The sequence below is a fragment of the Actinia tenebrosa genome, unplaced genomic scaffold (genome assembly GCF_029948245.1).
Source record: "Actinia tenebrosa isolate PJP-AT-01 unplaced genomic scaffold, QUT_ActTen_1.0 PGA_scaffold12__29_contigs__length_12842862, whole genome shotgun sequence".
NCBI classification, from domain to species: Eukaryota; Metazoa; Cnidaria; class Anthozoa; order Actiniaria; family Actiniidae; genus Actinia; species Actinia tenebrosa.
In genome coordinates this window covers 4,474,396-4,546,484 of record NW_028292572.1, presented here as the reverse complement: position 1 = coordinate 4,546,484, position 72,089 = coordinate 4,474,396, and the positions used below count along the sequence as shown (strand labels likewise).

At 39.5% G+C, this 72,089-nt stretch overlaps 4 protein-coding genes and 1 long non-coding RNA gene across 5 annotated transcripts; 3 read left to right on the top strand and 2 right to left on the bottom strand.

The window, feature by feature from the left end:
- Nucleotides 1-23,288: 23,288 nt before the first annotated feature.
- LOC148912034 (thromboxane-A synthase-like) lies at nucleotides 23,289-23,753 on the top strand. Its single transcript, XM_089027924.1, has one exon. The coding sequence runs from the start codon at nucleotides 23,289-23,291 to the stop codon at nucleotides 23,751-23,753; it is 465 nt and encodes a 154-aa protein (XP_088884050.1).
- A 1,584-nt stretch (nucleotides 23,754-25,337) lies between these two features.
- LOC148912033 (uncharacterized) lies at nucleotides 25,338-28,204 on the bottom strand. The gene has a single exon (XM_089028528.1). The coding sequence runs from the start codon at nucleotides 28,023-28,025 to the stop codon at nucleotides 26,814-26,816; it is 1,212 nt and encodes a 403-aa protein (XP_088884654.1). The 5' UTR covers nucleotides 28,026-28,204; the 3' UTR covers nucleotides 25,338-26,813.
- A 14,891-nt stretch (nucleotides 28,205-43,095) lies between these two features.
- On the top strand, nucleotides 43,096-43,672 carry LOC148912032 (uncharacterized). The gene is made up of 2 exons (XM_089027923.1): nucleotides 43,096-43,422; nucleotides 43,507-43,672. The coding sequence occupies exons 1-2, from the start codon at nucleotides 43,154-43,156 to the stop codon at nucleotides 43,670-43,672; spliced, it is 435 nt and encodes a 144-aa protein (XP_088884049.1). The 5' UTR covers nucleotides 43,096-43,153.
- Nucleotides 43,673-56,289: 12,617 nt separating this feature from the next.
- On the top strand, nucleotides 56,290-66,251 carry LOC148912030 (uncharacterized). The gene is made up of 2 exons (XR_016119495.1): nucleotides 56,290-56,524; nucleotides 66,077-66,251. It is a non-coding gene; the product is annotated as an uncharacterized LOC148912030 (long non-coding RNA).
- Nucleotides 62,052-66,218, bottom strand: LOC148912031 (uncharacterized). The gene is made up of 5 exons (XM_089028540.1): nucleotides 66,038-66,218; nucleotides 64,726-64,821; nucleotides 64,184-64,348; nucleotides 63,712-63,792; nucleotides 62,052-62,875 (listed from the first exon to the last, which is right to left on the bottom strand). The coding sequence occupies exons 1-5, from the start codon at nucleotides 66,215-66,217 to the stop codon at nucleotides 62,747-62,749; spliced, it is 651 nt and encodes a 216-aa protein (XP_088884666.1). The 5' UTR covers nucleotide 66,218; the 3' UTR covers nucleotides 62,052-62,746.
- Nucleotides 66,252-72,089: the final 5,838 nt, after the last annotated feature.

The window sequence follows — 72,089 nt, the reverse complement described above, 5'->3', positions numbered from 1 at the left end:
AGGGCAGTCTCGGAGAAAAATCAATCTAAAAAATCAATCAATCTGAAAAATGTTTTAAAAATTATGAACATTATTGAATACAATAATATATCATGGCAGCAAATTTGATTAGTACTACCAATGTACTTACTTATCAATTAAGTGTAGAGGGAGTGTAATGGTTAAATATTTAATATTATAAGTTCACATTTTAGTTGATGTCACAGCCATGTGCTAAATACTCACCAATAAAGTGCGGAGGGTTACAATGATACGAAATTTAATTCCAACGTAACTGTTTCGTTTACGAAAATTTATTTTTTATTTTTTATAATAAAAATGAGAAAAATCATTGAAAAAAATATTTTAAAAATGATTAGAACAAGAACGAGAACGAGTCAAGAAAAAGTACTTTCGCAACATTCAAAATCTGAATACTTTAGGATGGGTTTGAAAAGATATTAAGTGTAGGAGGTTTTCCCTATACTTTTCCTTGTTCCCCTCCACCTACCCCCTACCCCTCCCCCCTCCCTTGAAAACCGAACCAATCAAAAGTTGGTGGCTACGGCCCTACTATGGACAGATGAAGAAACAACAGAACAACTTGTAACTAGCTACGAGGAAAGGAGATGTCTGTGGGATATAACATGCAATGAGTATAGCAGCAGAGACCAAAAAGAATTGGAGTACGAGCGAGGGTGTAGAAGCCGAGTTGAAAGAGTTCAGCATGCGTTAACTCTAATGTTTGAGTAAACATGTTTTCCGATGTTTCCTGACAGTTTTGCCACCCAAGGAAACATTTAGGGAAACATGTTTCCTCGTTTAGCCAAGGCCAAACGCCTAAGAAAAAATTTCAAGAGTTAAAAATGAAAATAAAAAATCTATTTTCTGGACAAGATGCAGGACTTCCACATGTTTGGGCCTCCTGTGTTTTTATTTATTCATTCCCCTCCCTGTCCGCCATCTTCAATTCCTAGGCTGTGCGTCGTTGTGCATTCATTTGGATTCTTTCATGCCATTTTGGACAAGCTTCTTAGCTGTTAACGAGCCTTTTAAGTGAAATACACGCAATACATTAATTTCTGAACAGTTTGGAAGTGAAACGTCCAAGTATTTCGAATATATATAATCGTTAAAATGAAGGTTATTACAGACAACTGTGTTTCAACGATTGCAGTTCCTGAAAAGGCTAAAAGCGGCGATAAAGTTGCTTACAATCCTGTTTTAAACTTATTTGTGACTATGGACTGTTGTGACGGAATTTCTGCGTGGAATCCTGTGACTGGCAAAGTTTTTAATATCACCGATTGTGGAGCGGATGGTTGTCTAGATATGGTATTGACTCCGGGGAATCACGTGGCAATGAGTTACTCGGAGGCCCATCATGGTGGAGTCGTCTATATACATTCGCTTGAAAATCTCAGTGAGAGCTTAGAGCCTGAACCAGTAGAGAGCAGTGAGAGCTCTGAACCTGAACCAGTACTTGATATAAACAGCTCTTTGCTGCCAACGTATCCTGGAAAGATTGCTTTGTCACCTCAAAATAGTCTACTTGTTGTTGATAGTTTGAATGACTTAGGTGATTACATATCAGATATATCCATCGACTGGGAGAAAGTTAAAGTTGTGAAAGTGGGATCACTCACAAATGATACACCCCTTTCATCGGACGAAAGTATTATGATTGACAGTTTATGTTGTACTCCAGATTACAACGTGGTAGAAGGTGTTCAGGATAATACCTATGACCAAGAAAATAACTGCCCATCATTGTTAATTTATATTTATTTACCAATACGAGATCAAAGTAATGAGAGTGAAGAGCAATGTCAGAAAAATGTAGAAGAAAAAGAAAAAAGTGAAGAAGAAGAATCAAAAAATGGCAAAATGGATGATGATGATGACACTGACAAAGATGATGTCATCGATGGTGGCAGCATTCGTACTAAACGAGACACAATTGACCACTGCATTCTTGATGGATTGGAATATAAGCTAGATCATGTAACTGACTTTGTTCATGATGGTCAAAATCTGATCATAGCAGATGCTAACAAAATACTGTTACTAGAAACATTAACGAATGGAAGTAATGCACATCTCATCGTATCTGAGCTACCACATTTTGTAGAGGGATTGGGTATAAATCATAAAGGACAGCTGATGGTATGTGACGGTAGAGACAGTATCAAGATATTTGAGTACAAGTGCACCCCAAGAAGCCTACAAGGTCTGTGTCGATGTTGTATCTTAGAAGCAATTCCTAGTAATTACAGTGAGAATGTTAAAAAGTTGTCACTGCCAGAAACTTTGACAGCATACCTGTTGTTTAAAGATTTAGGATATTAATCATAAGCCAAGTCAGTGAGAACATTAGAATTCAAGCAGTATACAAGCAACAAAGTCATATTGCCGAGTTGCCGAGAATGCATTAGTGAGGAGTATAGAATATTGAACAAAAAAAAAAAAAAAAAAATAATAATAATATTAATATTAAATGAAATAGAGAAGTTCCAGTCTTGGAGTTTCTGAATTTTCATTTAAAGGCTTGAAAGCTTGGATTTTTTTGGAACATCATGCATTTTCAGAAGCTTGGAATGATTGTTTTGTCAAAATGCTTGTAGCTATGGCAACTAACCTCCAGTGGTTAGAATAATAATTATAAAGTTTTGATCATGCAAACCCAGTGGTTTTGAGTTCTGCTCTTCTTTTATCTGGAATGGCCAGCTTTCTCAAGAGTGAGTAACACTGTATGGCTGCTCTGTTCAGTCTATTGGCTAAACAAACGTTTTTCGTTGCACTAATATGCCCCTTGGTAAAATATTTCTCTGCATGATATATGTTTGGGACTACTTTATATCAACACGAAATTAGGAGTAAAAACATCGCACACTCTATTGGGTAAAGGATTGTGTCATGACGGAGAGAAGACTCGGTCAGAGAAATGGCTGTGAACATCCTAAGATTTCGTGCGGTGATTGGACAATGTTTGCAATCTCATGATAAATTCATAAAAAAGTGGTGGATGTGCGGGGACTCAAGAAAAGCAAATAAACTTGTAGATCAGTAGGCCGATTCTATCGGGATCTCAATAATTTAACCGCACGGCAGTGGCTGATAACAAGAAAAGAAGACCCAGAGAATGTCTGAAAGGGGTACTAGTATACGCTGTAGATACAATAAGGTGAGTAGCTAAAACAAAATTATGTTCTCTGCAAATTACAATTTATAGGTTCTCCTAAACTTTGTATAATTATTATTTATTATTATTTTTCTATTTCAAACTAGAGTGCAGACAATTAATCCGTGAAACACTAATTACTAATTAGTACAAAATAGTGCTAATTAAACAATAGAAAACAATGGAATTTGCATGAAATTGTGCTATTTAGTATTACTAAAGTTTCACGGTTATATTGTTTGCACTCTACAGAGGCTGAAACAAATGGAATATTTAGTTAAGTGGGGTGATTATGGCTCAGAATTTAATTCATGGGAACCCGAGGAACATATTTTCAACAAGAAACTGATATGGTTAGGGTTTTCCTGTTAGTTTATTCATACAAAGATTACATCATTTTTCTTAATCTAGATAAATCAATATTTCATATTGAGTTGAAATCATTATGCTCCCAAATTATTCATTATAGTTCACCTGGTTATGTTATCTTAAATATTTATCTTATGCTCATTAATAATTCATGAGCTCATCGACCAAACAGGGATTCTTATTTGTACCACATGCAGTAGTTTGAAACCCCCATCAAATGCGAGCGCACCCATTTCAAAATTCTAGTACTTTGAAATATTTCAAATCCCTACTACTTGGACTTTGAAATATTTCAAAGTACTAGAACTTTGAAATAAAAACAAACATAACAAAAAGAGTATAAAATGTTGTGTCAAATACTCGTCACTGTATTCTATTGGGGTTTCAAAATCCTCGTGGAATTCCACTCGGATATGCCTCGGCATTTGAAATTCCACTCGGATTTTGAAACCCCAATCAAATATACAGCCACTTGTATTTGAAACAATACTTAAACAATGGACTAAATTGAAGAATTGTTGAAATGTTTTGTAGCTAGTGCTCATTCAACCAAAATAATACACAAATGTCTAATAAGATGAGTTCATTTGGGTGTCTAAATTACTCATTGGATTCCAAAAAAATATTTTTATGATACTAATGTAACAACAATATGCCTGATATCAAAGCAGTATATTTGGAGTCATAAATAACCTATATTTAAAAGAAGAAAAATATATCATTACACTGCGTTCACAATTCATGGCAGAGGGGGGGGGGGGGGGCCGGTGAAAATTTGAAATGTCCAGAATAATTCTTAACACCCCCCTTAAAGTCATGCAAAAAAATACGATCCCCCCCTAAGCAAGGCTTGTAGATTCTTCCAAAAGTTTTGCATCCCCCCCATTTTTCTGGTAAAAATTTGCCCATCCCCCTTTGTCCAACAAAAATTTTCCCGATCCCCGTCAGTTTCACCTGGCCCCCCCCCCCCCCCCTCCACCATACATTACGAACGTAGTCTTAGATATCTTGACTAAATATAGATATCTGTATGAATGTACACTACAATTGTTTTGCCATGGAGTGTTTATGTACAGTTAAGGACCGTCATTGTTTATGAGTGGGGTGGAGGGGGGGGGGGGGGGGCATTTCTCCCGGATAGTATAGAAATTACCCATAGCCCATTCCCTAAATTCTGCAAGTTACAAGTTACCCCACCCCCATTTAGTATGCATTAAAAATATGATCCCACCCTCCCAAAGTTTGGCTCAAAATGTTACATCCTCACTGATGTTTATGTAATAGATGAAGTATAATCTGGAGACTTTTAAATGGGCGAGCTGATAGCTTACAGTATATAAGCCAATGTTTTATGATTAGTCAAATATCTAGGATAATGCTGGTATTTTTGACTGTAAATTTTGAAATCAAATTAATTTGATCAAGATATTTCAAGTTACATTATACCTTCATCGTGGTGGTTTTGTATTCAGTCTAGACATAAATTTAGCTGTCATGGGTCTAGCTGCAGCAAACAATAATTCTAATAATTTCGTTACTCTTGTTTCACTTCATATAGTTTCAGACAGTATTTTTGTTTACATTTGACGATATTAAAAAAATTAAATGTGGAATTTCCACATCAAGTAGAAGAATAAATAAGAGTGATCTATTACTTGTGTAATGATTGAATATGCAAGACAACAATTGTTTTGTTTTGTTTTAATGTGTACAATAAACAATCAATTGTCATGTTTATACAATTTTTGAAATTACCCAAAACTGATTTCTGTCATGTTGCTATGCAACCAGAAGATTAAAATTTGTCTTTAAAATGTGGCCCCATCTCTTTACATAAAGACACTTTAGTCTAACTGCTAAGCCACTGCCCCTTCCCCCCCTCCAATACAAGATATTTCTTTTGTGACCCACTCCTTTTCTTTGAAATAAATGATATTGCCCCCCCCCCCCCCCCCCTTCCTCATAAATAGTAACCGGTCCCTTACAATACTTTACATTAATTTAATGTTCTTTAGTTTAGCTACTGGACATCCCATTCTTTCTTATTAGTTATGAATATATAGTTATGAATTTATTTCTTTGAAATAAATGATGTTGGTTCCCCCTCATATTTCCCCCCCCCCCCCCCCCTCATAAATAATGACCGGTCCCTTACAATACTTCAACTCAACAACTCTTCAACTATGGGTTGAGATTTCAGCAAAACATAGGCATAACATAAACATTTTACTACGATTTGGTCAAAATGGAAGTAGGACCCCCTCCCCCTAATGAAGTTGCTGTCGAAAAGGATATTAATAGACTTGATATCAACGTCATCAGTCTGCAAGCTATCTGCTGAGTCATTTCTCCAAACTCCAGGAAGGCCAGCAAGCAGCAGTAAGGGGGACTCGCGAAGTCCCCAGGAACCTATGTCATTTTCACAGGGATTACCCGCGTTAGCGCCTATAGGAAACTTTTTGGCGGCATGGAAATAACCCGTGTGAAGTAGGTGCGTTACACTGTTTGCTTTCTGGGTACCGCAAACGGAGGTTAAGATATTTCATAGATATAGATGGACACCATCACGAGCATTCGTAACAAAACTGTGCGCCGACTGCGAACTCAGGTGTTGGATCGCCTGGATGTGGACTTTGCCTTCACAACGTTTATGGAGGGAGATACAGATGAGACGATGAGCGAGGAAAGAGCAGAAAGGATAATTGACTTAATGCCCGAAGGTAATTACCGTCTGGAGTTGACGTTTATAAAGTATTTGGACGGTGAGTGGATAATAGAAAAGGGGCGTAATCCAATACGGGCGTCGGGTAAGCAAAGCTTGTTCGTGCTGAATAAAGACACCAGACCGGGAGCGTTAGTAGGTGTGGACATGCTGTTCTACGAGGTTGCTTACCCGGTTACCGTAGTTATATACGGCGCGTACGAGATTAAAAAACCGGATGTTAAAAAGCTTAAACCAATGCGCCATCCTGGTAACTGCGTAGGAAAGCTGGTTAGAGAGTTCTTTGAGGATTCCTCTAGGGGTGGTAAGTTAACTTTAAAGAGAAGAGAAGCCATCAGGAAATGGGAAAACGCCACTTACAAGACTGGAGGAACGATAGACAACATCAAGAAGTTAGAGGTTGCTTTAGAAAGGCGCATACACGTGAAAGACATCACCGACGGCTTCATCTACTCCGGGACGCACAAGTATGGGGGCCGGGGTGCGCCTATCGTAATTTACCAGCATAACGCACATGCGTGGAGGGAGTTAAGGTTCCCAAAGAAGAAGGAGACGCGCGTTTACAAGGAGTCGCCGCTTGCAGAACTAATGCACGAGAATTCTATTTGGTTAATGGATGCGGAGGGAAGTCAATTTATGACCCAAGACGGCACCTTGTATCGTCCTGAAGTGGAACAGCTGCGCATTCGAAGCGCCTGCGAGACTTTAGGAGAAGACTTCTCTGACGAAGTGCTTAGCAGTCGCAGTTTGGACTTCTTAGCCGCAAAGAAAAGAAACGGGTGGAAATCCACACCGGAGGAGTTCAAAGATATAGCTAAAGCTTGTGTAGAACACGGTCACGGTGGTCTGTGGAACATGGAGTACGATGAAGACGAATACGTGTCGCTGGATATGAAACATTGTTACCCCGCAAGCTTCAAAGGCCTAGGAGATTGTAAGGAATATTACGACCGTTACGGACATCCAGATTCACAGTTCTTTCGTGTTGCGTTGGATGGTCACTACGACGCCCCAGCAACGGGGTTTGTACGGTTGACCACCTGGAAATTAGCAGCGGGTCTGCACCCCATAATCTATGCGTGGTATGGGAAGCACCTGCAGGAGAAAGAATGGATACCGGTGCCCCTATTGAAGTTCTTTGAAGAGCGCAAACTTTTAAAATACACAGCGCATGAAGCCATACTCTGCCATAGCGCCTTCACTAAATGGTTACCAGAACACAACCCCACCGCCCGAATTGTCATAGGAAAGTTCACCCAGGGCGCAAAAGAAGGTGAAAAACATATGCAAAGGCGCCTAATAACAGACGAAGGCGAGCTAAGCTTCCTCGTCAAGCGCGCGCATGACAAAGGAACGATGGTGTCTGTAGAGAAATATGATTATTTCATAGAAGCCGAGCAGAAAGAACGTAAATGGAGTGCTTTATGCTACTACCAAGATCATCGACCGCAATATTACCATCTGCGTGCCAGCATGCTCGCATATGCGCACATTAACCTATTAGCGATGCTCCTGCGGTTTGACAAAGAAGATATCCCCCGCGTAGCCACGGATTCCCTATACGTGAAACCGCACGTGTTGGAAAAGATGAAGGAATTCTACACTGCCGATGAACTTGCAGAAAGTGGCCAATGGCGCGTTAAAGATGAGGAGATAAGAGCCTGGAGGGCACGCGTAGAATATCACGGCGAGCACACCCAGGGCACCGTAGCGCCGACGGAAGGGCCACTGCCCTCAGTTGCGGACCCTATTTCCTACCAACGCTTCTCTTACCTCTACGGTACGGGAGGCAGCGGTAAGACGACGCGTGTGTTAGAACTCTTTCCTAAGATAAAGGTGCTAACGCCAACGCACCGTTTAGAAAGAGAACTCCGCGAAATGGGCCACGACGCGCAGACCTACCACAGCTTCTTTCGTTGGAATGGCCAAAAATGGGTACCAGAGGCCATCCATGACATACCTCCGGTGATACTTTGGGATGAGATTTGCACCGTGCCTTTGGAAATCTTACAAGAATTCGTAGAATTCCTCCGTGGAAAGTGTCAAGTAATATTCGCCGGAGATCCCTGCCAGCCTCCTCCAATAGCCGGAGAGATGCCCCACGAATGGCTGAAAGATTTCGTAGACCATGCGGAGGAAATTAACACCGACTACCGCAGCAAGGATCAAGTAAGAAACCTGAAAGCGGAATTAAGGGGGCTCAGTGATGCCGAGCAATGCAAGACACTGCGCAAACGCGTACGAGCGAAAAAGTACGAGGACTTTCTATACGCCTGGCACCCTAAGGATCTGGTGCTAAGTAGTAAGCGCGCGGCACAATCTCGCATACAGAAAGACTTACTCAAAATACACCAAGAGCGCTTTCCTACGCATCCCGTACCCGTTTGTTATAAACCCCACGACACCCGCATGCAAAAAAGAGACGTCTGCGTACCCGGTACCGACATCCAACTGCAAAATGCGGTAACGCACGATAAAGCCTGGGTGCCCATAGAAAAGGTGGAAAAAATAACCTCCCATCCAGATTGGCGCTTGGGCTATTGCATGACAGTCCACAGCGCGCAAGGGCTTACCATAAAAGAAACCTTATGGATCATAGACCAGCGGCTGTGTTGGAGCAACCTTATCTACACCGCCGTAAGTCGTGTAGAATATGCCAAACAGTTAAAAAGAGCCTGGGGGCCGCAACTGCGTTACGACCGCACCCCAGAGGACGTAGCCAAAGAGAACATTGCTAAGAAACTCCTTCGCTACAAGCGGCACGACGAAGAAAAAAATATGACGTTCGACCTATGCGTGGACGACGTCTATAAGAAAGGGGCAAGGTGTGCCAAATGTAACATACCTCTACTATGGAGGTTTGACCCAAATGACGATCAGCAGTTCTCCGTGGATCGTATCAACAACAAGCGCGGCCATTGCAGAGGCAATGTAAGACTGACATGCCTAGAGTGTAATCGGGCGCGTGGTGCTGCGCTACTCTGAGTCTTTGGGGACTATGAGCAGCTCTTCCTTAACAAATCCGCGACTTGGGCCATCTAGGTAATACAACACGGGTTGCCCTTCCTTGGTGACGGACTTCGAGATCTCATACGTTTCCAGGGACCAGTTAGGATCCGTGGCTCTCTTACTGCCACCTTCGAGTTCCCCCGGCTGATAGAGGTATCTGACCACTATGTCGCGGGGGAGCTTTTTTTCCTTCAGTCCGACCGCCCTCGAACTTCTGACGTAGGACTTGTGCTCCACGTGTTTCTTTTTTATGGCATCCTTGGGTTTCATTCCCGTAGCCCTGGCCGCCTCGTTGTTCAAAGCCGCGACGACCTGGGGGAGCCTCTGAGTCCATTCCCTGTTGCGTTTGGAGGGATCTTCCAGCTCTTTCCAATACTGGTACCCAAAGAGACGCTCGGCCAAGGTCTTATTGAATCTTTCGACAATGCTCTGACCCCTGTGGTACTCAGCTTCGGCTCTCCTAATCTTAGTGCTGTGGTCTTTCAGGGTCTTAGTAACCACGCCCATGAACTCTGTCCCCGCATCCACTTGCAGCAGCTTAGGCCATTTCAAGACGCGCTTATAAATCCTACCTAGGGCTTCTGCGACTTCCCCAGAATCCTTGCTGGTTATGGGTTTGGCGTCCTTATATCTGCTTGCGATATCGACTACGGTCAAAGCGTATCTATAGGTCTTTCTTCTCACCTTGTCGTGTGGTAAGAAAAGCAAATCCGCCTGATGAACTTCATTAGGGGTATTTACGGTGAAGCTGGGCCTGGGAATGTACTTAGGCACGGGAAGATAAACCTGCCAGAGGGTTTGTTTTTTTAACCAGTTCTTAGCCGTTTCTTCTGATACCCTGGCCGCGGTCGCGAGTTTCTTGATAGCCGACGCTCCTTTCCAATAGCCTTCAGGCCCATAGTAAATCCTTTTGAGTTTGTCCTCAGTTCGGCCCATTATATGAATTCCAAAACAAGATTGATCTTGCGTCCGTTGAAATCCACCGTCTCTCCGTCCACTTTAATGGTGATGTTTATGCTTTCTACCAAATGAGACAAGTCATAGCTCAAAGAAATGGGAGTGTATTCTACTGGGTCAAATGGATTACCTTTGGGCAGAAACTTGGACATAAGAGAAGACTTTTCTCCATTGTTGTAACTATGGACTAAATCGCAATAGACTTCGTAAGAGGATGCGACTTTCCATTTCACAGGTATGGGTATGTCGGTAATTTCCTTGCCTGAAACGCCCAGTAAAGATCCTAATGCATCAGCTTTTCCTAGGGTTACCGAGAAATTGTTAGGAAGATTATGTTTGAAGGTCATTTCGTGCGGCAGCCCTGTGGTGAGAGTATAACCGCGCTTGGCGAGCTCCTTAGCAAGGGTGATTGGCGTGTAATGTCCATTGGGTAGCATTACGCCTTGGTAATTGTTAGACCCCTTATGCACGGTGACCATACCATTGATTAAATTATACCAAGAATTGTACAAAGAGCAACTAACCAGCCTAACCTTATGGGCTTTGATGGGGGGGTTCAGATAAGTGGTAAAGTTATTCTTATCGCTTTCCAAAAAGACGATCATTATATATTAGACGCTCATGCTTCGCGTTACTAGAGGCTAAGCGTAGCTTAGACTAAATACGCCAAAGCTACGCCTCCGGCCAGCCCTGCGATTCCTACGAAGACCAACTCACTATCTTTTTGTTTCTTAGAAGGCTGGTAGTAATTCTTGAACTGAGGCCTTTTCAACCCCGTCGATGCCGCGGGGTGTGCTTGCGCATAGAGCTTAAAGGCGTAGTCTGTATTTTCGAAGTTCTTGTCTGCCTGCATTTTGTCTTGGTAGTTCTTGTCCAACCAATCCCTGTAAGCTTGTCTTTTTTCATTCCAAGCTGCCACGTCTCGCTGATATTTCTCCAGCGCTAAGTCGTGTCTCTTCCTTTCGGCGGCTAAATCTCCGCTGCGATCACCTCTAACTAATCTATCCAAATATTGACCACCATAATTAGCTCCAGTGAATGCTAAGGCTGCAATAACTCCACCTGCGACCACGCTAGCCATTATATATTAGAAAATCACAGAGATTTTCACGAGTTACGTCGTTGGCAGGTACTTTTCCTTCCGTAGGTAATCCTTTAGCATGATAGCCCCGCCTACGGCAGCGGTCATCTTAGCAAAATTAACGAAGCTCTTGCTTGGGTCTTCAGTAAAGTCTTCTTTGAGCACTTTCTTACCTACCCAACCAATACCCGCAACGATGGAAGTAATAATAGCTGCTTCTTCAACAGTTTTCAATAACGCGGTTGACATTATATTACAAAGCGAGAAGGTTATTACTCCATTTCAGGGATCTTACTTTTTCTAACAGCCGGTTCCACATGTGCGTGCACGGGCGCGTGATATGTTGGCGGTTCTACCTTTTTCGTTGCCCGCCATTGTAAGTAAAGGCTGCCTGCAGCTATAGCAACTCCTAACGCGCCGATGACGTACCCAGGATTAATAAAGGATTCCTCTTCCTCCACCTTTTCTTCCTTTTTGGCTTTGTTCTTCCTGTTCATCTCCGGGAGCTTCTTCCCCGCGGCAACTCTGCCTGGAGATTTAGCCTTGGTAATCTTGGTATCTTCTACGGGAGCCTTTTCTGGTTGTTCTTCGGTGCCACTCATCTTATATCTAAGGACTTGAAGGACTTGACAAGTAACTTAATAATGACTTGGCAATGACTTAACGGCGACTTGACTAAGTACTTGACGACGACTTGACTAAGTACTTGAGAATGACTTAAGTAAGTACTTAAGGACGACTTGACTAAGTACTTGAGGCGACTTGATCAGGTACCTCAGCAAGTGCCGCCTGGAAGACCTTTTCAACGTCTCTGTCCTTCTTGAAGTCCTTCCAAGAGGCACCAAAGGTGCCCGCAAGTTCCTTCAAGTCGACGTGCTGAGCTACGTGAAGTACCGCAGAGGCGACTGCCATTAACTTACCGCACTTCAAAGACAACCACCCGCAGGTTATCTTAAGTTCTTGGGCGATGACATAGTCATCTCTTATGTCCTTCCGCAGTTGCTCCACGTCGTCTATGGGCAGTGCAAGTCCAAGCAATTTAGTGGCAAGTCGGATAGCGGAGTCTGCTACGGCGTCCGTGGTCTTACTTGCAAGGGCAGCCTCATACCTATTATGGAACTTTTTAACTTCCTCTTCTGACAACTTATTAACCTGCTCATGGGTAGGTTCCTTGCCTATCATTTCTTTGCACTTCCCAGATGACACAAGGATGTTGAGTTGTTCCTTAAGGTTACTTTCGTCTAACTGCGCGGGGACTTCATCTAAGAGCTGCTCAATATCCATATACATTAGGAATCAAAGACTTTAAAGATCGCAGATCTTTATGGAATACGGAAACCTCAAAGAGAAGATCATCTTGGAATGTTGGTGCGTCTTTAAATGCCGCATGTATTCGTGTAACTGTTCCTTGCTTATCTCACCGCCGTAGTCGCTTAAGATGGTTTCCAGGTCAGACTTACTTGGAGTATAAAATACTACGAGAGAGCCTATGTTTTCCCTGAAGGGCTTAGAGACGCTGGTAAGCTGCTGCGAGAGCAACCAAACGCTAATATTGTCGTGTCTACCGCTGAAGGCGAGCTTAACGAGCTCGGAGGTGCGCTTTTTTACGTCGTCCCCGCAGGCAATGTCATCCAGTATGAGTAAAGTCTGTGTATCTTTAGGGAATTGCTTGTGCCAGAACTTAAGATGGCTGGATAACTCGTTAGGGTCTAAGATATCTACGAAGAAGTCGTCGTCTTTCACTCCTATGCCCGTCCAGGTGCGGTTATTCACGTAGGTGGGGCAGAGCAGCACGATGTAGTCGAAGCGGTATCTAAAGGGTCCTAATAGCTGCTCTATCACGAACTGGGTCTTTCCGCAGCCGGTGGGTCCTACTATCAGAGCGTTACAAGGCATGTGATCTGGGTTCATTTATATTTAAACTTATTCGCTAAAATATATGGAGCCAGTGGAAGCAGTGCAAAGAATTGTCGCCGACGCAAAAGATAAAAGAGACACCATAGAAATGCAAAGGGAGGAGATAGACCGGTTAAAAGAGCGCGTGCAGGAGTTGTACGATGAAATGTGCGGTTTGAAGCGCGCGGAAAGGTTTGGTGCCCTGCTGACGATGGCAACGTGGGCGAAGGAGTCCGTTAAGGACTTCATGCGATATCCCCTGTAGAATGTTGACAATAAGGTTAAATCTTTGTTAAGGATGCCTGGAAACTATTTCAAAGAGTGTCTCAGAATGTTGACGTTTAGGTTAAATCTTTGTTAAGTCGCCCATAAGCTATTCCAAAAAATGCCTCAGAATGTTGACAATAAGGTTAAATCTTTGTTAAGTATATGTGGAAACTATTTAAAAAGTGTCTGAGAATGTTGACAATAAGGTTAAATCTTTGTTAAGTATATGTGGAAACTATTTAAAAAGTGTCTCAGAATGTTGACAATAAGGTTAAATCTTTGTTAAGGATGTTAAATGGAGGCTAAGATACTGTTAAGTATATATGGACTGTTTGATGTGTAAAAAGGTGTTCAGCACCAAACAAAGACTGCAATACCATGTTCGTCGCGGCGTTTGTACAAAGAAACCCCTTAGCCGCGCTTGTAAGGATTGCGGTAAGGAATTCAGCACCGTTCAAAAGATGCAACAACATCAGGATAAACGCATTTGTGGGCTTTGTAAGGACTGTAATAAGGAATTCCACAACCCCTTCGAAATGCAGCAGCATCTGAAAAGGGGCGTCTGTAATCAGACCAGACAGTGTAGTTTCTGTAATAAGATACTTAGTAGTCGTCAACGTTTACAGACACACCGGAGAACGCATGAAGTGAATTATAGGTTTCTCTCCCGCGCTTACGACTTGGAAGGCGTGGATTGCTACCAATGTGCGAATTTGATGTGTCGCTGCCCGCATAAAGAGGATTACTTAAGGAATCGCATAGATTACCATAAGAAGATAGTCCGTACTTTCCCCTCTTTTGAACGCGCCGAAGGCGTTCCGTGGACTAAAAGGGAGTATTGGAGGCAGGAGTGCGATCGTTGTGGTTGTGTTAGAGAAGAGGAACATATCTTCAACTGTCTTAACAAAGATTTAACCTAAACGTCAACATTCTGAGACACTCTTTGAAATAGTTTCCAGGCATCCTTAACAAAGATTTAACCTTATTGTCAACATTCTGAGACACTCTTTGAAATATATGATACGCAATAGCATTTCTTGGGGCCTTTGATAGTAAAGCAGGGTTTGTGCAAAGAGTCTCAAATCCTGATCTTATTTTTCTTGTTGTTTGTTAGGGATCAACAATACCTCAACAAAACAACAAGAATAATAGAGACCCCTTTTAAAGGAGGTTGCAGGATAATGAATAAGAATAGGAACCCTTTTAAAAGAAGAGCGGTTCTTGTGTCCCAAGAGATGTCGTAGCAAAGTACGACTTGCGCAAAAAGTCTCAAATCCCATTCTTATTTTTCTTGTTGTTTGTTAAGTATCATCAACATTTAACAAAACAACAATAAAAATAAGGACCCCTTTTAAAGGTATATGCTAGCCTACGCAGCCGCATTCTTTGGAGGATTCCTAATCGCCCTTTCAATATATGGACTGTATTACATGCGAACTACCAAGCGACTGCATAATCCCTGAAACCCCCGCAATTCGTGAGGAGAAAAAATACACCTGCCTTCATTGTGGCAAGGTATTCCCCGAAGGATCCTTTGTGGGGCATTGGTGCTCCGCGGATCCTAAAGCGCAGCGGACTTTAGCAGACGCGCTAGTAAGCTAATTATGCAGAGGACTCTCGGGCTCATACTTGACTACGTCAAATACCCACCTGCCATCCTTTTTACCATGACTCATGACATGGGTAACGTCCTGCCCTTCGATGGCGTACCTTATCCTATCGGGCGCCCAAAGGGTGTATGTTCTTTTTTTATTCTTTAAGACCAAACGCAGGCGGTCCAAGTCTTCAAAGACCACGTAATTCTTTATCTCGTAAATCTCCCCCACGGTTAAATCCCTCCAGTGTGTTTGTATGAACTTCAACTCGGCGAATTTGTCCTTGTCCATTATACCTATGGAATATTCTCAAATGCGTTCCCAGCGTCTGCGCGCTCTTAAAGCGCTTGCAGCACCACCTACATGGCAGGCGAATTCCTTGTGCATACTCCGTGATCTCCCTGCAAATAACGTCGTAGTCGCTGCTAATCATTACCTTATAACCGTTTTCTTCATACCTCTGTAAGAGGCGGCGTTGATCCTCGGATAATACCCCGTTGCCTTTTGGAGTCTTCAGCTCGATGCAGAAGCCACGGTAATGGGTGTGCGCATTCAGGATGAGCAGGTCGGGTTGCCCTCGCTGATATCCTCTCTGCCAGCACTTTATGCGTTTACCGTCGCCGTCCTGCAGTTCGCCTAGACCAGGGGTCACGAGCATTTTGGGGTAAAACCTGCGGATGTAGTCTACTACCTTTTTATGCAGGTCGAATTCATTTTCTATTTTGAATACCAACTTGTTTGGGCCGTCAAACCGCTTTTCTATTTCATACTTGCCTGTCTTTCTTAAAGTCGGAAGAACTTCCTCAAAGACCCGATCCTGAAACCCCACGGCTTTTGGCAGCCTGGAGCTAAATATCAGTTCGTACAAACCAGGTTCGGAAATGAACACGGAATGTGGCTGTGCGTTAGCAAGGGAGCGGTGATTTGGAGCCCCCCTTAGCTCATCCAACCTTTTCTTGTATTTATCAGAGACGTGATCCTTAATTGCATCTCTAGGGCGCTCATAGCCCAACGCCAAAGCCACCTCCTTTCCCCTGAAGTACAGTTTATCGCCTTGCACTATGCATTGCAGTTTGGTTTCGTTGTTTTGAAATACGCGAAGCATATTATACGTAAGGGATATTTTATCATCGATGACTTCGTTCCTCAGTCATCCTAGTACGCGACGCTCTTTAGCTGATTCATTTCCACGCTTAACTGCGCGTCAGACACCACGAAGACGTAGCAGTTTATCTTATCACCGTCGCCCGCGGAGGCATTCTTGGTGCGCTTGATCTCCAATGTTATACCATCCTGGGTGTTTACTAGACGTAAACCCTGACCATGTAGGTCTTCGTCGTTAATGGTGCGCATGTCGATCCACAGCGCGTACTTATCATTAAAGAATTCCACAGGACTTACCTGGTCGCCAAACTTGCGCATGGCCTCTCTGTACACGTCTGCAGGCTTTATTCCCTGGGAGTAAACCTTGTTTGGAACGCCGTTTATGTTGACCCCTACGTTAGTAATGTTGGGGTTGTGAAAGGCCTCGGAGTCGCGCTTACCGGCCTCGTAGGGTTTGGCGAACACCAGCATTAGCCCCGTGAGACTTCTTCGGGGGAGGTTAATGCTTTGGTTGATAACCTCATCCGTCTTATCCAGGAAGCTGAACGTCTTATACATCACTACGTGGTCGTAAATCCCGGAGCTGTATTCCATGCCAGCGCTACGGGCCAGCTCTTCGCTGTATACCGTTTCGTACTGTAGCTCTAAGTTGGTAATAGAGTATGGGGTTGTTGTGGTAAGTGCAGTGCTTAGCCCACCAATAATGTTATTAGCATCTGCTAAAGTTACTTCAAACTGTAGCTCGGATAACTGTCTTGGGTAATACGCGCCGTGATTCGTGATTACTTCAAAGTCCAGTGGTATGACATACTTGCTACCATAGGCTGTCTTTATTCGCTTTGCGTCTGCCACTGCGGTTTCTCCGCTGCCGTCAGTAGGTTGCGTTTTCGTAGGTGTGCGGACCTTACGTAGAATGACACTACCAATTCCTTGTTCTATCCTTTGCGCGCGGTCAAAGGCTGTCAACCATAAGTCTTTGTACGTGGTATACAGATCGTACCTATTTAAGTCCAGCAAGGATTCCCCGGCGAACTTTACGCGCATCTTAGAAACGATGTTGCGACCCACGTTGTTAACGATAATCCTTTCATCTGTGGGGCTTGACTGCACCGCTAGGTCGAACCTTAACGCTAAGGTGCCAGGAACTAAGACTAGGTTATCCGTTAGGCGGGGCACGCCTACGTACAGGGTTTCCCGTGGCTTTGCGCTAGAAGGTGTGAATGTGACCCGGTGAAAGGTGCGTTCTGCTTTCAGTCCGCCAACCTGCTTAGGTAATACGTTGGGTTTTAACTTTGAGCTTATCATATATAATGGAAGTAGAAGGAACGGATTTTGACCCCCTTACTGAAGAAGGTCAAGTAGACATTAACGACGACGAATTCGACGCATGGACTAAAGGCGCGGATACCGACCCCCTGGTTTACGACGCAGCCTTAGAGAATAAGTATGGCAGCAGATGGGAACGCGCCAAGGCAACCTTAAGAGACATGTGGAAATCGAAAAAGCCTAACGAACCCATTCCTGAGTACTTGGAGCTTCAAAACATAGACGAGCCGGAAGCAGCCGCGCGGGAAACCGTAGAGTGGGCAAAGCAGGAGCTAGAGCTGCGCTACACCCACCTTGATGCTGACGAGGTAAGGCTCACAGAACGCGGAAACAAAGTCCTAATAAGCGTCCAAGACCTGAGATTTCCCGACAAAGACCGCTGGACGAAACCGCAAGCCCCTCTTTGATGAGAATGGCGACGTTAGGGGCGACGTCTTAAGATTAAAAGGCTTTCAGCAGGCTACTAGAAGCATGCTAGAAAGGTTGAGAGCCCTAACCGAAAGGGTTGAAATTGAAAAGCGTGCCGAGGAGCTGCAAAGGGAGTTAGAAAAAAGAGACGCAGAGTACGCAAAGCAAGGTCAACTACTCGCTGATGCTGAAAAGAAGTCCGCCCATCAAGATGAAAGAATGAAAGAAATGAGAAACCAGTTGGACAAAACCCTGCGCGAAAGAGATAAAGCACAAAGGGACTTAGAAGAAGCTCAAAGCTCTGGCACCTCAACGGAAGCGCTGCGGGAAACGCTGGAAGAAAGGGAGGAAGAATACATGAAGCAAAACCAGCGGCTCGCCGACGCACATAGGAGGGAAGTCGAATACAAAAACCAAGAAATAAGTGAGCTGGTAGAACAAAGAACCAAAATTCGTCGCGAAAGAAACCAAACCCAAAGGGCTCTTAACCTTGCCCTGCAGGAGTTGGACTTAACAAGAGACGACGCTAAGGACCTACAAACTACCATAGCTGGCTCTTTGGTGGAAAGGCGGCGGTTGGTTGCCGAAATTAACACCAAGGAAGAACAAATCCGGCAAAGAGATCAGGCCATCGAAGACCTGGAGGGGCAAATAGAGCGGCAGCAAGAAGTAATCGAGGACCAAACTCGTACCGAGGAAGAAAGGGAAGCAGCTCAAAAGGAAGTAGATACGCTCGAAATACGCCTTGCGGAATTGCGGGCTCAAAAGGAAAACCTGGAAAAAGAGCTGGGGCTTACCACCAAGGAAAAGGTAAAAAGAGCTCTGGTGAAGTATGGTATTCCGCTGGCATTTGCGGTTGCTATTAGCACCGTAGTAGGAGTTATCCTATCCACGCTTAAGGCTACAGGCGCGGGCGTAAAGAAATTAGGCAGTGGGCTGACGGACTTGGGAAAAAAGATGGCAGCCGGTCTTCCTGGGCTGCTGGGTTCGGTTGTTTCCTTGGCACTTAGGGCCGGCGGCGAACTGCTAAAGTTCGTGGGGAATAACATTTGGATCCTCGTAGTAGCTATTGGGGTGGTCCTCCTGAAGAAGATGAAGGGTTAATCTTATCCTTATGTATTATGTCGGGCTTATCGTTGTCGGGTGTCCGAGGCGTTCTCGACTGGGGATAAGTAAAGATAGTATTCGCGCCGCCCTGATAATGCGGAACTAGTGGTATAGCGGTCATAGTACTAATGGTCTTATGATGCCAGGTCCTGTCGGGGGTGTTAGCGTATCCGTCCGTGCTATTTATGAAAGCATAATAACCAAGATTGCTACTACCGTCAGGGTAAATCTGTAACTTAGCATACTTACAATTGACTACCATTTGAAACGTAGCCACGTAAAACGCCTCATTACTAAATGGATATGGCTGCGCCGAGAAATGAGTAGGACTTCGATTGTTGGTCAATGCCCTATAAAGGAGCTAAGGGCTCATCATTCTCGTCAACCAACCTAAACCCTATGATTCCCGCCCGCCCCGAGGTAACGTTAATGCTACAAACGATCAACGCAAGACCTCCAACTTCAACCCACATCCCAATATCGAGCCAGGTGTGATCAGTATACCGCTCATCCCTTAAGTAATAAGCGTAATGGGCTTCCTTCCAATGTGGATTCATATATTAAAGACTAAGCACCGTAAGAGTGCTTATGGTCTTGTGGTTATAGGTCGTATCCCTTTGATTTTCTATGCTATTTACGCAAACGCTCCCAGTGTCGTCTACGCGTATTTGCAGCTTTACCTTCCCATGGCAATCAGCAACCATGTGAAAAGTCCAAGTCGTAAGATTCTCAGCGCTATTCGTTGGCGGCTCTACGGAGAAATGCGCAGGCTCCCTGTTGTTCGTTTTCGTACGCATAGGCTGCAGTATGCCATTCTCATCCAGGAACCTGAAGCCCACGTTGGCATGGCTGCTCGTGCCAATGCAAATACTACAAAGGATCAATTTCTTTCCTGAGTAGTTCAGATCCACGGACATGCCCGTGACATCAACCCAAGACGCCTGGGTGTATTTTTTCTCGCCTGTGTAAGTCGTATAGACACAATCTACTCCAGCTACGTAGGGGTTGTTCATCGCCATACATAATAACTCAGACCAACTCCCGCGACTGCTAGGCCGGCTTTTAGTAAGTTATGGTCATATTCCTCGGGTATCGTAGGCAGGACCTTCTTCTTTACGTTCTTTGGTGCGGGCTTTTCTACGTGCTCCTTCTTAGGCTTCTCCACGAAATGGGGGATGCTTCTAAGAGTGTCAGAGTTCACGTCGTTCGCCCCAAACTTCATGTCCTTGGTAGCTCGCTGAAGTTTGTTGTTGTAACCCACAACGGAATCGGCGTTGATAACCAAATTACTTGGCATTAACCAACAACCAGGACTCAAGGCATAATCTAGCCGCACTTTAGATTGCTGCACCGCAAGTTGATATCTTTGAACTGACTTAGAGATCTCATTCTCGATAACAGCGCTTTCGAAGAGGACAAGGAATACTTGTTGTGTTTCCTGTGACGCACCGGAGGCATCTACGATGGGGCTGCGAGTGCTAACCTGGGCCCCTAGAATGCAGTAAACAAAGGCTTCGATGCTTCGATTAATCCTTGCGAGATTCTTTAGACCAATGCCCTTTGCGGCAAAGAAAGGCGCCCAAGGATACTTTTCTTTGCTTTCTATGTAGTAAATTAAATTACCCTTCGTTCCGCTGCCTCCTAAGTCTGAGAATTCGTAGGAACTGGGATACCCCATGCCCGGCGTTTCTATGCTGGCACCAACATACGAAGCATAGGTGTAAGTCTCTCCTAAACCATGGGCGGCACCCTCTTTGTTGCGAAAATCAGGGTTGGTAAGCTTAAACTCATTCCTTAATCGCTCCCATGCGACTTTGTCATATTTGTTATCCTTCGGGTTAAAGATAGTGTCACTAGGAAGCGGCGCTCCTAACTCAAACAATATCCTACGAATAGTAAAAGCAACACGAAATCGCAGGAAAGGAATATGGAACATATCCGCGGCTATACCGCATCCTTTAGTAGCAGCCCAGACGGCAAAGTTTAACTGCTGCGGCCAATACCGCATGTTGGGACCTGATAACCATTCTCTGGATTCTTTCCCTGAGGTATGTTTCATGGCAGTTTCACTAAAGATGTCTCTGACCTTTGTTTTGAAAGTCGTAGGACCCACGGGGATTTCTAAGGAGGTAACCATCTTAGCAAAGTCATCCGCTCCACCTTTGTTGTCGTAAAATGGGTAATTCTGGGTTGCCGGTAATAGATTCTCTGGAAAATTAGGTTGCCTTTCTTTATGCTCGGGTTTTGGTTGTAAAATCTTAGGATGCTTTGGCTCCAAGTCCGCATTGCTGTACATCCTGGAGCCGTTAAAGTAAATCCCATCTGGCCTTCTTTCAAACTTACTAGGGTCTGCATGCGGAAACATCTTCCTAAATGCTCTCCAGTTCCAATATTGATGTGGCTGCTCCTCAATATTATTCCCAAAAGCGTCGTACATTAGTATATATAATGGATGTTATACCTTCAGCACCTCCACTTTATCCTGATTTACCTAGGGAGGGACCTAACGAAATGAATGCCGAAAACTTCAGGCTCAATAAAGCAAATTTAATCCTGGCTTACTTGGAAGGGCAGACAAAACACTACGAAAAAGTCCGAAAAAAGTACGTCAGAGCCCGGAGTACGCTACATAAGATTGCGATAACTTCAGGATCCATATCTGTTGTGTTAACGGGCTCCGGCGTTGCTACTTGGCTTACTGGGCCGGGAATAATCGTTGGAGTTCCTTTGGCCGGCGTTGGGGCAGCCTGTGGTATTATTTCAGCCGTTGCTACGGGCATTATGAAACAGTTGTCAAGCAAAATATCCAAGCATGACACGACAATAGCTCTGTCAAGGGCTAAAGTAAATACTGATCTTGTCTCAAAGGCTTTGCGTGACAGAAAGATAGATGATGTAGAATTCTCGCTTATTCTGGCCGAAGAAGACAAATACGAGAAATTAAAGTCGGACATAAGGAATAAAAAAGCAGTCGTAAAAGATCTTTCCTAGGAATCTCGCAAAAAGATCTACCAAGAAGCGAAAGAAGAGCTTCAAGGAAAGCTTGCTCAGTAAATATCGTGACAGGATTCTATTTACATATCGAACGCCGGCTGTCTGGTTCATATGCAAATTAAATATAATAATTTTCACATACATAAGCGTCCAGATGTGTCTGGCGTTCGCTTGTGATCGTGGACTTTGGAGCTGGGGAGGCCTAAAGTCCCGAGTTCGAGCCTCGCTGTAGACGCATTTGGACCGGTTGCTGTGAGTGAAAAAAAAGCCTCCCCCACTCACAGCAACCGTGGGGGGAGGGGTAGAAAGTGCGATTCAACCCCGCGATGGGGGGTTTCGCGATTGGAAAAGTCAGGGGGTGTCTCGGGACGCTGTCCGGAGTTCACCCTCTGGTGGGTCGTAAGAAAGATATATGTGTATGTACTAGAGGGCCTCTGGCGCGGGATGAAATAAGCCCCGTAAGCCCAAAATGCAAAAAACCCCACTGGGGATAGCTTGGTGTTCTGCGCAAAATAAACGCCAGTTTTGCATTTTTATTTTCTCGGAATCCATCCTAACAGGGGGTGGTTGGGGTCTATTTTGTAAAATATTTCGTAAATTACGTCAGGGTAATAAGGAATATCCTTATTCAGCCGACAAAACATCCACTCGGCTCTGCTCATATCAGAAACCTCGGGAATAGACTTACCGGTAATTTCAGACAAAAGATAGGGAATAGCTTTATAATATTTCCCTAGCTTTAATTTTTTCAGCGTTTTCCGTAGACTTTGCGGGGTTGTCTCTTCTAAGTGGTCTATGATTTTCTTCCTTACTTCGTTGTTTAAATATACCGGTCGATAACCTTGGATATGACTCATCCAGTCTCTAAAGTATTTTATTCTTTTGTATGGGGTCTTCTTACGACCTCCATTGGCGTAATACTGCTCTCTGGTAGCATTTGGTACGGCATTACGAATATTCTTACCACACTCGTAACACTGTGCTGACGTGTCATCTTCTATTTGCATTTTCTTACCACGACACCAGAAACCCTTGGGCTTGGGTATGTTAACTTTGGATCTTAGGCAAATTATACAGAAGTCATTGGTGAACTTTTTACATTCATGCATATATAAGACAAATATTCCCAACATAGCAGCAACAAATAACGAGACACGGATATTTCCCGCTGCCGGCGCCTTCCTTAAACCGCCTGTAAAACCCGTAAATCTTTGACATTGACCGCGAGTCCCCCTTACTGCTGCTCAGCATTACTTTGCACCGTATATTCAGGATCGCTCATTCAGCAAGAAAATGTGGCTGGTGATAGCTGTAGTAGTTGTGCTGTTAGCTCTTATTTACTGGAATGGAGTCAAAGACTTCTCCTTATTGGCAGAGATTCCTTTAGACGGGCCCAAACCTTGGCCGTATGTTGGTATGTTGGCCCAAACCTTGTCCTTCGGCAGGAAGCCAACTACTGTCGTCAACGATCCTGAAATGGTCAAACAAATCACTGTGAAAGAGTTCAGCAAATTTCGAAACCGTACACTACCTATACAGTTAAATCCACCACTTTCATCTGGAGTATTCTTTGCGCGCGATGCTACTTGGAAGAGAATTCGCACAACTCTCAATCCAACGTTTAGTACTGCCAAACTGAGGCAAGTCGTGCCTCTTATTGAGAAGTCGTGTGATAAGTTGGCCAAGAAAATGCACAAGTTTGCAGAAACAGGTATAGCAAATTTAGACGCTATCGTTGAACCGTTCTTCTCATTATAAGTAAACAAAAAAATTCGTGCCAGAATTAATGGTTGGGGATAAAGATGTTGAGTTCATCTGGGATCATAATATGTATGAGCATGGCCATCGGAAATTTTTGTGGCCTCGGGGGAAACGTCCTGAAGACTTGAGCGTTATTTTTGTGGTTTTGGAAGTTTCTTTTGGCCATTTTCTTGGTAACCTTTCGAGCTTGTCATCGTTAATGGGTAATATTTATTTTAATTCGTTGAGCAACGGTCACGCTTTAGAAATTCCTTTCACTGTGATCAGTCTACTGCGACGAAGTGCACTTGACCCTTGAACACTAACAAGATTTACATGATGGTATACATTTGCAGGCGTAAAGAAGGATTATTTACGTCGATCATGAAGCTAGTTACATGTATTGCCTTCAATTTTAGCCTCTTTTTTGTTTCATTTTCACTTTTTCTTCAACGATTGATCATATCCTCCTAGACCTCCTCCACCCTTCTCCTTCTCCTTCTCCTTCTCCTTCTCCTTCTCCTTCTCCTTCTCCTTCTCCTTCTCCTTCTCCTTCTCCTTCTCCTTCTCCTTCTCCTTCTCCTTCTCCTTCTCCTTCTCCTTTTCCCTCTCCTTCTCCTTCTCCTTCTCGTCCTTGTCCTTCTTCTCTCTTTCTCCTTCTCTCTTTCTCCATCTCTGCCTTATTCTTCTCCTTTTCCTTAATTCTGCTTCTCATCCTTCTCCTTCTTTGACTTCTTCTTTTTCTTGATTTTTTTCTTGTTCTTTGTTCTTCCATCCGATCTCCTTGTGTCCTCTTAGTTTTTTTAGTTCTTTCTTGTTCAATTTTTCTTCATTCTTCGCCGGAGTGTGTACAATGTTACGCTAATGTTCTTTTAATTTTTACTCAGGTGAAAGCTTGAATTGCACGAAGCTTTTCAGTCTGTTTGCACTGGACGTCATTATGAAGGCAGCATTCGGATACGACGGGCAAATTTTTACCAGAAAAATGGGGGGGATGCAAAAGTTTTGGAAGACTCTACAAGCCTTGCTTAGGGGGGGGATCGTATTTTTTTGCATGACTTTAAGGGGGGTGTTAAGAATTATTCTGGACATTTCAAATTTTCACCTGCCCCCCCCCCCCCCCCCCCCTCTGCCATGAATTGTGAACGCAGTGTAATGATATATTTTTCTTCTTTTAAATATAGGTTATTTATGACTCCAAATATACTGCTTTGATATCAGGCATATTGTTGTTACATTAGTATCATAAAAATATTTTTTTGGAATCCAATGAGTAATTTAGACACCCAAATGAACTCATCTTATTAGACATTTGTGTATTATTTTGGTTGAATGAGCACTAGCTACAAAACATTTCGACAATTCTTCAATTTAGTCCATTGTTTAAGTATTGTTTCAAATACAAGTGGCTGTATATTTGATTGGGGTTTCAAAATCCGAGTGGAATTTCAAATGCCGAGGCATATCCGAGTGGAATTCCACGAGGATTTTGAAACCCCAATAGAATACAGTGACGAGTATTTGACACAACATTTCATACTCTTTTTGTTATGTTTGTTTTTATTTCAAAGTTCTAGTACTTTGAAATATTTCAAAGTCCAAGTAGTAGGGATTTGAAATATTTCAAAGTACTAGAATTTTGAAATGGGTGCGCTCGCATTTGATGGGGGTTTCAAACTACTGCATGTGGTACAAATAAGAATCCCTGTTTGGTCGATGAGCTCATGAATTATTAATGAGCATAAGATAAATATTTAAGATAACATAACCAGGTGAACTATAATGAATAATTTGGGAGCATAATGATTTCAACTCAATATGAAATATTGATTTATCTAGATTAAGAAAAATGATGTAATCTTTGTATGAATAAACTAACAGGAAAACCCTAACCATATCAGTTTCTTGTTGAAAATATGTTCCTCGGGTTCCCATGAATTAAATTCTGAGCCATAATCACCCCACTTAACTAAATATTCCATTTGTTTCAGCCTCTGTAGAGTGCAAACAATATAACCGTGAAACTTTAGTAATACTAAATAGCACAATTTCATGCAAATTCCATTGTTTTCTATTGTTTAATTAGCACTATTTTGTACTAATTAGTAATTAGTGTTTCACGGATTAATTGTCTGCACTCTAGTTTGAAATAGAAAAATAATAATAAATAATAATTATACAAAGTTTAGGAGAACCTATAAATTGTAATTTGCAGAGAACATAATTTTGTTTTAGCTACTCACCTTATTGTATCTACAGCGTATACTAGTACCCCTTTCAGACATTCTCTGGGTCTTCTTTTCTTGTTATCAGCCACTGCCGTGCGGTTAAATTATTGAGATCCCGATAGAATCGGCCTACTGATCTACAAGTTTATTTGCTTTTCTTGAGTCCCCGCACATCCACCACTTTTTTATGAATTTATCATGAGATTGCAAACATTGTCCAATCACCGCACGAAATCTTAGGATGTTCACAGCCATTTCTCTGACCGAGTCTTCTCTCCGTCATGACACAATCCTTTACCCAATAGAGTGTGCGATGTTTTTACTCCTAATTTCGTGTTGATATAAAGTAGTCCCAAACATATATCATGCAGAGAAATATTTTACCAAGGGGCATATTAGTGCAACGAAAAACGTTTGTTTAGCCAATAGACTGAACAGAGCAGCCATACAGTGTTACTCACTCTTGAGAAAGCTGGCCATTCCAGATAAAAGAAGAGCAGAACTCAAAACCACTGGGTTTGCATGATCAAAACTTTATAATTATTATTCTAACCACTGGAGGTTAGTTGCCATAGCTACAAGCATTTTGACAAAACAATCATTCCAAGCTTCTGAAAATGCATGATGTTCCAAAAAAATCCAAGCTTTCAAGCCTTTAAATGAAAATTCAGAAACTCCAAGACTGGAACTTCTCTATTTCATTTAATATTAATATTATTATTATTATTATTATTATTTTTTTGTTCAATATTCTATACTCCTCACTAATGCATTCTCGGCAACTCGGCAATATGACTTTGTTGCTTGTATACTGCTTGAATTCTAATGTTCTCACTGACTTGGCTTATGATTAATATCCTAAATCTTTAAACAACAGGTATGCTGTCAAAGTTTCTGGCAGTGACAACTTTTTAACATTCTCACTGTAATTACTAGGAATTGCTTCTAAGATACAACATCGACACAGACCTTGTAGGCTTCTTGGGGTGCACTTGTACTCAAATATCTTGATACTGTCTCTACCGTCACATACCATCAGCTGTCCTTTATGATTTATACCCAATCCCTCTACAAAATGTGGTAGCTCAGATACGATGAGATGTGCATTACTTCCATTCGTTAATGTTTCTAGTAACAGTATTTTGTTAGCATCTGCTATGATCAGATTTTGACCATCATGAACAAAGTCAGTTACATGATCTAGCTTATATTCCAATCCATCAAGAATGCAGTGGTCAATTGTGTCTCGTTTAGTACGAATGCTGCCACCATCGATGACATCATCTTTGTCAGTGTCATCATCATCATCCATTTTGCCATTTTTTGATTCTTCTTCTTCACTTTTTTCTTTTTCTTCTACATTTTTCTGACATTGCTCTTCACTCTCATTACTTTGATCTCGTATTGGTAAATAAATATAAATTAACAATGATGGGCAGTTATTTTCTTGGTCATAGGTATTATCCTGAACACCTTCTACCACGTTGTAATCTGGAGTACAACATAAACTGTCAATCATAATACTTTCGTCCGATGAAAGGGGTGTATCATTTGTGAGTGATCCCACTTTCACAACTTTAACTTTCTCCCAGTCGATGGATATATCTGATATGTAATCACCTAAGTCATTCAAACTATCAACAACAAGTAGACTATTTTGAGGTGACAAAGCAATCTTTCCAGGATACGTTGGCAGCAAAGAGCTGTTTATATCAAGTACTGGTTCAGGTTCAGAGCTCTCACTGCTCTCTACTGGTTCAGGCTCTAAGCTCTCACTGAGATTTTCAAGCGAATGTATATAGACGACTCCACCATGATGGGCCTCCGAGTAACTCATTGCCACGTGATTCCCCGGAGTCAATACCATATCTAGACAACCATCCGCTCCACAATCGGTGATATTAAAAACTTTGCCAGTCACAGGATTCCACGCAGAAATTCCGTCACAACAGTCCATAGTCACAAATAAGTTTAAAACAGGATTGTAAGCAACTTTATCGCCGCTTTTAGCCTTTTCAGGAACTGCAATCGTTGAAACACAGTTGTCTGTAATAACCTTCATTTTAACGATTATATATATTCGAAATACTTGGACGTTTCACTTCCAAACTGTTCAGAAATTAATGTATTGCGTGTATTTCACTTAAAAGGCTCGTTAACAGCTAAGAAGCTTGTCCAAAATGGCATGAAAGAATCCAAATGAATGCACAACGACGCACAGCCTAGGAATTGAAGATGGCGGACAGGGAGGGGAATGAATAAATAAAAACACAGGAGGCCCAAACATGTGGAAGTCCTGCATCTTGTCCAGAAAATAGATTTTTTATTTTCATTTTTAACTCTTGAAATTTTTTCTTAGGCGTTTGGCCTTGGCTAAACGAGGAAACATGTTTCCCTAAATGTTTCCTTGGGTGGCAAAACTGTCAGGAAACATCGGAAAACATGTTTACTCAAACATTAGAGTTAACGCATGCTGAACTCTTTCAACTCGGCTTCTACACCCTCGCTCGTACTCCAATTCTTTTTGGTCTCTGCTGCTATACTCATTGCATGTTATATCCCACAGACATCTCCTTTCCTCGTAGCTAGTTACAAGTTGTTCTGTTGTTTCTTCATCTGTCCATAGTAGGGCCGTAGCCACCAACTTTTGATTGGTTCGGTTTTCAAGGGAGGGGGGAGGGGTAGGGGGTAGGTGGAGGGGAACAAGGAAAAGTATAGGGAAAACCTCCTACACTTAATATCTTTTCAAACCCATCCTAAAGTATTCAGATTTTGAATGTTGCGAAAGTACTTTTTCTTGACTCGTTCTCGTTCTTGTTCTAATCATTTTTAAAATATTTTTTTCAATGATTTTTCTCATTTTTATTATAAAAAATAAAAAATAAATTTTCGTAAACGAAACAGTTACGTTGGAATTAAATTTCGTATCATTGTAACCCTCCGCACTTTATTGGTGAGTATTTAGCACATGGCTGTGACATCAACTAAAATGTGAACTTATAATATTAAATATTTAACCATTACACTCCCTCTACACTTAATTGATAAGTAAGTACATTGGTAGTACTAATCAAATTTGCTGCCATGATATATTATTGTATTCAATAATGTTCATAATTTTTAAAACATTTTTCAGATTGATTGATTTTTTAGATTGATTTTTCTCCGAGACTGCCCTACGACAAAAGGCGAATAACTCAAAACATGATTCCTTCTCATTTAACAAAGCTTATTTCGAGCTATGCTACTACATTTTGACGTACAAATGGCATCAGGTGAAATAGCCCATGTGACAAGCAAAAGCTATGGTGAAGAAGATCCATTAGCGTTAACCTTTGATGGGTCGACAAGTGTAAAGGCAGTCCAGCCGAATATTGGGGTTTATTACATCATATGCTGCTTCCAAGTGGGGCAATAAATCTGTGAGCTCAATGATTTTATATTTTTATTAGTTTTTGTTGCTACAGTTGATTGCTCCATTAATTGTAACAAATATGGCAGTGCACATTACAACACATTACACATGCTGTTCATGAGAGTTACAAAAAGACAACAGAGAATTACGAGCAAAATAGAAGTACTGATGATACGAAGCGCCATTTTGCCGTCCCCTCCAACTTTGTGTTTATATTCGAATTGTACTCACAAAAAAAAGCGGGTCGACTTCTTCTCAATTTATTATAATTCGATAATTCCTTGCTTTCTGCCTTCAAACTACTGTTCATACATCCAAAAGCTATATAGAGTTTTCAAAGTTGGAAAGACGACAAAATACTTTGTATAACAAATATATCTATCAAAATGTAGTGACCTATCGAAGATTTGTAGTAAATTTCTTAGCAAATTATCCTAAGCTCGACCCGATAGTCTCGTTTTGATGCTACGCTCATCACAATGCCGCTGGTTTGTTGGGGTGGCGTGCTCAACTACGATAACAGCTATTGGAAAATATATTTGTCTTGAATAGTGGCAGTGAGAAGACCCTTTTGCTTGCGCAAGTTAACCGCTGGTCGAGATCGAATGAAATGGAAAGGCAATAAAAGTAATAAAGACAATAAGTTATCATCGGATTTGAAATGATCTGCCGAATTTAAAAAACTAATGACACAATTCTGATCTTCGTTGTGAAAGACTCTTGAAATTGGCGGTTGCAATAGCTTCAGTGTCATAACTATAGATATTGCGCATAGCTTGCTTTTGCCACTCTTTCTAAGGCTATGCTGGCATCGCATATACTCAGGCAAGCTATGGTGAAAACTTTGACAAGCGTTAAGTAGTAATATAGAGTGAATGCAGGCAATATAAGAAACAGATGTGCATCAATTCCATCAACGGATATAAAATGTTTCTACCCATAACCCTTGTCGGTCTCAGCTTTGTAGCCTTTCAGATGAATAACTTTATTGAAAATCCAGTATGAGTATATTTCACCAAAAAAAGAAACAGACCCTTGCCTACGTTATAAAGATCATGATATGAAATGAAATGTGAACTTTGTCATCGTTTAATTCCTTTTGTCTGCTGCATAATTCTTGCTCTTTCTAATTGAAGGTTAGTGAGCCCCCTTAAATTTAATCAATAGACCTCTTCGGCTCTGACGTAATGTTGTCCCATTTCAGACCACGTGTCATTCCCTAGAGTATCATTCCTTTGTTTAAGGTTTGCGCTCGGTTGCACATGAGAAGACACATGAATATGGATACAGCTCAAACAAAGAATCTTATTCTCAAGGGAATGACACGTGGTCTGAAATGGGAAAACATTACCCCAAGCCGAAGAGGTCAATTGAATAAATATCTCGGAATTTTTAAACCGCTGCAACAAAGGAACACGGAGTACTAGTCGTTGAGGCTGAAGGCTTCTGAAACGACAAAGGGTAATTCACTTGAGACTAAAAGGCGCGTAATGTGTTTTCTCTTTTGTGAGAAACCCCTGAAGACCCACCCCTCGATAGAACGAAATCGTATCATTACCGTCCTGATATTTTCAACATACGTTTTTGTTAATGATGTATGTAACCGCATTAAACTCCATATATTGTTACTTTTTACATATTCCCAAAACACTTTTTGCAAAAGAAATTAAACCCTAAACTGGCCGGTAACATTGGTTTTTATAGTTACTTTGTCAACATACATCACGATGAAGATATAACTAGCTAAAAACTAGTGTGAGCTGTGTCGGTGTTTCTAATGAAACAGTAATGATGAAAAGGTAAATTATACACCGTGAAAAGATGAGAAAATTGTCTTTACATTGGACTTGACTAAAATAGTATTCCGTTAATTCCCGCATTACTGCAATTTTCATAAACATGCAAACTCATCTGCCATCATTCAAACCTAATCAGTCGGTACCTTTCACATTTTTGACTGACGGGAGCGAAAAACCAAATTTCGACGTGCAGCTCGGAATTTGAACTTGCACTCCGTCGAGAAAAAAAAGTTGCATTTAGTGGTGGATTGAATGAAACACGTACAAAAAGCCGACACAACTGAACAAAAGACAAATATCCTGCACCTTTAGCTATAATATTTTTCAGTAGCGGTTCTTACTGAATTCATTCAATAAATAAAGGAGCATGAGTGGTGACAAACTAGTCAAGCTAGTCGAACTTACTTTCATGTATTATTTCAAGCGTAAAGCGTAAAATCTGTTAAAATGCTACTCTGACGAAAATCGCTCAAACTTGGATTCAGCTGAAACTTCCTAAGAATACTCAGGGGCACCCGACGGGCAAGTTTACAGTTTTGTATTCAAATTGACCTAGAACGTTTATAAGTGTTTATTACTTTCATTTTTGAGTGAAAAAAATTTTTGCTGGGAGAGAGTCACCCTCTCCGCACTCCCAGCAAGACCGTGATTATATTAGTCAGCCAGCAATATCAAATGTTTAGTGGTTGCCAGCCAGCAGCGAAATGAGAGAAAGATGATTTTGCCAGCCAGGACTCTTTCGTGCAATGTGTTTGAGCCAGCCAGCATCTTAATTGCTATATTTCTGCCATAACATATAGGGTATTCAATGTAGTAACTAACGCATGATATTTAACTTGCTTTTATGGGGGAAAATTTTAGTTCAAGAAAGCATAATGATGAAAAAGAGTGAGGGAAGGCAGAAAGACAAACAGACAAGAAGAAAGAAACAATTCTCATATACGTATTCGTAAGTTATGTTTAATAGTATGTTTAAGGCAGTAAATCCTCAAATACAAATTACACAAAAGAAAGCAGTATGGAAAATTTTAGGCCCTACTGAAGCCATTAATGAACGTATTACACTAATATAGATTGAAATCACAGTCTTAGTAACTTCACTCCAGCTACCCTTTATCGTTAACAATCGTCTTAGATTATTCGAATACAGTTTTATCAATAATTTGAATAATATACAGCTATGTAAAATATCTTGAATTATGTTCAATTCGAAGCAAATTAATATGCATCGTAGCTTTCTTCTTTTGTTTTATTTTCGAAATTCTTATTTTTTTTCCCGCTTTTCTTTGATTTTCTCTTAAATTTTGCTATCGTGTTTAACTTCTTTACTAAGCCCTAACATGCAGAAATTTCCTTGAATTATGTTGTATAATCAACTGTTTGTACATTTCTGGCCGTAAAGCCTTGATAGCTCTTGAAACATAATACAGTAGTCCAATAGCCTGGGAACGAATTCTCCCTCTAAATTCCACCTGACCCAGTCACTGTGAGCGAATTAAAATGCCAAGAAAGGCACAGTTCTTAAATCGAAGACGAACGGAGAAAAAGAAGATGCATTACCAAGAAGACCCAGTCACTGTGAGCGAATTAAAATGCCAGGAAAGGCACAGTTCTTAAATCGATGACGAACGGAGAAGAAGAAGATGCATTTACCAAGAAGACCCAGTCATTTTGAGCAAATTAAAATGCCAGGAAAGGCACAGTTCTTAAATCGATGACGAACGGAGAAGAAGAAGATGCATTTACCAACAAGACCCAGTCACTGTGAGGAAATTAAAATGCCAGGAAAGGCACAGTTCTTAAATCGATGACGAACGGAGAAGAAGAAGATGCATTTACCAAGAAGACCCAGTCACTGTGAGCGAATTAAAATGCCAGGAAAGGCACAGTTCTTAAATCGATGACGAACGGAGAAGAAGAAGATGCATTACCAAGAAGACCCAGTCACTGTGAGCGAATTAGAATGCCAGGAAAGGCACAGTTCTTAAATCGATGACGAACGGAGAAGAAGAAGATGCATTTACCAAGAAGACCCAGTCACTGTGAGCGAATTAGAATGCCAGGAAAGGCACAGTTCTTAAATCGATGACGAACGGAGAAGAAGAAGATGCATTACCAACAAGACCCAGTCACTGTGAGCGAATTAGAATGCCAGGAAAGGCACAGTTCTTAAATTGATGACGAACGGAGAAGAAGAAGATGCATTACCAAGAAGACCCAGTCACTGTGAGCGAATTAAAATGCCAGGAAAGGCACAGTTCTTAAATCGATGACGAACGGAGAAGAAGAAGATGCATTACCAAGAAGACCCAGTCATTATAGCAAGCATCATCAGTGAAAACCAAGTCACTCACTGTATTTTACGATATCAATCATTAAATTTGCTCTAAGATGATGTGCTTCATTAAAGGACCATTGGAATTCAGTTTTTCCGTCGCATATATCTTGTACACAACATACCACTCCCACGCCGCAACTTCCGTGCCCTCTGTTAACGTTAGTATTACTTTTTGAGGGCTGATCTGGCATGGGACTGACAAATTGCTCAAATTTCCATTTCTTTGGATGAAACTCCACACGTCCAGACAAGTCAAGCAGTGTTTTAAGGGTGTTCTTGCAACTTTTGATGTATGCAGCGGGCAAAGGGAGGTGCAAGCCATCATCACAACGTACTGTTTGTTCTTCAACATAAAACACAGCTAGCCCCCAGTGACATTCGCTGATATAGACAGGCAAAAAGAAAACGTCAGTGTCTTTAATGTTGTATATCCTGCACACTCGTGATAAAATATTTGTTTGGACATCTCTGGCAGTAACAAAGGATGGCAATAGAGCAAATTTGTCCCTGGATATTGCTTTATTTGCTCTTTGGCAAAACACTTGAATGAAGAAATGAATCATTTCATCAGAAAGATATCTCTCGCCACAAAGCCTTGATAGCTCTTGAGACGTGATACAGTAGTCCGATGACCTGGCAACGAACGTTTCCTCTAAATTCCATCTGTCTAATAGTGCTTTAATCACCATATCGCGGTCTTGCTTTGGATATCGCGTAAACGTATCGTCGATCCACTTTAGTTCTGTCTGTACCTCGTCTTTTAGGTCTATCATGCGATGGTATCTTAGCAGTGTTAACAATCCTTTCATAGAAAAACTTCCAAACCCATCGATGGACATTGCTAAATTTTCCTTTCCTTTTTTATTTCTCAAGCAGTTTAAAGCATCTTCTAGTCTTGACTTAGGTGGGATGGAAGACAACGTCAAAGGGTCTGTGAATGTTGTCGCTTTTTCTTTTATCACGAATGGCAGGTCTAGTGATATATCCACTGGCGGAACGTGTGCTTCGGCCAGGATTCGTCGAGGGGTTCTGAAGTTATCGTCGTTGCGCAATAGATCATGAATGAATCCGTCATCTTCTTGGATGGTTGTTGTATCCAGAACATCACAATCGTCATCAAACATTTCTAGAGGATTACGAACTTTCTTTTCCGAACTGTTTTGTTTGTCAAATGCCTCACATTCGTCATCAGAAATTACGATGGGACTATGATCTTCGTCTTCTTGGGAGTGGATATCAGAACTTTCGAAGTTTTGTCGTGTTATACTACAAGAGGACGATACAGTCGAGCTATCTACCAAAAGAGGAATGTCATTTTCATCAACGAATGTTATGTTTATTGTGCTATTTGGTTTTCTTTTCTTTAAGATTAAGTCCTTCCGGAATAAACGTCCTTTATCTTCCTTCGTCGTTTGGCGCCGAACCGAGTTTCGTTTCCGCGAGGACTGGGTCTTGATGCCTGCACTTCTTTTGACATCCGGCTCAAGGACTTTTTTCTCGAACTTGCAGACGGGCTTTTTTTCTTGACATTTTTGCTTGTGGTTTGTTTTCTTAATATCTCCTTCGAGTCGTTGCTTAGAATGAAGTGGCTCCTGGGAATATTTTGAAGGATCTACTACATGTTTCCTTTTTCTGCCAAATCTTGACGTGGAGGAAAATTCTATGGCACCATTGAAGGAAGAAGCTGGTAGCCACATGTCATCTTCCGGACCATAGTTTTTGAAACGCACCCTATACTCATAAAGACCATCTTTGTTCAACCTGCGTTCAGTTATTTCTTCAACTTCGTAGAAGCCATCTTCAACTGAACTAGATGATTTGTTTTCATCGTCATCTTCTTCATCATCATGCAGAGCTTGTGGCGGATTACATGCTGTAGGGCGTTGAGAGAATCCCATGTCATTAAGCATTTTGCGGGAATTGGAATGGAGGGTGAAAAGGTCTTTTACGGAAGCATGTGGTAAAAGCTCAACAGGGCCTAGAACAGAGGATGCACTTTTCCATGGAGTAAGGATCACTTCATTTTTAATGGCATACATCTCTTCTTCTTCTTCATCATCATCATAATCATAAATGGAGCACCTAAGTCTCACTGAAGCATTGAGCTTTAGTTGAAAGCTAGCTACGTCTGATCCATCGAAGGATTGAATAGCTTCAATTCTTCCAATGTCATAGTACTTCTTCCCCTTGACAACTGCTTTAAGGGCAATGTCGCAGAATCTTACGATGTTGTGTTCAGGATTTAATGGGGCCTTTCTAGGGAGATACTTAGCAGCTACATGTCTTTTGTTCCTCGATCTTGATATGTATTCCCTTGGTAAAACAAGCTTTACTGCTTGCCTAATATGGATCATTGTAATTCCTTTCGTATCACGCTTTGAAATTTTCCACTTTTTATCCTGCTTTTTTAGATAAGATTCCTCCATACTTTCGTCTTCGGCTTCTTCAGCTGCACTGAAGTCAATGTCTTCGCGATGTTCGAGATGTAATGTTGCTACACATTCGCTCTCGTCGTTTTCACTCTCGAGTGCTGCTTCTACTTCCTTGTTGATAGTACTTTCGTCACTATGGAAAGACTCTTTTAGCTTGTTGTAATCCTTGTTCACGGGATTCTTTGCTATAATCATGTTGTCTGGGTGCTTAAAAGTGTAAGGGGTTTCCCAAGATTTAGCGCGCTTCAGAAGTTCTACGCATGCTGACGGCATGTAGGTTTCAAATAATTTCTATCCCATACTTACTCCCTTGCGGTGAGATTCTTTTTGTTCCAGTAAAAAGTCACTGTAGCTGGCAGGGTAGTCGTAACCAGATTTCTTAGAAGCTTCTTCTTTGTTGTTTTTAAATCCAAATGCAAGACGGCGACGTTTTGAACTAGACTTGACATTGATTCCAGCTCCTGCAAGTTTTTGCTTCACGTTCAAGTTGTACTGTACGCTGGAACTTCTGTGCAGCATATCAACATAAGATGGCTGGGCGTCGAGTGTTTGAATCTCATTGGTCTTTCCTTGCATTTCGCTTATGATGCGTTCAGTGGTCTTTGTGCCTGAAAGATTTGGCGAGGCAAAATATGGGCCTAGATCTTTGAAATGCATGAACATTGCTAGTTGGTGAGCGGTTGCAGCCGCAAACAAAACTTCTGCTGAAGAGTAACATCCATAAGTAATGAAATGTCCTCTTTTCGCTGGATCATGTTTAGCACCAGGACTTGCATGCAGGCGCAGCTTCTGTAATTCGAGACATTTCTTCCAAAGACGTAAGATCGTGATGGCACATGATATTGAACACTGTACATCTCCTGGGTATCCAAAGTCAGCTTTCCTAAATGGTTCCATAAGATGATAAACTGCTCTTATATATAGGCTTGTTGCTTGTGAGCCTGGGATGAACTCATCGAGAAGATCCGCAGTTCGTAGGGTGAAAAGTCTTTCACATGCGTCGGAATTCTGGTCAAAGAAATATATTAGAACAAGATCCATAGCGTTAAATCCACAATCCATTCCTAGCTCTTCACATTTCCTACGAAGATCTTTAAGATGATTGACTGTGGCCAGCCGAGTAGTTTTCTTTCCATCTTTCCAAAAGGTAAGCTCACGCGTTTCATATTTGAGGTTCTTAAGGAACAATCTTTGTGCATGATCATAGTCAAGATAGGCTATGGAAGGAAGGGACCAAAAGTAAGGAGCAAGAAATCGTTCGTCGCTCTCACCAAGACCAAGAAAAACTACTCTCTTGTTGAGTTCATTGTGGCTTGGCGTCATCAAGTGGATAGCGGCTGACAAAGAAAAACCAGCAGCATCAGTGGAAAAGCCCATCAGATTTATGGGGACCTGTCTAGGCTTCCCATTTTCATCGTAAAACGCGAGAAATCTCAAATGTTCCCAGTATTTCAACAAATGTTGTGCTTTATACCCGCTGTCTGGCGTCGGCCACATAGAGTAAATTACCGTCGGTTTTTCATGTGACGTGAGTGAAACTAAATTATGCACCGAAACAGTTTTTGAGAGTTGTTCGGAGGAGACCAAGGCATCTGAAAACCGTTTTAGGGCGGTAAAATCATCTGGGTCTCCTTTGCTTACATCTCGTCTAGGAATAGGACGCGTATTCTCTTGGTTCCATTTTTTGACGTCTGGGTCCCAACTCTTTCCTAGAAGAACTACTTTTCCATCTCTGTTCAAGTAAGGCTGAAGATATCTTAAAGCTCTAGCACCGTCACTTGATTCGTTAACTGGCATCCCTTTAAACAAAGTGGCTGCACTAGACAAAGCTGACTGATTAATCCCTGGATCAAGCATTTGTGTCTTTGCATGATTGGAAGCGGTAGTCACTCTTGCTAGTCCAAAAATTTCAGACAAGATGGCATAGTTTGCAGGCCCCAGCTCATTACGAAACAGACCACTAATATCCTTCACCAAGTCTACATAATGGTGATTGTTCTTTTTTAGAAGTTTCGACACAAGATTTCGAAGAACAAGGACTTGAATTGGATTGGATTTAGCAATACCGCTGTTCATGAGACGATTCAAGTCTAATGCAAACTTAAAATCGTCTTTGTTCTGGCAGGAGGAAAGTAGTTTTGATTCCCATTCGAAGGGTGTCAGCTTAGTTTTAATAAGTTGTAAGACTTTTTTTTCCGCTTCCTGTCTCTTTTGCTTTTCTTTCGACAGGGCACTCGCAAACTCCATTCGTCGAGCATACCTGGTGTTAAAGCCCGCTAAACCAATTCTGTTCTCATAGTCTTTGTAGGCACTACTTTGACGGTGGCGTATGGTGTCCATCAGCTCTCGCTCTTGTCTTGCGCAAGTGGTACACATGAAAGGATGGTCGCCATACGACAGTGCATAACCTTCGCATGGAGGGTGAATGCTTTTGATCCCTCCTTCTATATCAATGCTTTTTCCATGCACAGTTATTTTTCGGTATAGGGGTATGAAAAGAGATCGTGAAGAATTATTGGCTTTGTCTACTATGTCAGCTGCATCAAGGGGATGCTTCTTTTTCCAACCATTATAACTTGAGCAGTCCTCATGTCCTATCACTGATTTATAGCATCGCAATACACCTGTAGATTTCATTTCCTTGAAAAGAGATAGGACTGTTGTGCGGCGAATCTGCTTGTCGTTTAAGAAATGTTTAACGACCTCTGTGTCCCACAAGTAGCAACATTGAACTTTTTGCATTTTTGGAGATCCAGAGGTCCCTTCCCGTTTAAAGAAAGTGTAAAGAAGCTCGTGATTTTGGGATTGACTTCTGTTTTCATTCTTTTCGGTGCATCATCGTTTAGGATTGCATCTTTATCATCTTCACTTTCTAAGAACTGGAGGGCGTCTTGGTGATACTTGGAATAAAAATGCTGTTTTGTTTGAACAACACCAGAAAATTCGAGTTTGGCGCTGCCTTCAAGTATGCTCTGTGTGTTCACCGTCTTTGATCTAATAACATGGCGGCTTTTGTGATTTTCCAGTGCCCATTTCTGATGAGGAATGCAGAGTTCGCACCTTATGGTGCTTTTACCTCGGTATGTGAACTGTGGGAAGAGTTCACCGCTTGTTGCAATTGGTAAAGTGGTATTTTTCGAAAGGCTTCCGACTTTGAAAGGTGGAAATGAAGCAACTAGGAACGATCTCATTCGCGCATCGTTCGGAGGAGAAATAGGCCCAGCATATTGATAGCCATAGGTATTCTTGGCAAAAAAAGAAGAGAGATACTCCATGAATGTCTTTGGCTTTCCTGGAAGATTTGCAGAACGCATCTTCTGAATCTTTTTGTGGTGAAATGTAAAGAAGTCTTCACTTGAAGAAGAAGTCAGAGAATCGTCAAATAGAAATTCGTCATTTGATGAGTCTTCAATTTTACCATTTTCTGAATCTGAAGACACCTCATAATACGAGATTTCTACGTCGGTTTCTTCTTTTTCTTGTTCTAATTCCAAGTAAAAACTTTCTGATTCTAAAGAATCTTCTTCTTCATCTTCTTCTTCATCTTGCTCATTTTCTGAGTTACTTTCACTCTCAACCTCAGAAAGCGCTTTTAAAGTAGTTCTCAGGTGGGATGTCTGGCGTACTTGGGTTTGACTGCTCTTCCGGGCTTTTCTCGATATCCAAAGGGTAAGAAGAGATCACAGGTGGAATGTCGTAAATGGGCTGTTGGTGTTTTTGTGTTAACTGCTCTTCTGAAAATTCTTCTCCTTTTTCTTCGATGCCTCTGAACCCCACTTTCTTTCCTTTGCGAGTAACTGGTAACACTCGACCTATGAAACACGTCTGCGATAAAACGTTTCCAAGCATCGAGAAAAACGTTTGCCTGTCTAAGAGTGCCATTGCGCTTGACTGATATTTGCACCAAATATCATCTTTACTTATAAAGGAGTCCAGGGAGCCAATATTGAATGTCGTTGAAAACCACGAACGCAAGTGTTCCTTGGGCTTTAAACATAAGGATATGGTGCGTCAGTTTAGTAATGGGTTACTTGAAAAATGCATATGCACTGAGAACGATTAGTCGAAAATGCGGTACCTTGACATTCTGATTGATAGTAGGACATGCCATTACTTATGAGCTTCCTTCGCCGCACTCTACACAAAACAAACAATCAGCAATCATGACGTATTAATTCGAAAGTTGCTGATCGGGGCAAATTCGTATACATTTTTGAATATGATGTATAAAAACAACGGAAAATTTGCCGTTTCCTTATATAACTAAACTGCAAATGCAACTAAAATAAAAGATGATACTCAAGATTCAAAAGCTAAGCAATTATCAGGCTATTTTCGTTCTGAATTGCAAGAACGTTCCTAAAACAACAAAACATTACTATACCTTTGTCAATCGTTGTCCGCACTATTTTGTCGGGATGGAGTTCGCAATTCTTGAGCCTTCAGGTGCATACGAGCTTAAGTATCCAGCAGTTTGATGTTCATGAAAGTGACAAAACATGGAATGCGTTATTCTCAAATAAGTAAAGAGAGAAGAAAAAGAAGAAAGAGAAGGCAGAAATTAATATTGTATGAGAGGGCTAAAAAAATGAGTCGGCTGCAAGCGTAATCATAAGCATATAATATTAGAAGAAAGCTTAAGTCCCCAAATGTTTATAGTGAGAAGGCAAAGACACGGTCATAGGTATGAGCCAGCGTTTTGTAAACCACTTATAAACATCACGCCATCTGATAATATTAGATAAAAACTTAAGTCCCCAAATGTTTATAGTGAGAAGGCAAAGACACGGTCATAGGTATGAGCCAGTGTTTTGTAAACCACTTATAAACATCACGCCATAAAAAATGTTTACAGTGAGAAGGCAAAGACACGTTCTTATGTATGAGACAGTGTTTTGTAAACCACTTATAAACATCACGCCATCTGATAATATTAGAAGAAAGCTTAAGTCCCCAAATGTTTACAGTGAGAAGGCAAAGGCACGGTCGATGTCTTTTCATATTTATTCAATTGAGGTCGGTTTAACCGTCCCCGTAGAAGAGCTCTACTCAAAATGATGAAATAGTAAGTATGTTAATAAAAGTACATAGAATAGTTGAGCTTTTGAATCTAAAAAAATGTTCTTATATTGTAACAAGGTCAGTGAATAACAGACTTGTGAACCTTTTAACTAAGGATCGGCTTTTATGTCAACTGAAAAGAAGGTTTTTCCTGAGCAAAATCTCGCCCCCCCCCCCCCCCCCCTCCCAAATTTCCTTAATACATCCTGGAATTCCTGGATCCTTGGAATGAACTAAGTGGTTTGAAGTTATGAGCTGCTTTACTCTGCTCTTGCGCGAGATCACATATAAGTGTTTTATTCGAAGCCTTTACTTAATAAAACTGACGGGCAGAACCCGGGAGGCAGAATTGCGACGCAATAGGTAATGGGACTCCATGCTGTCACTGCCTCGTCCAATTTTGTCCAATTTTTCTCGTCCAATTAGCCATTTCGGAGTTGAGCAGGGGATTGAGTACTAATCAAAGAAATATTTATCCAATTACGAAGCGAACCCTATCACATGAAAGGCAACCAAAAAGAATTAGCAAATTTACCAATTTTTAAAACGTTTGGATAAATACTAGCTGAACAGTATTTTTTCAAAGTTTTATCAAATTAACAGAAAATGTATGGTTTTGCGAGACGACGGTCAAAATCCCCATACATTCTTTGTAAATTGCAAGACCTCTCATAAATTGGGTATTTCTCCAAATGGTCTGCAATTTGGAACCTATACTAAAGTTGGTAAGGTCTTTTTCGAGATATGATTAGTTTTTCGTTTGGCTCAATAAAACAGAAATTACAGTCCACTTATGACTCCGAAATGGCCAATTATTTCTTAATTGGACAGCATGGAGTCCTATTACATATACTAATTAGGTGGGGAAAAAACGTTTCTTAATGAGAAGAAAACCTATTCTTGGTTTTCACGTACTACGTCATCATGAGATTCAAAAGCGTAAATTCGCATTATAATGAAATAAAAGTCTTATATTCTTGTAAAGCGTTCCAAACTACATATACTGGCCAGATTTTAAGGCTGTAAAGCATTTCGTTGCGGAACTATAGGCGAGTAAACATGACGCAATTTTTGGTTAAAATGTATGGAGCGGCCATCTTGGTGTTCCAAGTTGGTACACCATCATGGCGGACGAAATTCTAAAGGCTTAAAATGATGGAATATTTAATATGTTTGACTATTTTTCACTTACACATACTTTAAATAGATATTTTAAACGTGTCTAAAGGAAAATCTTTCAACTAAAGTAAATTATTTTAATATTTTCATCGCTATTTAGAAAGACGTAACGGTATTGCGTGACACAAACTCAACCTTCATAACTCGGGAACCAAACATCGAAATGACTCGAGATTTTTTCTTGTGTCTTATAACACTGACTTCTAAAACATACTTGAGAAATGTCTTTATACCATCTATAGTTTAGATTTTGATGTTTTGATGACGTCATGTGAAAACCAGCAATTGATGCAAAACACTGCTCGTGTTCAAGGCGCAGAAGTTACGGGGCGGCGAGAGGCCGGTTCAGCATTTACAAAATCTCAAACAACTGATAAGGAAATTTGGCTGCTTTTGTGATTTGAAGGGATTTCCGTTTTGTTTTAAGATAATTGTTGGAGTGAAAGCACTGGCCAAGCTAAATTAGTTTAACTATTTCGAATGGATTTTTTTTCACTCTATTTTCATGCGCGTTCTAGATGACTAGGAAAACGTATTGTTTCACAGTTCTGGGCCCGTTATGACAGTCATAACTAGATGTATCAATGATCGAATTCTGTAATCTCAGATGACTTTTCTAATCTTATCAGTGATCAGCAGCCTTGGATATTGTTTGTGCCGGACTGCGGGTTACTGACTTTGGCTTATTTTAAAAATTTCATCATCTCTAAAGTTATCCAATTGTAAAAATATAAACGTGTTATAATGTCCTCGTAAGGTCAGAGACTCGATTTCCCTCTTGTAGAGTAAAAAATATCGTCTAAATCTTCTCTTAATTTAACACAAAAACGGCCGTCGCCGTGTGGTGCATACTTGTGTGGCCATGAGTTGAATGACAACTAGGCTTATAACCCAATTAACTCGCCAGTTGGTACGAATTGATTCATATCATTTTGAGGAAGATACTGGTACGTTTTGGTTCAGAAAATGGAACCCAAGAAAAGTCTTTATTTTCAAGAAAAAGATGGCGCACCGATGGGTGAGCGCGTTAGAGCAGGGGGAATGGTGTTCTATGGGAACAAAGACTTAAAAGTCGTAGAGGTTTATAGATTAAAGAGACAACGGGATAATCCAAAAGACATATACTGTCTTGAAATCATAGACAAGTTTGGTAGACCGAAAGCAGTTATCAACAGAAATACAGCAGTTTTGTTGTCCCCTTTGTTAGATAGTGGAAAATTGGAGAATGCAGAATGGTAAGTGCAATTCAGTTTTTCTAGCATCGTTTTCAAGTTACAAGTAAATAAAATTAACTTTTTTTACTTTTTGATTACATATAGTATGATACTCGAAGAAGCCAAATGGAGTAGAGGGGACCGAGGCAGGCCAGCGAGGGCCCACAAGATAAAGGTCATGGCGGTTGTTGCACAATCTTCCAATGGAAGTTCTGAAATTGAAAACTTTCTTGATAAAATCCAAAACACTTATCAACGGCTGGAGGAGTGAGCCGCAGTAACATATGCACTGTTTAAATTTTCTCTTGTTGAGTTTGTGTTTTTGACAAATAAATAAGTTTCAGTTGTTATTAATACTTGTGTTCTCCACTGGTTGTGAGTTGATTCCAAATTTTAAGCATCTGATTTTTGAGAAATTTTCATCATTTTTTTATGGCAATAAACGTACTATAAACAACTTCAGTATATCCTGACGCTTTGAAAGATCCCTATACAAATTATTAGCACATTGTAAACGCACCCCCTACATGGAATGTTCGTTGCGCAAATCACCTTTATCAACAGGGAAGATCTGGACAAATGGAGAAGGTCGAAATGTCATCATATCATGTCCGCCAAAAATGAAGAACGTGATTCAAGTTTTTACGTGAATTCTTTGCCAACATTTTTATTATATCTTTCATTGTGTTTATTTGTTACGATTATACACCCAAAATTACGGCATAGTGTAAAACATGGACTGGACTCTTGGACCCTTTGACCCTGGACTCTTGGACTATTTGTTGGACCTACTATTGAACCATCATATTTCTTGCCACTATTGGAAATTATAGTCAGTAGTCTTTGCCTTTTCTATAGGGTGTACGATTTGTATTTTGTTGCCGTATGGCCGCTTTCAAGTAATTTCTCAATGAATGAAACATGTTAAAAAGGCACTGACTGCCATTGATAATGATCTGCAAAATAATTCACCGGGCTGAAATTAGCAGCCAACTCGGCAGCCAACTCAATATTTCGAAATATTGCCTCGAATGCTATAAATTATGAATGGTATATCCAAAGAAAAGCTTTTTATAAAAATTTTAAAAGTCACAACTATCAAAATAATATTAATATCTTTAATATATTACTTATTAAGTTTTAAACCTGGGTCTTTCTCTCTGTCACACACTGAATAAACTCAAAAAAGAAAAAAAAAACACATCACAGCATTTATTAATGAAAAAACCTTTCAACTAACAATGTCCAATACAGAAATCTCTAACGAAGTTAATTATTAACATTTGCAATTGCAACTGTGACATTCATAAACAAGCAAAATTACGAAACTCAAAGAACTCGTAATAATCGAGCTTTGTAGATGGAGTAGCAGACACCTTTACTGTGACTATCGAGCCTGTAGATGGACAAACGGCCATCGTTACTGCGATAATCGAGCTTTGTAGATGGAGTAGCAGACACCTTTACTGTGACTATCGAGCCTTGTAGATGGACAAGCGGCCATCGTTACTGTGATAATCGAGCTTTGTAGATGGACTAGCAGACACCTTTACTGTGACTATCGAGCTTTGTAGATGGACTAGCAGACACCTTTACTGTGACTATCGAGCTTTGTAGATGGAGTAGTAACCATAGTTACTGTGACTATCGAGCTTTGTAGATGGACTAGCAGACACCTTTACTGTGACTATCGAGCTTTGTAGATGGACTAGCAGACACCTTTACTGTGATTATCGAGCTTTGTAGATGGAGTAGTAACCATGGTTACTGTGACTATCGAGCTTTGTAGATGGAGAAACGGCCATCGTTACTGTGGCAATCTAGCTTTGTAGATGGACTAGCAGACACCTTTACTGTGACTATCGAGCTTTGTAGATGGAGTAGTAACCATGGTTACTGTGACTATCGAGCTTTGTAGATGGACAAGCGGCTATCGTTACTGTGACAATCGAGCTTTGTAGATGGACTAGCAGACACCTTTACTGTGACAATCGAACTTTGTAGATGGACTAGCAGCCATGTTAACAGTGACAATCGAGCTTTGTAGATGGATTAGCAGACACCTTTACTGTGATAATCGAGCTTTGTAGATGGACTAGCAGCCATGGTAACAGTGACAATCGAGCTTTGTAGATGGAGTAGTGGACACCTTTACTGTGACAATCGAGCTTTGTAGATGGACTAGCAGCCATGTTAACAGTGACAATCGAGCTTTGTAGATGGATTAGCAGACACCTTTACTGTGATAATCGAGCTTTGTAGATGGACTAGCAGCCATGGTAACAGTGACAATCGAGCTTTGTAGATGGAGTAGTGGACACCTTTACTGTGACAATCGAGCTTTGTAGATGGAGTAGTAACCATAGTTACTGTGACAATCGAGCTTTTTAGATGGACTAGCAGTCATTTTAACTGTGACTATCGGGCTTTGTAGATGGACAAACGGCCATCGTTACTGTGACTATCGAGCTTTGTAGATGGACTAGCAGACACCTTTACTGTGATTATCGAGCTTTGTAGATGGACAAACGGCCATCGATACTATGACAATCGAGCTTTGTAGATGGACTAGCAGACACCTTTACTGTGATAATCGAGCTTTGTAGATGGGCTAGCTGCCATGGTAACAGTGACAATCGAGCTTTGTAGATGGACTAGCAGCCATCGTTACAATGACAATCGAGCTTTGTAGATGGACTAGCAGACACCTTTACTGTGACTATCGAGCTTTGTAGATGGAGTAGTAACCATGGTTAATGTGACTATCGAGCTTTGTAGATGGACAAACGGCTATCGTTACTGTGACAATCGAGCTTTGTAGATGGACTAGCAGGCATGGTAACAGTGACAATCGAGCTTTGTAGATGGACTAGCAGACACCTTTACTGTGACTATCGAGCTTTGTAGATGGAGTAGTTACCATGGTTACTGTGATAATCGAGCTTTGTAGATGGACTAGCAGCCATGGTAACAGTGACAATCGAGCTTTGTAGATGGACTAGCAGACACCTTTACTGTGATAATCAAGCTCTGTAGATGGGCTAGCAGCCATGGTAACAGTGACAATCGAGCTTTGTATATGGACTAGCAGCCATCGTTACTATGACAATCGAGCTTTGTAGATGGACTAGGAGACACCTTTACTGTGACTATCGAGCCTTGTAGATGGAGTAGTAACCATGGTTACTGTGACTATCGAGCTTTGTAGATGGACAAACGGCTATCGTTACTGTGACAATCGAGCTTCGTAGATGGACTAGCAGACACCTTTACTGTGACAATCGAGGTTTGTAGATGGACTAGCAGCTATGGTAACAGTGACAATCGAACTTTGTAGATGGACTAGCAGCCATGTTAACAGTGACAATCGATCTTTGTAGATGGACTAGCAGCCATGGTAACAGTGAGAATCGATCTTTGTAGATGGACTAGCAGCCATGGTAACAGTGACAATCGAGCTTTGTAGATGGAGTAGTAACCATGGTTACTGTGACTATCGAGCTTTGTAGATGGACAAACGGCCATGTTAACAGTGACAATCGAGCTTTGTAGATGGACTAGCAGCCATCGTTACTATGACAATCGAGCTTTGTAGATTGAGTAGTGGACACCTTTACTGTGACAATCGAGCTTTGTAGAAGGACTAGCAGACACCTTTACTGTGACTATCAAGCCTTGTAGATGGACAAACGGCCATCGTTACTGTGACTATCGAGCTTTGTAGATGGAGTAGTAACCATGTTAACAGTGACAATCGAGCTTTGTAGATGGACTAGCAGACACCTTTACTGTGACTATCGAGCTTTGTAGATGGAGTAGTAACCATGGTTTCTGTGACTATCGAGCTTTGTAGATGGACTAGCAGCCATATTAACAGTGACAATCGAGCTTTGTAGATGGACTAGCAGCCACTTATCTCTTTTCTGTAAAGAAAGCTGTGACGGTCACGTTTTTTGTGTATGGGTTTATTTTGCCTGTTTAATAACTTTTCTTGGTTTTCCTTTTCTTCTTGATTGCTTTGGTGTTGTTGCTGGGTAAATGGTTTCATTAGATTTAATTATGTTAATGTCGATGGTAGAGGTGTGCAGTTCCCGTTTAGTTTCAGGGGTTAAGGTCGTACGCTATAGCTGAAGCTTCCTCGTAAGTGCAGTTTTCTCTATCGGTGATAAGTTTAATGATGATTTCAGGAAAAAGTACTTTTGATATGTATTGCGGAGTGCAAAAGTTGTATCTTATGTTCGTCTTCGTCGTTTGTGTAGTGATGATCTTGATTTTTCTGTTAAATGTTCTGAGATGCGTTCCTTCTTCCTTAAGCGTAATTATCCTGCTCATGTTATTGATCGCGCCATTCGTAAAGTTTCTACTATTGATCGTACCACCGCTCTCACTCCTCACACTCGTCCCTCTAATGACCGCATTCCTTTCACTCTTACGTATCATCCTATTAACATTTCCATTAAACCCATTGTTAACCGCAACTTTTCTCTGCTTGACTCTGATACTTCTGCTATTTTCAACAACCGCCCTCTCTTTTCCTATAAACGTGATCGTAATCTCCGTTCTTTCTTGGTCAAGGGAGTTCTTCCCTCTAACAAAGAACCTGGTACTTTTCGCTGTTCTCGTAAACGTTGTTATACTTGTCCTTACATAGTCTCTCACACTTCTGTTGTCGGTCCTAAATCAACTGTTAAAATCACTGACCATTTTGTTTGTACCACTTCTAATGTTGTATATTGTATTAAATGTACCCGCTGTAATCTTTTGTATGTGGGCGAGACTGGCCGCCGTCTTGGTGATCGCATTTGCAATCATCTTTATGATATTCGCAATAACGATCCCACCAAACCAGTTTCCCGCCATTTTAATCTAGCTAACCATTCTCTTTCTGACTTCATTGTTTTCGGTCTTTCTTTGCTTAACGGCAACAATGATTGTCGCAAGACCAAAGAAATGCGGCTTATTCACCTATTGGGCACTCTTAGTCCCAACGGGATTAATGAACGCTTTATTTTCAACTAACCTTTTCCTTTGTCTTTTGATTGTTTGTTTTTGTTTCCTTGCCTACCTTGCTCTCATTGGTTTCTTTTGTCTTATTCTATCATATATACACTCCTTTCTACCACTTCTTTCTCTTTTACTCCGACGAAGGACTAGCGTCCGAAACGTCAGTAAGTTTTTTCATCTTTTCACGGTGTATAATTTACCTTTTCATCATTACTGTTTCATTAGAAACACCGACGCAGCTCACACTAGTTTTTAGCTAGTTATATCTTTTTAATACTATATAAAATATAATAGATTTTTTACTAGGACATACAATAGAATATTTCAAAACGTTCTGGCTAGTACCTTCATCACTTTTGAAAACGTTTTGAAAAATTTTATTATAAGTCAGACTCAAAAAACCTTTAATTAGAGTAAAGGATGTCATCCTTTAATCTTTAAACATCATCAATGACGAAATAGTTGTTTAAAAGGCTAAATTATTATTGTAGTGTAATGCAGTGTCATATATAGTCCATTTCAATAACGTCTCAATGCACAGTTATATACCAAACTAATTACAAAGCTAGAACATTCTCACCTTGATCATTTTAAGACCCTGAGTGATTGTCCGGCTGGAATTCGAACCCCGTCCTCCCGGTTGACAGATCTGATGACAGATCTTCCAACCCTTCAATCGGTTCATTCTTTCAGTCATTTGGTTGTGCCGTTGACCCGGGAGGAGGAGGGGGGGACTCAGGGGTAAACTTACGGGGATGCTCGTCGGAAATTTTTCAAAATAACCCTAAAAGATATTGGACGTTTTTTCCAAAAGGGCGTGGCTTGGCAATTTTTAACCAATAAGAGATACAACAAAAACAATACTATCAAAATACAACATAATAAATCTAACATAATCTAGCATAATGTAACATCATTGTCTTTGGTTTAAGTTTATTGCACGGCGGTAATAATTCCCGCAAAACGTTAGAAATGCGGCTTATTCACTCACTTGGCACTGCCAGTCCCCATGGGATGAATGAACACTTCACTTTTAATTAGTCATGCTTCGCTTTCCATTTCTCACTTATTGTTTTTTTTTTCGGTCTTTTTGTTTCTTTTTATTTCTTCATATGCTTATTTCTCATTGGTCACTTTATTTTCCATCTTAGTATTTATAATTTATTCATCCCTTCTCATATTTTCTTTCCACTTACTCCGACGAAGGACTAACATCCGAAACGTCAGTTTCACAAAGCTTTTTACGGTGATTCAATTTATCCACGAGTTCCTACTGTTCTATAAAAATACACCAGAGATTCTTTTGTTAATTATTAATTAATGACTGGATTTGTATACATGCGATGATTGCGATGAGCTAGTTCCTTTTTCAACACCCTAAAAGATACCAGAAAGTGCTGAATTGCTTAATATATCAACTTTACGGCACTAAAAGAGACCAAATCGCTGATTTTTACCCCTAAGAGATACGACGAGCATCCCCGCACGATTACCCCCCGCGTCCCCAGGGCCGTTGATCCTTCGTATGTCAGTTCTCAATTTTATTATATGTCAGTTGTTATCGTTTTTGTTATTTGTTCACAAATCAAATCCACCTATATCTCCGTCCATTCTTCCTGCAGGTCATCCATTCATATCTTTATTTTACCATACATTGCACCCCTAAAATTCAGTCATGTGATCCATTTAGCCATCCATTCATTCACGCATTCATTCACAACATTCCCCTTTAATGCGTCCATTAAACAATTCATACATTCATTCATTCATTCATGCATATCTTCATTATATCATTCATTCATTCAATTCATGTCATTCACTCACTAATCGTTTTATTCACGCACTCATCCATAACATTTACCCATCCATCCATTCATTTATTCATTCATCTTTTTCAACTCACACTCAATTATTTATTTTTTCATTTGTGCACTTATTTATGACAATCGGCCATTTGTTATTTCACTCTATTTGCGTCCGTCAAACCATTCTTTAGCAACTTTTGTATGTATTCATCCATTTGTTCTTTTATTAAGGGATATGGACCATTAGAAAAATGATAAGGGTGGGGTAATGGGCAATTTCCGTCTTGCAGGATTTTATTCCCCTTTTGTCCTTCTTTATATTTGTTAGACATTTGCAAATTCATTTTTCCGTTTACTTCTTAGTTCGGTTCTTCTTGTATTATTCTATTTACTCCTTCATTCATACTTACATAAATTCATCAAATTCACCGATTTCTGCTCATAACTGCCGGTGGAGTCAGGACTTTATAAAAAGATTTCTTTAGAAAAGAAATTTTGTACTCTTTGAATGGTAATCTTGTAGGTGATAAACATCATTATTGTTCATATTGTGGTATTCATTTAGACATCGAAATTGCCAGAAATATTTTTATACTCGGATTTGTGAATTATAGACGAAAATTTTCAGAATTTGGATAGAGGATGGTTATGTTTACACAGTTTATCAATGAATGGGAATGAATGGGAATATTTTAGTACATCTTAACGCTGGTGTTATCAAATTTTAGAAATTGTAAAAGAAAACTGTAATTAATCTAATTTTTTTCTCCTTTCCTATTTCAGACCAATTATTGAGTTATTATTGTTAATTAAAAACGATTTATTAACAATGAATATCATTATTATTCATGCATTTTCTTCATTTTCTTTTTTCTTCTTTCCCAAAATTAATGCAGGCGTATTCATTTATTATTTAATCCGTCAAAATTTTATTCGACTCAATTAATGCGACCATTCATCCATTTACGTGTCGATCCACCCATTGAATGCATCCAGTCCGATTTATATAATAACTTGATTCATTTATTAGTCGTCATTCATTAGTTCATTAGATTATCTTCTATAAATTCATGCGCACATTCCCAGGTACTTTTCTATTCATTTAATACAACAAAAAACATTTATCTTATTTTTTGTTTTACAATGATTGACAACATAATTGAAAACAAATAAAACCTTTCCAAAATGATAAGATAAGAATTACCGGATAACGTAATTTAAACAAAGGTCATGATACGCCGAGGGATATACTACTCCCTGAACTGTCAACGTTGAGGAATTGTAACCCTAGGCTGTAGCTTAGATGAATAGTATAATAGTATAGTATAGCACATGTGTAGCTTTATATGTCGAGGGTACTCACTGATAAACTGTTTCTTTAGCTTATTGTGGTATGTTAACGCAGCTTTTGTTGCATTTGTTAATAGCCATTACCATTAAGTACACATACAAGCTTTGCCCACGCTCTGAGTTTCCGAGCTGGAATATAGCTGTCCTCATAAATATAACATACTTTGTCCCCAAAAAGTTTCATAAACTTTTGTTTAAAGTAACAATAAACATTTAGTTTAATCATTTAAACAGTTCAGACGGTTTGTTTTGGCTCTGTTATCTCGGCATACCAAACTGCTTGATAGCTGGTAAAAATCTTGATTGGCATGATTATAGTTTAACTCTGGCATGTTTGGCCGGAAACCATTTTCAAAAACAAAATCAAAATCCATTCAAATCAATAAAAAAAACTTATAAATTTTGGACAAATATATGAACCTACCTCGCCTTTTCTTGAGAGAACGCTACGAACACTGTTTTTTTCCTAAAAATTAAGTGCGTAGCTTCTAGCACCGCCGATGTCCTTTGTCCAAGCGTTGTAGACGGCTTTCACTTCCCGTGCTGAACATTCAGTCCTTCTGAAATATTCTTGAGTCGATCTTACAATAAAGCCATCTTTTTTGGATATCGATGGCTTTTCATTTTCATTGAAAAACCAACCAAAGATGGTTCCAAGTCTCAGATAGTCTATTGAGTGCTTTTGCAAATGACGCTTGGCCTGAAACAACGTGATGATCTTAAATGTGCTATCATTTAACTACAAATTTTACAAATCAGCCAATGAATAAGTTAACTTACCTTAAAATATTATTTATCAGCAAACTTCATTATCAAAAGAAAAGCGATGGTAGAAAACTTGAATGAGAATTGAAACTAAATGCGCTATAAGAGTCAATAACGGCGCTACCTCACGCAAAAGATAAAGATCAAGTGCATGTTAACGTTAATTTTTAACTTAAAAACTTAAACAGTCAGTTTTATTTCTTATAGATCTTTTAAATAGTATCATTCAATCAATAAGAAATAGACTTTGATTTGTAAACTGATATTCTTTAAATAATACAAAACGACACTCGACTGGTGAGAGCATTATCTACTTTGTCCCATATACTGAACGCATTCCTTAAAAAAATGTCGATATAAGAATATGTTTTCATTGGAAAGCATGGTAAATGACACAAAGAAGCACAGTATACTTTAAATTCATATTTTACAATGCACGATGGTAAAGATAACTGTTTAGGTTAAGTTAAGTTTACATCATCAAGCATGTCAATGTTCATGATACTGATTTGATACTCAATGACTACTAAAATATATATGTTTCATTTATTTAGCTCAATTAAAGCACGAAACTCCATAAATTAACTTAGTACAGATGAATAATCTTATTTGAGTTGCATAGGATGCATTATATGACATTTTGGAGTTGGCTGCCGAGTTGGCTGCTAATTTCAGCCCGGTAAAAAGATTTGTCAATACAGGAGCAATGACGGCGGCACCACTTTTCAGAAGTCTTGCGCTTATATTATCTAGGCCGATGGCTTTGTTTGACTTTAATTGAGACAGCTGCTTTAACACAAAATCCGTTTCTATTTTTTTTCAAGTTAAAAGTTGTTGAAGTAACTTGTTCCATAGTATTCGATGCAGTAAAGTTAAAGCGGGATGCCAGAGTACGTCCAATACTTGTGAAAAAAGATAGACTTTGTCACTTACGTAACAAAGTCTATCCAACACGAGTGTTACAAGCTTTGGAAAAACCTTGCGGATGAAATCACAGCAACTGCCAGTGAAACTGGATTTAAGTACAAACTAAGAATAAAACTTGTCAAATAACAAGTGAAAAAACACTGCAAAAGAAAAATTCTGCAGAGAGAGAGAGAGAGAGAGATTAGGTAACTTACATTTGTATTTCAATACACGACCACATCATCAACGCTGTAAATCTTATCGTGTCAAAATAAACATTATTATTAACATAACCATCATAATCATCACCATGTATTTTTTTGGTTTCTGTACGCTATTCGAGGGGTTTTAGCCTTTTTGCGGGACTACCAATTTAAATAATTTATATTATATTGGTTTAAGGGCTTTTTCGTTGAGGTTCAAAACGCGTATAGTTCGTCAATAGAATTATAAAAGTCATTCGCGGTTTTGAACGGTTTTAGTGGGATCGCACATCGTGGGTTCAAATAATGAGAAGGGGTTAGCACGTGCCACCTACATCTGGTGGCCCGCATCTCCTGGCCCCACACGCATCTCCTGGCCCCTTGGCCATAACTCGGGAACGATGCATGCTACGGTAACGAAACTTGAAAGCATTGGTGAGACTTGTGTTGTCAATCATCAGACCACGCCACATGACATATCACGTGACTTACGAGCCAAACATTCTCGCCGATTTTTGCGAACACTCATTACAATGAATGCTATGGTAACGAAACTTGTTATATTGGCTAGCCTTGTCATGTGTGATCTGACCACCTGATGTGATGTGACGTCACATATCACGTGACTTATGAACCAAACATTTTCGCCGATTTTTGCAAATACTTATTACAATGAATACTATGGTAACGAAACTTGGTCTGACTGGGTAAACCTTGTGATTTGAGTGATCTGACCACTTGACGTGGCGTGACGTCACATATCAGGTGACCATACATTATCCCCGATCTTCCTCGCGCCAATAGTCATTACAATGGATGCTATGGTAACATTGGAAAAAATTGCCCATATATTTGGAATATTTGCTCTTTTCGGTCTATTTCCTCTCTTTTCAAAGCAAAATGCTTTGCTTGAAAGTAAAGTTATAAAGGAAAAGTAAACTGCGTGACACAACATCCTAAATGACCCTGTAAATCTTCTGTTCTTCCCGTTCTTAGCGTATTTTCGAAGCTACGAATCCTGAGGAATCATAAGAAGCGAATGTATAACCAACAGATAGTATGAACTTATAAAATCAGCAAAAATACGAATCTAAATTTTAACAAATTCCTATGAATCATATACCAAAATGTTCAGGAAAGCCCGGGGTTTTCAAATCCACTTCTGTTTTTTTGACAAGTTCTGTTTTATTTCAAGGAGAGACGATTTTCTAGCTTGACCCCGGTTATGTCACGCATTTCCTGTTGTAAAATACATCCAATGGCGTACATTCAACCCAAAACGTACGGTGGTTTTTTTCAATAGAATTCAATCTAAACCATATAATACAGTCCGTGAATAGTTGAATTAACTGAATCCACTTCTGTTTTTTGCCTAAATAGTCATTATTTTGAGAAAAGATTCAAAAACCGTGTTTTTGAGACATAATTTGTATGGGCTCACATGACGGGCGTGAGCTTGAAATCGTAGCTGACCAAATGTTAACAGATTTTTTCTGATGGAAGAGTCGCGTGGTATGTGGCATGCCTTGTCACGTGGTCAGATGATTGACAACATGGGTCAACGAGATGCGGGTCCACCAGATGTAAGTAGGATCGGGCCACCAGAGGTATGTGGAAGCGAGTCCGATTAACAAGTTTTATAAATAATTCATGATTACATACCATAATCGGCGATAATGTTTGGTTGTTAAGCCATGTGACATGTGACGTCACGCCATGTCACTTGGTGAGATCACTCACATCACAAGGTTTACCCATTTCAGACCAAGTTTCGTTACCATAGCAATCATTGTAATAAGTATATGAGAAAATCGGCGAAAATGTTTGGTTTATAAGTCACGTGATATGTGACGTCACGTCATGTCGCGATGTCATATGATTGACAACACAAGTCTTACCAATGCTACCAAGTTTTGTTACCATAGTATGCCTCGTTTAGGCGTTAGGGCCAAGGGGCCACCAGATGCGCGTGCATGGGACCACGAGATGCGTGGCCATTAGATGTGGCTACGATGGGGCCACCAGAGGTATGTGAAGCGAATTTCGTTAAAATAAGTATTACTTCATTTGATAAAATGATCACATGCAATTGTCCGTAAGTTAAAACTACTGGCAAAAATCGGCGATTTTTGGTTGTTAACCCACGTGGTATGTGACGTCACGTCATATCACGTGGTCAGATCACTCACAACACCAGTCTCATCCATCGTACCAAGTTTCGTTACCATAGCATTTATTGTAATGACTATTGGCGAAAATCGGCGATGTTTTGTTCGTAAGTCACGTCACGCCATGTCACGTGGTCAGATGACTGACAATACAAGTTTCAAACATCGTACCAAGTTTCGTTACCATAGCATTCATTGTAATGAGTATTTGCAAAAATCGGCAAAAATGTTTTGTTCGTAAGTCACGTGATATGTGACGTCACGTCATGTCACATGGTCTGATGATTGACAACACAAGTCTCACCAATGCTTTCAAGTTTCGTTACCATAGCATGCTTCGTTCCCGAGTTATGGCCAAGGGGCCAGGAGATGCGTGTGGGGCCAGGAGATGCGGGCCACCAGATGTAGGTGGCACGTGCTAACCTTACTAGCAAACAATGGCCTCTCATAGTCATTGCGTAGGAGCGGGCGCAGAAGCTTCATTTTTTTTTTCTATAGCAGGCAGCCACCATAACCACTAATTGAAAGACCAAAAACTACAAATAATTTCAGTTTACGGTGATAAATTAGCAAAAAGACTTTAAATATCATGATAGATTACTTAACAGTTGTTCAACACTTTTGGCCTCTCTATAATCTTCGAGTTCTGAAAGAATAAAACTAATTCTTTTGTAGAGTATTACAAAGGTAGTGGTACTGTCAGTTGGAATGCCGCTGATACGAAATGCAAGGCATTGGGAACAAATCTGCCATCAATCCATTCACCTGAACAAAATGAGATTGTGAGACAATTGCATCTCAAAGTTGGTAATTGGATGTGGATTGGACTTTATCAAAATCAAGATGGTACGTTTGTTTGGAGTGATGATACCCCAGTCGATTATGAAAACTGGAGCACAGTTCAAAATTATCCCTCGGAAAAGTGTGTGTACATTGATTACAGTGGCAAGTGGTTCAAACCTAATTGTTCTTGGAATAATGGAAATGGTTGCATTTTGAAATAATATTGACAATTAATTAATGACAGTGACGATCAATAGGACGTTTGCATGATGGCGTCATTTGACTCCCACTACCAAGATACTTCGCGAATTTTCTTTCTCATTTAAATTTGTATTCCCTCATGAGAATAGTAAGACAATTGGTACTAATGAACTGAACAAAAGAAAGTGTGCAAGGGAGTCTGGTAGTTGAGGTCAATGACGCCATCGTGCAAACGTCCTATTGCAAACAAACCAATTATTATTGTTCAAAGATAGAAGTAATATCCTACGTTGTTGAGAAGGCAGCATACGACTCAAAACATTCAATGCGAGCACAGTTTCGAGGACCTTCAAAGGGGAGGTTTATTTTCTACCAATCTTAGATATATGCGCATGCCATTTCTTGAAAAAACTGAAAAAAGTTCTAAGCATTATTTCATATTCCTATAAAGGTGAAGGGAAGGGTGGGGGGGGGGGTTGTTCGAACCATCGAACCACCTCTAGTGACAGGCCTAAAGCTCCTTTGGTTCACACATCTACTTAGCTAATTGTGTCACCAAGCTGTTAAGCACAATCAGGGAGGTGGGAGGGATGAAACCAAGCAAGTAAGAAGAAGAAACATAAACCACTATGAACAAGAGAATGAATTTTTCAGTAAAAGTACTTAATTTAATAATGATCGATATTTAATCTCTCGCCGTCAATCAAAAGGTAGAGTATTCAAGAAAGATCATTTGTCGTCGACCGGCTCAAGCCTATTCGACTTGAGCTAAAGGAACTATGGGTAGAAATCACTGCTGTATCTGATTCGATACAGTGTTTTGAAAGAAAAAACGTTGTCGGCTGACCGGCTCCGCAACTACGCGACTAGCCCGAACTGGAGTATGGCCGGTTAACATCACTGTAGCAATAAATTTTTAGCTCGCGCTATAAAATATAATCATGGAGAGTACAGCTCGAAGGAATGTGTGCCCTCGATTTCCGTGAAAAGAAAAGAAGTAAAAAGCTACTTATTCAGTTTTTATGTCGAGGGCTTGTGTCATCCAAACCGCTCGCTAGCGAAGACCTTCTCTGTATGCTCGAGGCATAACTTATCGAATTGGAAATGCTGCGAGCTCAAGACGTGACTAATAATATATGCAGCTAGATGCTTTAGTGATTTCTACCCATACTAATTTTCGGTCTAGTCGTGTAGTCGCTAAGACTTTCAGCGACAACGATTTTTCAAAGGACTGTATGCCACGGAGTTTACAGAACGTACCTTCGTAGGCGAGCGGCCAGTGTTGTAAGAGATGGTCTCTTATGCCTTAATATTTTCGAAATTTGAAACTTCTTTTAACTAAATAAAAATCATTCCGATCAAGCTTTGTTTTTCCGTTTGCAAAAATCCGAAGACATACGTTCAAGGTGTTGCTAGTTGTCATTATTATTCGTCAGTGCAATAAGGACGAATAATCAAATACTTCAGTGATTTCTGAACCGATTTCCAACTATTTAACATGTGATTTTCACTATTACATATTCGATAGTACTGTTTCACAGCCTTAGTGTTTGCACTCTATCAAGAGAGAATAGATAAGATCACTAAAAACGAAACGAAAAGAGCGCGCGCAAGTTGATGACACACGGGAGTAGGGTAAGGCGATTTTAAACTGCATCCGGTTACTAAAAATAGACCAACTGGGAATTTACATGGCGCGCGCGTTATTAAGAAGTTTCCCTCCCTTATTTATGCTCTCTTGGCTCTATACGCAATATTCACAGTTTGGATCAGACGAGCGGGGACTAGGCAATGTTGTCTCCATTCGTGACGCTCTCCAATTGCCCTATTTCATAATGACGTAACGGTTTGTTTACATCGGCTAAAATGATTGAAATTTAGGCTAAATGTAAGCTTAATTTTCTTAACTATATTTAGCGTAATATCTAATTGTTCTTGCCTTCACCAGCTCATAAACCAAATGTCATTGTGATTTAAGATGCTTTGTTGTCATTCCATCCCTTTCAAGCGACCATGATCCCTAACGTTAAAACAATAGTTCGTTTTAATGTGACGTCGTTATGAAATAGGCCAATTTGAAGACGGATATATGACGGTAAGAGGGTCAAAATATTCTTATTATTACGATTTTCGCACCTGATTTGGCAATCAACATATTATTCTAGTTATTGTAAAATATGTTTTACGAATTATGTTTTACTAGTTATTTTTCAAATTTCCCCGCGAAAAAAATGGGGATCGATGAAACGCTGTACGATAAATAAAGTCAGATATCAACAAGTAGTTACATGAAAATACACAGTGCACAAGAATACAAATCAACTACATAGGAGGAGGTTTTAGCAATTGAGAGCCATTCAACTATAACTTAGCCTTTTTTAAGTCCATTTTTCAACTACAGTATTGCGTTTGACTTATATCAACAAGGACAAGTTTCGCGAAGCATTAAGTGTGATGGCACGCGTGGAAACAACACTGCATGTCCTGAAATACGAGGAGACGCCCCCTCCCTCCTATTTGGACTAAGTTAATTTGATAGACTTAATATTTTTAAATTAAGCATACCATCACGGTGATGAGTTATTAAATGTCCCCGAAAGTCGAGGGAGGTTTTGTTGAAGTCCCGACGCTGTACGTGCGAAAGAACTTTTATTACTGACATGTATCATGAGAATTTTCGCATTGCATAAAGCTCATTTAATTGTAGATATTCTCTACTTTCACATCCCCATATTGCCTTGCGTCTTTGGGGGGTATAACCAATCAAAAAACTGTTCCAAATTGAAAGATTTCTTGAATGAATTTTTACTTTACCTGCATGCTTTTATATGTACAATACTGATCATCAGTTTATTCCAAGTTATTTTTGCGTGTACAGATCATCAAGAGTTTTGGTCTTACAGAAAATGTATTGACTTACGAAAAATATTTTTTAATTTACCTTAAACGTCTTCAAGCTTCTATCTTTTTTTTTTTTTTGTTTTTTTTGTTTTTGTTTTTGTTTTTGTTTTTTTTTTTTTTACTTCTTCATTTTATTTCTGGATACCAAACAAGGTATTGTCAACATTGTCTGATCAGCCTTCAGCAAAATAAGTGGGTTTTTACCCTCTGGTTACACCCCAAAGACGCAAAGTATTATGGGGATGTGAAAGTAGAGAATAGATTACTTCATAGAAAGTGCGGCGTAAGGGGTTATATGTTATATTCACGAGTTGTTTGTATAAAAACACGAGCGAGCGACGTACGAGCGAGTGAGTGCTACTCAAACAACGAGTGAATATAGACACAATTTGTCGAAACTTTACATACTTGGCCTTCCATTATTGCTGTATGGTAATTTTTTCTTCTTCTCAAGTATCGGTCCAAGCTTGATATAAATGATCTTTATAAAGTCGTTGGTTAGTGTTCATCTCTGTCTTTTTTCTCAATTAATTTCAACGAGGAAGGCGGAAAGCAGCTCGTTCAACTCTCTTGGCTCTATTTTATCAAGGTTTCGATCCACAGTTTTTGGTCTTCAGCATTCTGTCAACTAAGTCAGGTCTTTTAGTCTTACTTAATGTGTTTTTATTTTCTTGATTTTCAATAAATTTCATCATTGAATATTAAAGCACAAAACGACTCACCATTAAGGTAATTCCCTTGAAAGAAATTTTGCCAATAACTTAGTCCTGAAACTATGCATGGACATTATGTTAAAGACATTTAAAAACTGCAATAAAAAGATGGGGTCACCATTCTCGTTTTTTCGCTAGATGCTCTCCAAACCTGTCAATTTATGGGTTTCATAGTGAAATGCGGTAGCAACCGGAAGCTGTAACCAAGAACCTTTATTCACAGTTTAAAGGACTTTTATATAACAAAACGCACTTATAACTCAAAGTTTACTAGATAATTAAATCCATCAAAGTCATTGGATGATGATGATTTTTGAACTATTAGTGAAAAATGCAGGTATGTGTGCCTCCGGTGAACGTTTAAAAATTGCACATGTCAACTATTCCCATCCAAATATTTCAAAATCTAACCAATACACTTTTCTCCATATTTCGATATATAATGACGAACATCGTCACCATTCTCGTTTTTAATTTATCTTGAAAAAACATCTCAAAATCGTCGTAAAATTACACTTTTTCGAGTGGAGACCGGGGCGAGTCAGATAAAATCGCAATTTCTCTACTCAAAAAAGAGAAAAAAGTGAAAATTGGTTTTGAACATGTTTCTTATTTAGTTTCCGAAAGAATAATACCTAAACTTTGTTAGTTTCATGGTTTTAGTTGCATGCGCAGAAAAATGCGCAGTGCAAAACAAGGGAATTACCTTAATAATTTGGGACTACAAAGCTACAAAAAAAACCCGAAAATTTGCTTTTGGCGGGAAGCCATCCAAATGTCACGATTTCTCGTTTTCTGATTGGTTGGTTTAGTCAATTCTCAATTCAACTTTTCGGCGCTAGCTTGGATTGTGTTACGATCACCAAAAAATTCGGACATCGTTCTCGGATTTCCATACAAATTCACTCGCTTTAAAGAGAAAATTTAGGTAGATTTCTTTAGTTATCTCCCGGGGGGGGGGGGGGGGGCACTTTATTCAGGTGGTAGGGGTGATCGGCGCTCCTTTTAGGGTTGAAAATGTTCCCTGTGTGGACCTTTTTGGGGTTCCGGCTCAAAAGTCAATTACGTAACATAACTCCGTACCTTTTGGGGTCCATTTATTATGCGCGTTATCCATGCTATGCCGCTGTTTACTTTACAATGATGCACTAAATATTTCTTTAATATGATCATCGTTATAATCTTATTATACACTGTCCTGTCATTCGTTAAACCGGCGTTGATAGCCGGGGTTAATAGTAAATTACTGACAGTGGCGGATCCAGGATTTTTCAAAGAAGGTTTCCGTTTCTTAAACGATGTTTGACAAAAAAATTGGCTCTAATCACCTAATTTACTATCTAGTAACGGACCTTAAAGGTAAATTAAACATTATAACAGCAAATAGTTATCATTTCGTGTTCAACATTATCCTTGTGGATACTTTTAAGCAAAATTTATATAAGACGTATTTCTATTACCTAAAAAATCAAACCTTGAAGGGGAGTTCCGTGGAACCCTTCGAACCCCCCCCCCCTCCCCCCCGGATCCGCCACTGACTGAAATAAAGCTGTACCTTTTAGGGTTTGAAACCAGGTTGGTTTTAAGAGCCTTTTCAATTTATGCGTACCTTTTAGGGGCCATTTTAAAAATCGACCGCCGATCACCCCTACCACCTGAACAAAGGGAGTACTCCCACCCCCACCCCCCGCGAGTTAGTTATCTTAACAGCAGTAAGAAAAGCTTTAATCAAGCTAGAAAAAAATATTTAATCGTATTTAGAGAACTAACTAAACATTAACCAAGTAAATAGTTCATTTAAAGTCAGTACATTTGTAGGGAAATTCGAGAACAATGTCCGAACAACATAAATCTATAAGTTCAATAATGCAAAAGGCACATTTTATTGAATGAAACATCGCTGTATAAATACATAGTACTAAATATCACGATTATTTAGTAAAAAAAAGATTACTTTTGATGGACTTTTACTACTACTAGTTCTTGTCCTTCACCCGCGAAGGAAAAATTGCTCGTTACTCATTGTGTGTTAAAACAAAATCGTAAATAATAATATTCATTAATCTTTATTCAGTAGTCTATGAACTATTGCAAGGGATACGTTTACAGTGAAATCAGTAAACCCGTACCGTGAAATAGATATGCTAGATTGATACACGATTAATAAACCATTACTGAATGTACGCGATTGATATACACGTTCATGTTTTAACCTCTATGATACGTATCAAATAAACTATTGTAAATTTATCGTATGGTAATCAATGATTATTGTATTCTTTTGTTTCTATTTCACTGTTACACATTGATAAGTATAATAAACGGCCACTACTCTAATCACTGTCAGTAATAGTTTGAATTCCATATATCATATAATGAAACTTATCGGACCAATATGGCTCGTAGATAAAGTATCTTACTACAACGCCTATAAAAAAGCTAATTAGCATATCTAGAGTATATATTTCATATTAGATTCTCCTTTACTTTAAAGGAACATATACATCGCATGCCTAGCATGTTACTTCTTCGTAAACACAATTTGCTTACATAGATAGGGCATTGTGTAGCTTTTTGACTTGGATTTCCAGCTCATTTATGAGGAAATGCTTCATTTCATAAAGTGTTCTCCACGAGCGAATCGAGTTAACACTGGCGTTGTCGCTAAAAATTTTCTGAAATGGCAAAAGAATCATCACAATTAATTTAAACAAGATTAAAAAACTCATCACAATTAAATGAAACAAGACAAAAGATTGATTACAATTAAGTTAAACAAGACCATGTAGGCAGGGTAGACTGGGATACCTGGAAGGGAGGAAAACATTGCCGGCGAAGATAGTGTTGTTAGTAAAACACCTCGTGATCAGTCATGTGAGGAAAGCACGGGTGGCGTAGCGGTTTTATTAATTAATTTATTTATTTATTTATTTATTTTTTTTTTTTTTTTGAGTGAGCCTGTCACTCTAAAATATAACAGCGTCAATAATGCGTAAACGACGCGTTTTCATGGTGTCCATGTTTGAACCAATCAAGATCACCATTGACCGAGAACGTAATGCATACTGGGTACTAGTCCATTTTGTTGCGGAGAAAAAAACGAAGTCGTTTTAAGACTGGGCTATCACTGGTGTCCCAGTAATAAAGACTCACTATTAACTCTTTCACTATTGCTATGGAAAATGAGTTTTCCGAGGCTGTTGATTGAATTAAAAGGACTAAGAAAAATGGAAAAGAAAGAAAGCTTACAGAGTTTAGTGCATGAGAATGTAGCCAGTGCCCTTGTGAAAATTGATTGCAAACTGTAAAATATTAGTTTCATTTGTAGTCTTGCAAGAGGTCTACGAGCTGATTTAGTGATGCATTTTCTGGTGATTCTTTTGGTGCAACCACTTGACTCAAAGTCCCTTAAAATACTCATGGCGGTAATGACATAACATGCGTTTCAATAACACAAACGTTTTCCTAATATATATACTATGTACTTGGTAATATATTTGCAAATACTTACTTTATATTGGACAACTCTGCTGTCCATTGATTCGCGTGACACCCGAAATTCACTTGGTAATGGATTATAGTTTAATTTGATCTAAAAAATAATGAAAATATATAATTATCATAATTGCCATTTTGTTGTTGTAAAACGTAACAATGTCAATCGAAGCAAGCACAACATCCGCAAGAAAATAACAATCCAAGAAGTAGACAAAGAAAATAATGAATGTTTGTCTTTGTTGAGAAGCCGGTTTGCTGCTAATAAAGATAACGTGAAATGCAGGGAAAAGGTTAAAAGGTGGTCATGTCGCGATTATCCATATAGTTGACCTCTCTTTATTTTTCACGGCGCGCAAGAAACGAGAAACGTAGAGTGCGTACATTTAAAATATTAGCAGGGAATGTGGGGCTATAGTTTCCAAGCCCCTCCCTGCTCAGCGATCCCTGTGCAAACGTCAGAAAGGAACGTGGGCGCTTCTACTTACCGCTAAGAACATAGCAGTTTGTAATGTATCGTTTATTATACGGGATAGATTTTTCAGTGTTTTCGCAACGCTTCCTCCAATATGGCTCTCGTCGTGCCAAGCAAGGTATACTGAGCTTTGAAAGACACTTAACAGCTTACAAATTCTGAACAAAGCGCCCTTTGCCTGAAATAGATGTTGAAAGAATTGTGTAAAAATAACAGACATAGATCATGCACTGATCATGCATCCTCGATTAATTGACTTAGCTTAAAAAGAGTTGATACTGACGACTGAATGAGTGTTGTTTGTATTGAAACTTTTTAATGACGTTTGGCTATTTTGTGCTCCATACGTTATTGAAGTAAACATCAATAACCAAATGAGTTAAAAATGAATATGGCGATCTGTATTGAGAGCGTAGAACAAAAAAAAAGCAAACTGCTTATACCTGCAGCAAATGCACTTGGATCTCCCCCAATGTTCTGACAACCTTTTTAGGAATGGAATAATAACTGACATTATAAGAGCTACTTCCTCCTACATCACACACCATTACTTACCGTATCGTTTTGTTCATCCCTAGAATAATTCCTTTGAGTAAGTCTGACCAGCTGCAAGTTAACGTAGGGTTGGCGTTTCGCAAAATACGTTGTTTGCTGCATTAGATACAAAAATACATATTACTATATTGGAGCTGATCAAAACTTGTTTACAGCCTTAGCTTTAAGTTATACGTTAGTTGGACGCTGCGATAACAATCTTGTTGTAGCTGCATGTGCACGTGGTAAGAGCACAATGTACGGCATCAGCAATTGCTGAAGCTAAACCAGAATGTACCATGTTCGATATTACAAGAAAGTTTCATTAGTCTTTGGATTAAGGTGGGTGCATACCAGACAAAAATGAAGCTACTGCGCACGCTATCATGCAAGTACGCTATGACGCGTGCGCCGCCATGAAACAGGCAGAGTGTACGATTTGCCACAAAAACCGCTGAATAATCTAAAAAGCTTTATCAAGGAACCATATACACATTTTGTCAATGAGCTTCAATAGGGCAAAACCCCAAACATTTGCACCGGAGGATATATGTATATATATGTATAACAAAGTATGTAATGTGGTCTATACTGTTGAAACAGTGCTCGATGCGTAGGGATGCAGAGCAATAGATATATAGTAAAGATTGGATTAAAGACGAGACATGTTCACTGTAACTCCGAGTTTCGTGCTTACGCACTCATCAGACAGACTTTAAAGACTTTAAAGTCTGTCTGATAAGTGCGTAAGCACGAAACTCGGAGTTACAGTGAACATGTCTCGTCTTTAATCCAATCTTTACTATATATGTATATATATGTATATATCTTTCGAATTTCAATTTTGAAAAATATAACGGGTTTTTTTTATCATAGAAATAAAGGTGAGTGTTGGCTTTTGGTTCTCGTTTTAGACAAAAATTGCCAAGCGCAAGATGAGCACAAAATAAATTTTACCTAAATTTCTCAATATTTTCCCAATCTTTTGGCTGATATTTTATAAATTAGGACGACGATGTATAATTTAGGTTTCCTTAAAAGGTAAAGTCAAAAGCTTGATTCAGTGACGTTAGGATTTTTCGTTGAAGGTTGCTTTTCGCTTTTTTTCTTCAAAACTTTTTTTACACTCTTGTGTTTAATGATAGATATCTCAAAAGCGACCTTGGGACACCTCTTCGGTCCTTTTTTTCAATTTGCAGCCAGCATTAAACTCAGGTTGAAATGAAATAATTGTAATTCAAAATGTTTTCATGGATTTTTTCTTTAGTGTAGGCAGCCGCTTTAGAAAACTGATCCATATGATTCCTATAATGATTTTAACTTGTGTACTTACATATTGTCTCAATGCTATAAATATTTGTTGCTCCAAAAGATGCTGATAAAAGTCCAAGCCTTTCAGGACAAGTGATGTGCTATACTTCGGTGGTGGCTGATTTAAGGACGCTCCAAGGCACTGTCTTTTAACAAGCAGAAATGAAATGAAAAAAATAGGCAAGACGCAAAACTTCGGCATTTTTACGAGTATTAAAGTAATGTCTCTGGTTCAACTGTGTAAACTTAACTTGATCAGGGCTGAGAGCAAATGGTTTGTCTTAATTGCTGTCTTGTTTAGTAAATATAAAGCTGGTGAATTCATCACTAAGTAAATTTAGAGTTGTGTTCTGGAAGGGACTCTTATCACATGCAGTAAGAATAAGGAAGTCACTTTTCCCCTCATAATCCAGGGATGTTCGTTACAAGGGGAAATATTGTGTACCCATGATGTGAGGGCTAACAGCTAATTTTGAATCTTATTGATAATCATAAGAACAAAAAAAACTTTTCGTATTTATTAGATATTAATTTGGTATATTTTCGGCTAATAAGATACATAAAATAAGCTCGGGCGGATGAGAGAAAAGAGCAAATGTTAGTAAGTCCGCAGTCATGGACTATACTAAAACCGGAACTTACTGAGTAACAGAATGCTCATGACGATGGTATTCGCATAACGTGTGTTAAGGGAATTACAGTGCTACATAGCAAAGTTATTTCAACAAGCAAGGAAATTCATTTATTCAGGGGAATAATTTGAAATGATTATTACGACTAGTCAAGCATCCTAGTTCCTCAATGCAGCAGTATCTCAGTCTAAATGTCAGTTCAATCTTTCGTCGACAATTGTCTATGAGTTATTTTAAGAAGCTTTGTTGGAAAGCTATAAACGAGCGAAGCTTTCAGTTCTAAGAAAAATTTGATACTTTGCAACTGCGCACGTAATATCAGAATTTAGTTCCAAGAGCGATGCACCAAACCTGAAAACAGTTAGCAAAATATACCTTATATTTTGTTTGGAAAACACAAATTTCTCATCATATCAAGTTTACGTTTAGTGATTTTTATTGCTTGATACCGAGATCCCAAATCCTGTCTATTACGCCGTTGTTAACGAAGGAAAATGACGCTAAAGCTTAAATGACCTTTGATCCGCCGATATACCGATTTTCTTAACTTGTTTCCTTAATTTCCAAATTATTCCCAAATTATGTGAATTATAATGCCGCAATTATCAATTTGCAATATTTTCTACATTTCCTCGAAGAAGTGCATAAAAACTGATAAAAATTTTGTCCTTTCATTTCCTAATACAAAAGGTTTATTCATGTTAGTCATTCTTTATGACTAATGCGGATATTTGATAAGGTCTTCCAGTTTCAGTATGGCTTTCTTTCACAACTAAGCACTTCGCGCGGAAGACCCCTTGTTTTCAAGGATTGACAATTGTAGAAGCCTCTTTGAGGTCGACAATGACAGTTTTTAGTGACAATTATGATTATTGAAGAAATCGGGGTTTTTAATAGCGTGAAAAGGACGACGTGAACATCTGTAGAGCGATCACTGGTCACGCCGTATCACGCCACACTGATATCAATCCCTCTTAAAACTTAGACTGAATTAAATGATCACTTTCAGCTTGGGAGACATTAACTCGAAGAGCAACTATCGTTTTGTCGTGTTTAATATTATAAAGGTCATAATTGAGTTATTTTCTTTGGTGTTTTACCTGTTTGGCAAATTATTAAAAAATTGATCATACACCAGGCAACTGATACCCCCACCCCCACCCCCAGACCCACGGGACAGGGCGGGGAATGTAACATTAATATTGTTAGAAATTTAGCACTTTCTCCGGTCGCTGGGGGACAAAATGCTGTTAAAAATATGAAATTGCCGCAGTTTAAACTGATAAGCTGTTGAAGAACTCGTAAAAAATTCCCCGTATGCCGTTGAACTCAAGCTGTGAAATGTGCATTAAAACCCACCCTACTGCTCTTTCGAAAAACCTCCTAGGACATCAATAATAACTATTTTTGGTAGTCTCAATCATAATAATGATAATAATAATATTAATTATACAGCTTCTCATTAATCTCATATAGGAAACTGTCCAATTATTTTCTCAATTGGACAGGTCTTGTTGATATGGGATTAATTAGGCAGCTATATAATTAATAGGTAATGGGATTTCATGCTCCCCAATCAAGAAATAATCAGAGTCGAAAAATTCCTCTGACTGCCAAATTTTGTCAGTCCTCGGAATTTTCCTCGTCCAATTATTTCTTATAATTGGACAGCATGGAGTCCTATGACATATACTAATGAATATTAATAATATAATATTAACAGCACCATCATCATTATCATTATAATCATTATTATTATTATCATTTATTATTAATCATTATCATTTATTATTATTATCATTATTATCATTGTTATTATCATTATTGTTATCATCATCATCATCATTATTATTATTATTATTATTATTATAAACTTTATTACGAATAATATCCTCAAATATGTCTTACATTAACAATAGGCCCTTTGCGGCTAAGCAATCACGTGCTGATTATTCACTGAGAGCAAATGAATGAACTTCTGATTCCTACGGGTGAAATTTACTGGACTGCAAACAAACTTTCTACTACCTGTTTCGAGAGATCGTAATAAAACTACATTTCGTAACACACTGGATACACATGTTTTCATTCAGCTCTTTACAAGTAGCTAAAAAGAATCACCAATTTAAAATGAAAACAAACATTTTGCATTCCAGTACAGACACGCGGACCGTTAACTGCAAAGGGACTATTGCAAGCCTAAAGGCCTAGACAATACTGATTGAACTTAAATCTTAATCAAAATTTGATAGACTCAAAAACTACTTCAAAATGACTTTCCAATTGATGACTTTCCAATTAAAGCATGAACCAGACAAGGTGGTATAGAAAGTCCAACTGTGTTCAATTGGTTCTTGATTGGGTACTTAAGGTAGCTGCACATGAAATCGATCAACGTTTCCCTGATGGATGGGGTATTCAATGCACATACAGTCAATTCAAAAAACGTTGTCGTCGACCAACTCAAGCCTACGCGACTGGACCGAAAAGAACTCTGGGTAGCAATCATTGAAGCCGAGTTGACTCCATGATTTTATCTGACTAGATATGCCTGGTTTACAGCACGAACCTTCGTAGGCAAGCGGGAAGTGTTGAAGGAGACGTTTTTTTCATAACTACTTCATTTTTCTTTCCCTAAACCCAAAGACATACATTTGATGGATTGTTTCTCGCCATTATTTTCTTATTACTAGCGGGAACAATTAATTCAGAGGGAATATTTAACCAAGGGGGTGCAGCAGTGAGTAGTCCTTCCGTCTCCATTTTAATGTCTCCTTTCTTAAAGCCATAGCCAAGTGCTCTCCTTATCCATCTTGTCCTCGCAAGTCTTGATGTAGTTTCCGTGTAAAGGCTTGGCTGGGTATCTTTCAAGTCTTTCGTTCTGCCTGCGCTGTTGGTATTCTTTCTTGGTCTCTCATGATTCTTTCACGGTATCCTTTACAATGTTCCATAGAATTTCATGTTTGCTGACATATTCTTTCAGGGAAAGTTCTTCCTCTCTAAGAGTGTCCTCTACGGTCTTAAGTCCTCTTCCACCCATAGATCTTGGAAGATAGATGCGTTCTATATCCGCACGTGGATGTAGCCCTCGATGCATGGTTACTATTTTACGTGTCTTTCTGTCTAGAGAGTAAATTTCTTCGTTTGTCCAATTTACTATTCCAGCTGTGCATCTTATTACTGGAACCGCATAGGCGTTAATGGCTGAAATCTTGTTTCTTCCTGATAACTTTGACTTTTAAAAGAATCAGAATTATTATTATTATTATTAGTAGTAGTAGTAGTAGTAGTAGTAGTAGTAGTAGTAGTAGTAGTAGTAGTAGTAGTAGTAGTAGTAGTAGTAGTAGTAGTAGTAGTAGTAGTAGTAGTAGTAGTAGTAGTAGTAGTAGTAGTAGTAGTAGTAGTAGTAGTAGTAGTAGTAGTAGTAGTAGTAGTAGTAGTAGTAGTAGTAGTAGTAGTAGTAGTAGTAGTAGTAGTAGTAGTAGTAGTAGTAGTAGTAGTAGTAGTAGTAGTAGTAGTAGTAGTAGTAGTAGTAGTAGTAGTAGTAGTAGTAGTAGTAGTAGTAGTAGTAGTAGTAGTAGTAGTAGTAGTAGTAGTAGTAGTAGTAGTAGTAGTAGTAGTAGTAGTAGTAGTAGTAGTATATGTAATAGGACTCCATACTGTCCAATTGCTGAAAATTCCGAGGACTGATAAAATTGCATGAGGCCGTAGGCCGAGTCTAATTGGAATTTGGCAGTCAGAGGAATTTTTTGAGTCTAATTATTTCTTGATTGCATGGGGAGCATGAAATCCCATTACCTATTAATTATATAGCTGCCTAATTAACCCCATATATCAACAAGACCTGTCCAATTAAGAAAATAATTGGACAGTTATCTATATGGGATTAATGAGAAGCTGTATAATAATAAGTATTATTATTATCATCATTATTATTATCATCATTATTATTATCATCTTTATTTACAATTTGCTTCAATTTTGCTTACAAAATCCTTAGTTTACCGAGTCTAATCCATGGGCCTTGGGAAAACAAGAATATATTTACAATACGAGGTGTAATTAAAATAAAAGATATAATAATTCAATTTAAAGGGAAAATAGAAATCAAGAATCAAGTAATCATGAGAGTTTTTCTAATGATGTGTGCAGTTCCAAGGAGAGCAATCTTCTGTACTTCTGTAATAGAGATGTCCCCTTTTAAATGGTTGACATATTGTTCTAGTCCTTTGTGAATGAACCCGAGTGCCCCAATGACAATAGGTATGGTTTTTGTTTCCATATGTGACAGAGTCAAAAGACACTATTTTGGACAGTAATTATTTAGTCATAAATCTATATTTTTAATTAGGAATGCCTCGTGTACACATAGGAATGTAATTCTTTAGTTAACTGTTTGCGTGGAAAATGCGTAAGCAAGAAATAATTTACGTACGTAATTACATTACAGTGAGTCATGCCTAGGTTTGGCGCTTGTTTACGTAAGTTCGTGTTTGGGACATCCTGTTTGCGCCTAGGGCGTGCAACATTGCGTAGGATGTGTAAGGTCTTAAGAATGCAGGTTTTCCCATAAAAGTAGGCCCAAACTAAGCTTAAATCAGTGTAGTAAAAGTTCTTGAAGACGTTGCACATATCAAGACAAGGAATTCTCTACGATGTAAAGGTATGAATCTTTGAAGCCTTTTACACTTATACCTAGGATAGATTTAGGACAAATCTATGTTAATATCGTTAACTAGTCGTTATATTTTATAGCTTAGATTATTTATATATTTGTTAAGCATTCGTTTCATGTTGTTGTAATGCTAGTCGCATTAGCGCGTAATTTAGTACAAAGTTATTCACGCAGTAGTAATTTAGTAATCACGCTGAGTGTATCTTGTCTTTTAAACTCTTTAAAACGTTTACTATAGGATCGCTACCGCCTTACTCGCTTGTTTAACCTTTTTACTACGATAAATAGCCTTAACTGCGGGATAAAAGACCTTTTCTTTCCAACCTTTAATTTGTTCGCTACTTAAACTCTACACTCAAGGTCATTGTCGCGACCGCATGTTCAGTAAACCGTGTAATTCTTAGTTTGTCATAAACAAAGGTTAAAATACTTACCTAAAGCCATAGTTAACCTCTAGTCAATTTTTCCTATTGCTTTTTCCATTGGTTTAGTTCATCTTAAACGGTTTACCGACTTGTACATTAAACTTTGCAACCTAGTAATTTTCACTCGCGTATTGTAAACACTGCTAATCAGTATGCAATATTCAAATTACCTGTGACGTAATTTACGTATTTCCGTTTCTATTTATATCTAGCAAAACTGTATTTTATTCATAACTTTTTAGCTATTTAGATAAGCTACAAATTTATTTTATCTCATTGTAAATATTTTTCTTGTTTTCATTAGAGATATCCTGTAATCTCGTTCCCGTTTTTTTTTCATGT

Coding starts and splice junctions, on each gene's coding strand:
- LOC148912032 (XM_089027923.1), top strand. CDS start 43,154: ATGGAACCCAAGAAAAGTCTTTATTTTCAAGAAAAAGATGGCGCACCG. Junction 43,423..43,506: donor AAATTGGAGAATGCAGAATG/GTAAGTGCAATT, acceptor GATTACATATAG/TATGATACTCGAAGAAGCCA.
- LOC148912033 (XM_089028528.1), bottom strand. CDS start 28,025: ATGAAGGTTATTACAGACAACTGTGTTTCAACGATTGCAGTTCCTGAA.
- LOC148912034 (XM_089027924.1), top strand. CDS start 23,289: ATGTGGCTGGTGATAGCTGTAGTAGTTGTGCTGTTAGCTCTTATTTAC.
- LOC148912031 (XM_089028540.1), bottom strand. CDS start 66,217: ATGCCGAAGTTTTGCGTCTTGCCTATTTTTTTCATTTCATTTCTGCTT. Junction 64,822..66,037: donor TTATAGCATTGAGACAATAT/GTAAGTACACAA, acceptor TATCTAATGCAG/CAAACAACGTATTTTGCGAA. Junction 63,793..64,183: donor AAACTGCTATGTTCTTAGCG/GTAAGTAGAAGC, acceptor ATTATTTTTTAG/ATCAAATTAAACTATAATCC.